General features: G+C 39.9%; 2 protein-coding genes across 2 annotated transcripts; both read left to right on the forward strand.

Annotated features, from left to right (window-relative positions):
• Window positions 1-32,843: 32,843 nt before the first annotated feature.
• Window positions 32,844-34,093, forward strand: LOC110900940 (serrate RNA effector molecule homolog). The gene is made up of 2 exons (XM_022147797.1): window positions 32,844-33,411; window positions 33,816-34,093. The coding sequence occupies exons 1-2, from the start codon at window positions 32,844-32,846 to the stop codon at window positions 34,091-34,093; spliced, it is 846 nt and encodes a 281-aa protein (XP_022003489.1).
• Window positions 34,094-34,144: 51 nt separating this feature from the next.
• Window positions 34,145-34,660, forward strand: LOC110900939 (prothymosin alpha-A-like). The gene has a single exon (XM_022147796.1). The coding sequence runs from the start codon at window positions 34,145-34,147 to the stop codon at window positions 34,658-34,660; it is 516 nt and encodes a 171-aa protein (XP_022003488.1).
• The last annotated feature ends 37,429 nt before the right edge of the window (window positions 34,661-72,089 follow it).

Raw genomic sequence — 72,089 nt, forward strand, 5'->3', positions numbered from 1 at the left:
GAATGTGCAGGGTGCACCTTCAAGCAGTTTCTGGACTGTAAGCCCACAAACTTCGACGGCACGGGTGGTGCTGTTGCCTTCGTTCGTTGGGCAGAGAAGACTGATTCCACCATTCGTATGAGCAAATGTGCGATCGACCAGCAGGTCACTTACATTTCAGGGCTGTTTCTAGATGGAGCCCTATCTTGGTGGAACCTTCAAGTGCAAACTCTAGGCGAAGCTGCCGCCTACGCCCTGTCTTGGGCCGAATTGAAAGAGCTTATGCGAAGGAAGTACTGCTCTCGCGCGGAGATTCAAAAGCTTGAAACTGAGTTTTGGCACTTAAAGATGGAAGGGTCGAAGATAGCGGAATATGTTCAGAGATTCCACGATCTGTCTCACGTGGTACCTTATATGGTTACGCCCGAGTTTAAAAGGGTTGAGCGCTTCATCTGGGGATTGGCTCCTCAGATAATCAGTATGGTGACTTCTTCCAAACCCGCAACCATCACAGAAGCCATTGATCTCAGTGTGGCTCTTACTGAAGAAGCGATTCGGTTAAACAAGTTCGATGAGATTGAACCCAAGAAAAAGGAGACTCATGTGGAGTCATCTAGTGGTAATAAGCGGAAGTTTTCAAGTTTCAAACAAAGCACCGGGACGGTGGTCAAGAAGGGAGAAGCGAATGCACCAGCTCAAGATTCAGTTGGTGGTGGAAAGAAAAGCAGGGGATACATGGGTGCACAGCCCAAGTGCAACTCATGTCAAAAACATCATTCTGGTCGCTGCAGTCTAAGGGTTTGTGAGTCTTGTGGGAAGACTGGACATACGAGAGATTTCTGTTGGGCTAATGCTGGCCGGGGAGGCCAAGGAGGAAATGGGAATAGAAACAACCGTGGTGGTAATGGGAACCGCCCACAAGGAAATCAAGGAGGAAATGGAAACCGTGCTAACCAAGCAGGCACCGTGAACCGAAACCAGGGAAACCACCAAGCTGGAAACAACGGTGGAAACGGGCAGAGGCCCGGATGTTTTAACTGTGGAGATCAAGGGCACTTCAAGAGGAACTGCCCGGAATTGACCCAAGCTCGTGGAAGAGTTTTCAACATGGAGGCCAGGGAAGCGCGCCAGGATCCCAATGTCGTTACTGGTACGTTCCCTGTAAACCAACGCTATGCGTCTGTTTTGTTTGATACTGGTGCCGATTATAGCTTCGTATCGCTAGAATTTAAGAACACGCTTGGTTTAGCCGCTAGTAAGTTAGATATTCCTTATTCAATCGAGTTAGCTAATGGGAAGTTAATAGAAGCCAATGAAGTGATTAGAGGTTGCGTAATCGAGTTAGGAGAGCGTGAGTTTGCTCTCGATCTACTACAAGTCCAGTTGGGGAGCTTTGACGTGGTAGTAGGGATGGATTGGTTAGCAAGTAACAAAGCAGAGATTGTTTGTCGCGAGAAGATTATCCGTATTCCGACCGACGATGGTGAGACCATTGTTGTTCATGGAGAGAAGCGTGAGACGCCGTTGCGGATTATCAGCTGTCTGAAAGCAAGGAAGTGTCTGAAGAAAGGATGTGTTGCTTTCCTAGCACACATCGTGGATAAAAAGGCTGCTGAGCCGAAGATCGAAGACATCCCTGTCGTAAGGGAATATCCGGAAGTCTTTCCAGAAGATTTGCCTGGCTTGCCGCCTCAGAGGCAAGTGGAATTTCGCATCGACTTAGTTCCGGGCGCTGCGCCTGTGGCTAAGGCACCCTACAGACTTGCTCCATCTGAGATGCAAGAACTGCCAACACAACTTCAAGAGTTGTTGGATAAGGGTTTTATTCGACCAAGCTTCTCGCCTTGGGGAGCTCCAGTCTTGTTTGTCAAGAAGAAGGATGGTAGTTTCCGTATGTGCATTGACTACAGAGAATTGAACAAGCTGACGATCAAGAATAGGTATCCTTTGCCAAGGATTGATGATCTGTTCGACCAACTTCAAGGTTCAAGTTTCTACTCAAAGATCGATCTTCGATCTGGATACCATCAGCTCCGGATACAGGAAGAAAGTATCCCGAAGACAGCCTTCAGAACTCGTTATGGGCACTACGAGTTCCTTGTCATGCCGTTTGGTTTAACAAACGCACCTGCAGTGTTCATGGATTTGATGAACCGAGTTTGTAAGCCGTACCTGGATAAGTTCGTGATTGTGTTCATCGACGACATCTTGATCTACTCAAAGACGAAGGCAGAACACGAGCAACACCTCAGAGCTATCTTAGAGCTACTGAAGAAGGAGCAGTTGTATGCCAAATTCTCTAAGTGTGAGTTTTGGCTGAGAGACGTGCAATTCCTTGGGCACGTGGTAAATGAAAGTGGAATTCATGTGGATCCAACCAAGATCGAGGCGATCAAGAATTGGGAAGCGCCAAAGACGCCAACCGAGATCCGGCAATTCTTGGGTTTGGCTGGTTATTATCGAAGATTTATTGAGGATTTTTCAAAGATCGCTCAGCCGTTGACGCTCCTCATGCAAAAGGATAAAAAGTTTGATTGGGGAATCAAACAGGATGAAGCATTTCAGTTGTTGAAGGATAAGCTTTGCAACGCGCCAATCTTAGCTCTACCGGAAGGTACCGACGATTTTGTGGTATACTGCGACGCTTCGCGTCAAGGATTGGGTTGTGTGTTGATGCAACGTCAAAAGGTTATCGCCTACGCATCACGCCAGCTGAAAGTGCACGAAAAGAACTATACCACGCACGATTTGGAGCTAGGCGCAGTGATTTTTGCTTTGAAGATTTGGAGACACTACCTTTACGGTACGAAGTGTACGATCTTTACAGATCACAAAAGCCTCCAGCATATATTCAACCAGAAGGAGTTGAATATGAGGCAAAGGCGATGGGTTGAGTTGCTGAACGATTACGACTGCGAGATCAAGTATCATCCAGGGAAGGCGAATGTGGTCGCCGATGCCCTAAGTCGCAAGGAGAGAATCAAGCCCATAAGGGTTAGGGCTATGGAAATGATTATCCAAACCGATCTTTCCTCACGCATTCGAGCAGCGCAAAAAGAAGCTCTCAAGGAGGAGAACCTTGAGAAAGAATATCTCCGTGGGATGGAGAAGATATTGGTTCCAAACAGGGAAGGAACGTTATGTTTTGAGAAAAGGATTTGGGTTCCTTTGTTTGGTGATTTAAGAGAAGTTATTTTTGATGAAGCTCACAAGTCACGGTACTCTATCCACCCGGGAGCGGATAAGATGTACCAAGATCTTAAGGATTATTATTGGTGGCCTAGGATGAAAGGCGATGTTGCTATTTATGTGAGCCAATGTTTGACTTGCGCTAAGGTTAAGGCAGAATACCAGAAGCCTTCGGGACTTCTGCAGCAACCGAAAATTCCCCAGTGGAAGTGGGAAGATATATCCATGGATTTTGTTACAAAGTTGCCAAGAACGCCTAAGGGCCATGACACTATCTGGGTGATAGTGGATCGCTTGACGAAATCAGCACATTTCTTGCCTATCCGTGAAAAGGATCATACAAACAAATTGGCTGAAATTTACATGAGAGAAATTGTCACTCGCCATGGAGTACCTCTCTCGATTATTTCTGATAGAGATGGAAGGTTCGTATCAAGGATATGGCAATCCTTCCAGGAAGCTTTTGGCTCGAAGCTGAATATGAGCACCGCTTTTCACCCGCAGACCGACGGCCAAAGTGAACGGACGATTCAGACATTGGAAGACATGCTGAGAGCATGTGTGATGGATTTAGGCGGTAGCTGGGATAAGCATTTACCCCTGGTTGAGTTTTCATACAACAACAGCTACCACACCAGTATTGGTGCCGCGCCATTCGAAGCTTTATATGGGCGCAAGTGCAGGTCGCCGCTCTGTTGGTCTGACGCAGGTGATAGACAACTGGTAGGTCCCGATGTAGTTCAGGAAACTACAGATAAGATCGCGCAAATCCGAGATCGCATTAGCGCGGCTCGTGATCGCCAGAAGACCTATGCAGATCTGAAAAGGAAACCTCAAGAGTTTGAGGTTGGGGATATGGTTTTGTTGAAGGTATCACCCTGGAAGGGTGTAGCACGCTTTGGGAAGCGTGGGAAGTTAAATCCACGCTACATTGGTCCTTTTAAGATTTTGGAGAAGATTGGAACAGTAGCATACAAGTTGGATCTACCTGCCGAGCTGAATAACGTTCACGATACATTTCATGTATCCAATCTTAAGAGGAGTCCAACTCAAGTTAACGTTGCCATTCCTACCGACGAAATTCATATTGATGACACGCTCCACTTCGTTGAAGAACCTGTTGAGGTCACGGATTGGAAAGTTAACAAGACCCGCCGGAGCAGTGTCAAGATCGTCAAAGTTCGCTGGAATGCTAGACATGGTCCTGAATTCACCTGGGAGCGTGAAGACCGAATGAAAGAGAAATACCCCCACCTGTTTCCTAAGAACCCTGCTTCTTCAAGCAGAACCTAAATTTCGGGACGAAATTTATTTAACGGGGGGAGAATGTGACAACCCTCACAAAACCAGGTATCCGTACGACTTAATTAATTATTAATTGTTGCCTAATTACTGTGCTTGACTGAGATTTCTGCTACTTGATTGTTGATACTTATACATGTCTGCATCATACTATGATTTTCCTGTCACTACATTACTTATTTACTGAACCTTAGTGACAAACATGATGCACAAAAGCACAGTAGCACTAAACGGATACACAGTGAACATGCTGGTATAGCCAGCATCAGGCAAACACTGCCTCTAAAGGCCTGAATGAGCCAGAATTATTTTACTACACCCATAGTGTGTGTAGGGATACAAGGGTTGTATGATTACGTCTCTAGGAATAAGATATAGAGATTTGGATGTGCCTAAAACGAACTTTAAGCACGAAACACAGCACTTTTATCAACACACTAGCTTCTAGCTAAGTAATAAAGTGCCAAAATATGAGGAATTATTCCCGACACTTTGCAGAATAAATTGTGTCGCTAAAAATATTATTTATGACGCTTAACGGATATCTTAAGCACTTTAACGGATTACTATCCGACCGAACAACCGGACAATACCCGGAACATAAAAATATTGCCAAAATTAATATTGGTACTTTTCTGAGCCAGTTAGGGTCCCTGATTACCCTAACACCCGCTTCTAATGCATTAAACAACTAACGAGGTTAGTACCTTAAAGTAACGCACTTAACCAAACTGAACCGTAACTGAACGATTGAAAACGAACCGAGTACCGTTACAACTCAATGGAATCGGCCAACTAGTGGGGCCAAGGAGAGTACGCTTTTGAATATTTAATTGGATTGCACGAGGATCGAGACAACTTTCTCTATAAATAACATCACCTCTCACACACACAAACACACACACCTCACCTTCACTCTCTCTCCCTCTCCCTCTCCCTCCTCTCGGCCGAGATCACCACCACCCCCACATCCGTTTTTCGGTTCAAGTCTTGACATTCCAAGGGTATACAAGTGTCGGTGGTTACGTACAACGGAGCTCGGAACAAACGGAACGCGAGGACCTCTACCGTTTGCTATTATCCACGCAGTTTTCGACTAGTTTCTTCCCTAGCCCCGAGCTAGAGGTATAACGTTTAAAACTCATTTTTGGTCATGTCTAAAGTGGTTAAAAAGATATTTGTCGGTTGAATGTCGGTAACCCGCTTGATGGAACTTTAAAGTTTGCTAAAACGTGAATATCGTTGGTTAAAAGCTCAAAACGCGTGTAAATGTCGTAGTACTTGAATATGTTGATTAATATGGCCTGATCTACGATGTGGTGGCTCTCATCATCGTTTAACCCGACTTTGTTCGGATCACGTATCTTGACATACACTTGTTTCTTGTGTACAAGGGTTAAAAGGTGAAACTCCACCACACGGGAAACATGAACTTGTGTAAAAATGTTTTAACATGAAAAAATAGTATTTAAAACAAGCCGATCTACGTATGTACAAGTGGTATATTCGTAGGACCGGGTGTCGAGAAAATCATGTTTTAATAAAAATGGATAAAGTGTTAACAAATACGATTTCTATAAACTACAAGTATAGAAACACTTGTAGAATAAAAGATCCGACAAAATAACAATGTTTACAAAAAATTGTCGGGAAGTTGTAAGAAGTAAGTTGTTCTAAAAACGAGGTTTTTGCAAGACTAAGTTATGCTATATATAGATCCACTAAAAATAACGAGATCTACACCGTAGTTTTTGTAAAAACTACAAGTTCATGAAACAACGCGGTTTTACATTCTAGTCTTCTATTTGATGTGTTTGAAAATTGATTTGGTTGATTTGATAAATTGTTGAGATGATTTGTAAAAGAAAATGATACGCTTGAAAGCGTGGCCACCTCCAGTTACAGGGGAAACTCTGGCGAAATTTTCTTAAAATCTAACACTTAGAATTATTTAACAAGTGTTAGACTACTTTGACATGTTTTCAAAAATATATTTTCGCCACAACTTTATTTATAAATAATCGGAGGTGGGATTTTCACAAAACTAAAAAGTGATAAATATTTATTCGGTAAATATATTTGTCACCTCACGTTTATGATTATTTTGTGAAAATGTATAAATATTATTTTAAGAGTAAAAATAATATTTACTAACCTTGTCAGCCCGAAATAATACAAACGCCTTCACGGCAAACATATAAGTTACAGGACGGTAATTTCTATTCACCACTAATCACCAAAAACGTAACTTACGCTTATTCGGAAGTGTTCATAAGCACGTATATTGTCAATATATTATTTTGGGAAAATATTATGAGAAAAGGAAATATATTATTTTTGAGAAAAATAAATATATTTTGGAATAAGAAATAAAATATATTAAGTGGGGACTTAATAAAATGATATAAATACACATGTATTTAATCCCCCATCCTTGGGAAGGAGAATGCGTATCAAATATATACACGAACGGTTGCTAACTGTTTCCCAAAATATGTAAACTATGAAGCTAAAGCACGGCCATCCGTCTAATAGAATTAGCACATGTAGGTCGTTGCACAGCACTTGGATATTGGATTGCTTGATTTTGTGACGCGCTCACTGTGAGTTCATGTCCCCCTTTTCTCTTAACTGTTTTCAGTTTTATAAACTGCGGGGGTGAAATACATGTTACAATGATTATGGATATGTTATACATGGTATGTTAGCATAAGGAGGGTTATTACTTAGATCATGTGAGTGGGTAGGCAGAAACTTGAGGCCATTAATCCTCGTTGAGGACCGAGGGACAGGAGCGGTAGATCTATCTGGGTGTAGCGAGCCCAGCCCAGGTCCAGCATAACGGACCTCGGGGTGACTTAGTGCCCGACGCATAAATCCGCTAGGTTTGAGTCATCCCTAGGAACTATTCCGAGACTTTGCAGACAGTGAAATGCTGGTATAGCAGCATCAGGCACACTGCTTCTAAAGGCCTGAATGAGCCAGAATTATTTTATTTGCGATACTTATTTTACGTTCTAGGAATAAGTTAAGATTTGGATCTTTAAGCCTTTAACAATGTTTAGCAATTATGCCCAAAATGGATTTCCGACTTTGCAGAATAATTGTGTCGGCTAAAATATTATTATGACGCTCAAGGAATTAAGCACTTTAACGATTACTATCCGACGAAACCGGACAGGCCAATAGTGGGGCCAAGGAGAGTACGCTTTTGAATATTTAATTGGATTGCACGAGGATCGAGACAACTTTCTCTATAAATAAACATCACCTCTCACACACACAAACACACACACCTCACCTTCACTCTCTCTCCCTCTCCCTCTCCCTCCTCTCGGCCGAGATCACCACCACCCCCACATCCGTTTTCGGTTCAAGTCTTGACATTCCAAGGGTATACAAGTGTCGGTGGTTACGTACAACGGAGCTCGGAACAAACGGAACGCGGAGGACCTCTACCGTTTGCTATTATCCACGCAGTTTTCGACTAGTTTCTTCCCTAGCCCCGAGCTAGAGGTATAACGTTTAAAACTCATTTTTGGTCATGTCTAAAGTGGTTAAAAAGATATTTGTCGGTTGAATGTCGGTAACCCGCTTGATGGAACTTTAAAGTTTGCTAAAACGTGAATATCGTTGGTTAAAAGCTCAAAACGCGTGTAAATGTCGTAGTACTTGAATATGTTGATTAATATGGCCTGATCTACGATGTGGTGGCTCTCATCATCGTTTAACCCGACTTTGTTCGGATCACGTATCTTGACATACACTTGTTTCTTGTGTACAAGGGTTAAAAGGTGAAACTCCACCACACGGGAAACATGAACTTGTGTAAAAATGTTTTAACATGAAAAATAGTATTTAAAACAAGCCGATCTACGTATGTACAAGTGGTATATTCGTAGGACCGGGTGTCGAGAAAATCATGTTTTAATAAAAATGGATAAAGTGTTAACAAATACGATTTCTATAAACTACAAGTATAGAAACACTTGTAGAATAAAAGATCCGACAAAATAACAATGTTTACAAAAAATTGTCGGGAAGTTGTAAGAAGTAAGTTGTTCTAAAAACGAGGTTTTTGCAAGACTAAGTTATGCTATATATAGATCCACTAAAAATAACGAGATCTACACCGTAGTTTTTGTAAAAACTACAAGTTCATGAAACAACGCGGTTTTACATTCTAGTCTTCTATTTGATGTGTTGAAAATTGATTTGGTTGATTTGATAAATTGTTGAGATGATTTGTAAAAGAAAATGATACGCTTGAAAGCGTGGCCACCTCCAGTTACAGGGGAAACTCTGGCGAAATTTTCTAAAAATCTAACACTTAGAATTATTTAACAAGTGTTAGACTACTTTGACATGTTTTCAAAAATATATTTTCGCCACAACTTTATTTATAAATAATCGGAGGTGGGATTTTCACAAAACTAAAAGTGATAAATATTTATTCGGTAAATATATTTTGTCACCTCACTGTTTATGATTATTTTGTGAAAATGTATAAATATTATTTTTAGAGTAAAAATAATATTTACTAACCTTGTCAAGCCCGAAATAATACAAACGCCTTCACGGCAAACATATAAGTTACAACGGTAATTTCTATTACCACCTAATCACCAAAACGTAACTTACGCTTTATTCGGAAGTGTTCATAAGCACGTATATTGTCAATATATTATTTTGGGAAAATATTATGAGAAAAAGGAAATATATTATTTTTGAGAAAAATAAATATATTTTGGAATAAGAAATAAAATATATTAAGTGGGACTTAATAAAATGATATAAATACACATGTATTTAAATCCCCCATCCTTGGGAAGGAGAATGCGTATCAAATATATACACGGAACGGTTGCCTAACTGTTTCCAATGATGTAAACTATGAAGCTAAAGCACGGCCATCCGTCTAATAGAATTAGCACATGTAGGTCGTTGCACAGCACTTGGATATTGGATTGCTTGATTTTGTGACGCGCTCACTGTGAGTTCATGTCCCCCTTTTCTCTTAACTGTTTTCAGTTTTATAAACTGCGGGGGTGAAATACATGTTACAATGATTATGGATATGTTATACATGGTATGATTAGCATAAGGAGGGTTATTACTTAGATCATGTGAGTGGGTAGGCAGAAACTTGAGGCCATTAATCCTCGTTGAGGACCGAGGGACAGGAGCGGTAGATCTATCTGGGTGTAGCGAGCCCAGCCTCAGGTCCAGCATAACGGACCTCGGGGTGACTTAGTGCCCGACGCATAAATCCGCTAGGTTTGAGTCATCCCTACTTGCACTTCACACATATCAGTGGACTTGCAACCCATTGGTGATCTCTTTTATTTCCTTATTTGCTACATACCAGGGTTTTTGATAAAGATAAAGGTTTATTTACTCATTTTCGCATGAACTCGCTCAACATTATTGTTGATTTTTCAACTTACATGTATTTCAGGGAATTAAGGATCTGGCACGGTTTGGCAGGATTTCCCGCTGCATTTAGATTCAGAGTCATCCGGGGTTCAAGGCTCATGGCTCTTTCCTGGACAAGCCATGGCCCCTGAACCATGATTATTTTGTTTGCATTATGGTAGTAGTTGTACTGTTTAAGACAAGTAATGGTTGTTGGGTGTTTACCCATTTAGACAATGTTTGACAATTTTATTTTCAATGGATGACTTTGCATGATTTTAAATTCATATAGCTTGTTATGGTTAAGCTATGGTATTAAGAAGTCACACCAAATTAACCACGCTTCCGCAAAGCCAGGGTGTGACAGCAAGGCCAACACTCGGCTCAGGTACCCGCGATCAATGCTCGAGTCTGCTTTGCAAACATGTGCTTGAACAGGGTTGTGAAGCAAGAGCCCCAGCAGCAGCAGCAACAGCCTCATCAGCAGTAACAAGCAGCACGCGCCAGAACTTTCAACATCGATGCTCGTCAAGCCCAGGCTGACAACAACGTGGTTAATGGTACGTTCCTTGTGAATGGTATTTAGGTGTCATGTTTGTTTGATACTAGAGCCGATAACTGCTTTGTGTCGTTTGAATTCGAGAAGCTCCTTAGTCGTAAGCGCTCTTATCTACCCTCGTCATTCGAAGTTGAAGTTGCTAATGGAAGAACTGTCGACGTTAATTCTGTTCTTCGTGATTGTACCCTTGAGCTCAACAATCACATCTTCCCAATCGACCTCATACCGATGCAACTCGGAAGTTTTGACGTCATACTAGGCATGGACTTTCTTCGCAAAAACCATGCTGAAGTTGTGTGCTTCGACAAGATGATTCGATTCTCGCTCACGAATGGTGATTTACTATGTGTCTACGGCGAAACTGCTTCGAAGGGTCTCAAGCTCATGTCGTGTGTCCAAGCTAGCAAGTATCTCCGCAAGGAATACAGAGCTTTCTTGGCCAACATTGTAGTAGTGGAGAAGGAAAAGAAAAGGAAGACAGAAGTCAAAGACGTTCCTGTGGTCCGAGAATTTCCTTAGGTGTTCCCTGATGATCTTCCTGGACTACCGCCAAGTCATGATATCGACTTCCCCATCGACCTCATTCCTGGAGCTAACCCTGTTGCCAAAGCCCCTTACCTGCTCGCGCCATCCGAAATGCGTGAACTTTCAAACCAACTCCAGGAATTACTTGAAAAAGGTTTTATTCGCTCGAGCACCTCTCCTTGGGGCGCGCCAGTCCTCTTCGTTAAAAAGAAGGATGGGTCGTTTAGGATGTGCATCGATTATCGGGAGTTGAATAAGTTAATCATTAAGAACTGTTATCCCCTACCTCGCATCGACGATTTGTTTGACCAGCTGCAAGGTGCTACGTGTTTCTCGAAGATCGATCTATGCTCAGGCTATCATCAGCTACGCATTCAGGAAGAAGATATACCCAAAACCTCTTTTCGCACTCGCTACGGCCACTACGAGTTCGTTGTTATGCCTTTTGGTTTAACCAACGCACCCGCGGTTTTCATGGATCTGATGAATCGCGTGTGTAATCCATATCTTTGTTTGGTACTCGTGTTCATCGACGATGTCTTGATCTACTCCAAGTCGAAGGCCGAACACGCGCAACATCTATGTTTGGTACTCGAGCTACTCCAGGGGAATCAACTCTATGCCAAGTTCTCCAAGTGTGAATTCTGGCTGGAGGAGGTTCAGTTTCTGGGTCACATTGTTAATAGTCAAGGTATTCATGTCGATACTGCAAAGATTGAAGCAGTTAAGAGTTGGATTACGCCTAAGAACCCGTCTGAAGTCCATTCCTTTCTCGGATTAGCGGGCTATTATCGACAATTTATCGAAGGATTCTCAAAAATCGCTGTGCCACTTACCGCCCTTACTCATAAAGACAAGTCTTTTGCTTGGGGAACTGAACAAGAGTTTGCCTTACAAACCTTCAAGCATAAGCTTTGCAATGCTCCTATTCTCACATTGCCCGATTTAAACAACGACTTCATTGTCTACTGTGATGCTTCCAACCTCGGTCTCGGTTGTGTTCTCATGCAACGAGACAAGGTTATAGCATACGCTTCTCGACAGCTCAAAATCCACGAGAAGAACTATAAGACCCATGATCTCGAGCTAGGCGCAGTTGTTTTTGCGTTAAAGATTTGGCGACACTACCTATATGGTACTAGGTGTATGATCTTCACCGATCATAGGAGCCTGCAACATATCTTTGATCAGAAAGAACTTAATATGCGTCAACGCCGATGGGTAGAACTTCTTAACGATTACGATTGTGAGATTCGTTATCACCCAGGCAAAGCTAATGTTGTTGCCGACGTGCTCACCAGACGGAGTTATTTGCTCAGCGTTCATAATACCCAAGCCCAATACGATCTTGAAAGCCTCATCCGCGAAGCCCAGCATGCTTGCTTTAATGAACGCACCTTGAAGAAAGAGAGAATCTATCACGATGGAGCTCAGCTTGTAAGCAAATCGAATGGGATCTTCTATTTTCTGGACCGAATTTGGATCCCTAAGCGGACTGAATTGCGAAAGATTTTGATGGATGAAGCCCAAAAATCCCGGTATTCTATTCATCCCGGTGCCGATAAAATGTACCAGGATCTTCGCTACAAGTACTGGTGGCCGGGCATGAAAAGGGATATCGCTCTCTATGTCGGAAGATGTCTGACTTGTGCAAGAGTCAAGGCTGAACATCAAAGACCCTCTGGCTTACTCAAACAACCCCCAATCTCTATATGGAAATGGGAGAGTATAGCTATGGACTTCATAAAAAAGCTTCCGCCCACGTCATCAGGTCACGACAGCATCTGGGTTGTCGTTGATCGTTTGACCAAATCAGCCCACTTTTTGCCAATACTAGAAGACTACAAGGTGGAGCGATTAGCTCAAATCTACACTGACGAGATCATTTGTAATCATGGTACGCCTCGCAACATCATATCTAACCGTGATGCTTGGTTTACTTCACGATTGTGGGAAACGTTTCAAGCGGCTCTTGGAATGACGCTTAACTTAAGTACCGCATTCCATCCTCAAACCGATGGACAGACTGAAAGAACGATCCGTACTCTTGAAGACATGCTCCGTTCGTGTGTCATAGATTTCGGTGGTAATTGGAACAAATATCTGCCGTTAGTCGAATTCTCGTATAACAACAGTTATCATACCAGCATCCAAATGGCACCATTCGAGGCTTTATATGGAAGAAGATGCCGATCGCCTATTGTGTGGCACGAGATCGGTCACTCGCAACTAACCGGTCCCGAGTTACTACAAGAAACGACTGACAAAGTCCTCCAAATTCGAGACAACTTGTTGAAAGCTCGGAGTAGACAGAAAAGTTATGCCGATAAATGACGCAAGCCCCTTGAATTTGACGTTGGCGACTACGTACTCCTAAAGGTTTCCCCTTGGAAGGGTGTGGTCAGATTCGGCAAGAAAGGGAAACTAGCGCCTCGATATGTTGGACCTTTTAAGATTCTGGAAAGAATCGGAAAAGTCGCCTACAGACTCGAACTACCGGAGGAACTTAGTAACGTCCACCCGACTTTCCATGTGCCATACCTCCAAAAGTGCCTGGCGGAGCATGATTTAATTGTACCTCTCGATGACCTTCAAATAAACGAGACGCTGCACTTCGTGGAAAAGCCTGTCGAAATCATGGACCGCCAAACCAAGCAGCTCAGATGCTCGCGCATTCCTATTGTGAAAGTCCGATGGGAAGGCAAATGAGGCGCAGAGTTCACTTGGGAACTTGAAAGTGACATGAAGGCAAAGTACCCACAGCTGTTCAAGTGAAAGTCTAGAGAGAGAAAGTTCCCAAAAGTGATTCACGGTGTTGATTGTTACGGCTTCAGCCTAATTCCGGGACGAAATTCCCTAAACAAGGGGAGGCTGTAACACCGCGTGTTTCCGAAGGTCAAAGTCAAAGTCAAGATTGAAGTCAAAGGAAGAAAATATCGCTAATTGCGATCTGTCTCTCCTTGCTCAATCCCTGTTTGACTTCTTTGACGGTAGTGAGTCTATTTTATGTTTACGTTAGTTGTATTATGTGGAGTAATTAATTACAATCGAAGCAATCGAAGTAATCAAGGTATATTTCTCGATACGAACCGCTTTACGACTGTGAATGATAGGAAGTAACAATGCGATAAAGTCAATTAATCAGTAATCGAACTAATCTAATCATCATCAAACTTGAAACTCGAATTGTGCAACCTTGGTGTTATTATACGTGTGTGTGTGCCTTATGTGTTACTTGTGCATGTTTACTTTATGTTATGTGTGGTAATCAATCGAAACTAGACTCGAAATCGAAACCCAATCGAACTCAATCGAAATCGAAATATGATAATTGGTGGAGAAGAGACAGTGCGAGATATAGATGTTTGTATGTTGATATAGTAGTTGGGATTAAAAGTAATTTGAATAGGAAACTCTATCGTATTCTCATCAATCGCAATCGAGATCGAAATATAAAAAATTGTCGCACCGAACACTCGAATCGTGCAGCTGATCGATCAGGTTACCAGCCGATCGAACAGCCAGCCGATCGGACTGCTGTCCGATCGGACAGGCTGTCCGATCGAGCTGCCTGGCCGATCGGCCAACACTTTCCTCATTTGGCATGTGACAACTCGAGTTTCCAAGATTTCCATCTTCGCATTAATTGCACGTTAATTGTTTAGTTGTTTGCTTGTTTGCCTTATAATTGTACACGTTGGATTTTATGTTGAGATGTTGGTTGGATATGTTATCTGTTTAATGTGATTAAAGTGTTTGATATACCATGTAACCTGTTTGAAAAACTTAAACTGTTTAAACCTGAATGAGATAGACGAAACAGGAGTGTTTCGCCATAACCCACACTTGACGAAACTGAGTGATTCGTCATAAGCCATAACGACGAACCAAAGAGTGTTTCGTCACAAACATCTCGACGAAACAAGGCGTTTCGCCGGCCCAATGATTCGCCGAAGCCCAGTAAAGGCCCAGTCCGTTACGCGGATATTTACCGAGTATTATTGTTTCATTCGTGACACTTTTAGCAAATAGGAAACCCTAGAGTCTCTCCCCCTCTCTCCTGTGCGACGGCAACCATCGCCTTCTCTCGAATTCTTGCTTGTTCATCTTGAATCGGTTAGTGTATAATTACTTCATACGATTACTCGATTTAAATTAGTTTATACTTTGTATGAATGTTTTGTGTAACGAATATGGGGACTATTGTTTATACTCATTAGGGGTTAAAGATGCTAATGAAATCCTTACATGACTATTAGTAACGACTGATTTGTAACGATTGTAATCTTTGGTGGTTTGGGGTTATTAGGAAACATATATATGCAAGATGAGATGATTAGGGTTTGATATTCTGATGAATCTTTGTTTGTGCACAAATGTCTAAAGCCTGTGTCTTAGTCTTAGTTGATCAATGTATATGGTCTAGTTGTGTTAATTATGAATGTATAGGGGTTGAATATGTAAATTTGGGTTTGTAATGTTGAGATTTCGCTTTTATGGACATTGTGTCATATGAGCAAAATCCCATCAAGATGATTTCGCTCATATGGACATGTCATATAAGCGAAACCCTCACCCCTATAAATAGTTCAGTTGTTTTCTCATTTTGTACGTTCATGTCTCCCGTGTAGCCGAACTGCTGCTCGTGTATTTTGCGAAGATTTAATGAGAACACTGTTTTAAAGTGATTTCCTTCTGTTTCTACACCATTTCTGCTTTGATTCATGCCGATTTTGTATTTCCGCTGCATTTTCGGTAGTTGCTAGCTTTGATTGACTCAAACGACTATCAACAACGGTCCTACAATTGGTATCAGAGCCAGTTGTGAGCTAGTTTACCCGAATCAAAGCCTTTTTCTAGCACATTTTGAGTTTCTGGACTTTCCAACGGACAAAATGGACTGAAATTTAAACACATAGTGTAAAATTGTCTAATAACAAACCCTTGGGATTTTCAGACCTAAAAACAGCTTAAAAGTGACCTAAAATGGCTCGTGAAAAGGTTTCGCTCATATGGTACTTGAGTGATTTCGCTCATACGGCATAAGCGAAATCAGGGGTTTCGCTCCTGAGGTTTCGCTCATAGTGACATATTTGGGTTTCGCTCTTGTGGTTTTGCTCATAGTGCCATATTGGTTTTCGCTCTTGTGGTTTCGCTCATAAGTCCATTTACAGGTTTCGCTCATAAGAGCATATACTGATTTTGCTCATAACAACACTTAGTGTCTGATTTCGCTTATATGACCTGTTTTAGTATAAAAATCATGTTTTGAGCGTTTAGTCCATTTCGTATGTGATCGAGTGTTGGAAACTCAGTCCGTGTTAAGAGTTTTTCGATAAAAACAATATGTTAATCAAAAAGTTAAACATTTTTAGAAATTTGTCACTAAAAATGGAACGTCAAGATTTTTATAACTTGTTTGCGGGGAGCGGCATGTCGGTTACGCAAAGTCCGGCGAGTATAGTTCAGAATGTTAACATGGAGAATGAATTAGGGACGATGCAAAAGCCTCCAAAGCTCATGAGTTTGGATGAATATGCGGGTTGGTCAGGCCGTTTCAAAAACTGGGTGTAAGCCAATCACATCGAATGTTGGATGAAAATAGAGGCGAAGTATGTACCACCAGTTAACGGTATGGGATTGGAAAAGGGCATCGGGAGTTTGACAGAATCTAAACAGAATGACTTCAAGGCTGAAAAGAAGATGGTGAGCATTCTACAGGCCATCATGGAAGATATTCTCGTTTTACTGCAACATGAAGACAATTCTCAGTCGATGTGACAAGCGTTGAAGCTGAAATTCTAAGGCAGTGTTTCGATGATTAAAAGCAAGAAGGCTCTAATCAAGAAGGAATTTGATATTTTCACTGGGATTAAAGGCGAGACAACAAAGCAGTTAATCGAACGATACTGTCATCTTGTGGTTGAAATGAAGATTTTGGAAATTATAAAGACGAATGAAGAATGGATTGATAAGCTGTGTGATGCTCTTCCGTATGATGAGTGGGGCACGTATCTAATGATGTTGAAGAACAATTCTGATTTTGTGAATCTCAACCTCAGCTCATTCATCGAGAAGATCGAAGCCCACGAGCTGGAATTGCTGAAAATCAAGAAAATGAACTCAGCAAGTGCGCAGCAAGATGTATCGTTGTATTACAAAGGCAACCCTACAGTTTCAACCAATCAAAGCCCAAAAATACAGACAGGGTTCATTGCTGATAACACCTCAAGTGTTTCTTCAAACACCCCACAATCCGAAAATTCTTCACCATTCGCGAACTTTGAACCAAATGTCAAAGCTCAGGAACAGCCTTCACCTCAATGCTCAACAGGATCAAATCATCAGGCATACGTTTCTGGGGTACAGTGCAATACTGCGGTAAACATAAAGAATGGAAACGAGATAACTGAAACAGCCGCAAAACAGCACATAGCACTGCTTGCTTCCGTTCTTGAGGCTTATGAGGGCTTAGTCGCAGGGAGGATCGGTAATCCTGACATGACGAAGGAGGATTACGACCAAATCGATCCCGAAGAGCTTGAATTAATTGACATCAAGTGGTGTATGGCGAGTTTGGTGCGTAGGGCTCAACGTTTCATGGAAATTACAGGCCGGAACAGTCTATCAGGCCCCGATCAAAAGTTAGGGTTTGATAAGTCGAAAGTTACATGCTTTAAATGTAAAGAACGCGGTCACTTCAAAGGAGAATGTCCTAATCGTGAACTAAACAATCATCAAAACCCGTTCACCAACGACTACTACAGGCAAGCAATCTATCACCGACAAAATCAACAGCCAACTGTTCAGAGGCCACAGATTGAGAATAAACCGGAAAAGGCGCTGATCGTGAATCAAGACGATGAAAAGGTTGCTGCAGGTTTCAGCTGGGATAAATATATCCCCGGTAGCGATGGACAAGCAATGATGGCAGAAGTTGTTGAAATTTCTGAGACGGTGCCTGAACCGGAAATAGTTACTGAAGATGTTTCTAAGGTTGCTGAAGAGGTTTCTGCTGATAATACGGTCGATATTGAAGAGATAGCTGCTGAAGTGTATTATTATCAGTCTGAGCAGGAAGTTTTGGGAAGTTTAATGAAATTTGTATTACCTCCTAACATTTCTGAATCTTTTGCAGGTTACTTTGAAGTACCAAGGACCGGATCATGCCCAAGATTTGAAGAGAAAAAATAAGTCGTTGAAGAATTGATCGATGTGTCGAAAGAGATGACTGGAGAAGTTTTGAAAGACATAGCTGACAAAGCTCTAATGGGAAAACTCAAAGAGGTAGACTCAGAATCCGAGGAGTCAAATTCTGTCAGTAGTGTGTTTGTCAAACAAGAGGATTCTGGAGTTCAGGAGATCAAATCAGTCAAACTGTCTGAGTCTGAGTCAAACAATGTCGGTAAAACTGATTGTGTAGAGCAGATTGTTGAAAAGGTTGTTTCAATCCCTGAAACACCATGCAAACACTGTTTAGAACCATGCACGGAGTGTCTTGAAAAAGACACTAAGTATCAGGAATTGAAACACCACGCTGATATGATTAAGTTTGACCTTGGCCAAGTTAAAGAGGCGTACGATACTCTCGCCAGGTCAATCAAGATGATACAAAAGGAAAGTGTTGAAAACCATAAAGCTACAAAATTGGCTAAAGCAACACTATTTGATAAACAAAATGAAGTCAATTTTCATTTAGACACAATCGCATCGCTTAAGAAAGAACTCGAATTGGCTAAAATTGAAAACAATCGAATTGATAAAAAGTTAATGAGTTATGTGGCTTCATCGTACGTTCTTGAACAAATTGTTCCCCAACAGCCACATACGGCACCAGTCTTTAAGAGCGTTCCACCCCCAATGTGGAATCATTACACACAGAAATATCCAGATGGGGTGGAAGCGGCTTTGAATCTCAAATTGAGATTGATAGAAGATGATTTGCCTGAGACCATAGATGTTACATTCTCCCCATCCGATACCGACAACAAATCTCAGGTTATCAAAACAGTTGTCGATCAGGTGTTGGATGAGGAGAGTGAGAAATCTGAAAAGGCTCAATCTGAGAAGGTTGTTAGTGATTCTGAAGATGAAGGTAATTTCTTAGATCAATACATACCGAAATTGGAAAAGAGTGCGAATGACGATCCGATTATGGTGGTATACACCATGATTGGAACAGAAAAACTTTATTCCGATTACGAGTATCCACTTCAGAATGTGAAAATCGAGAATGTCGAAAAATTGTTTAAATTGGTTGAATTGAACATTAACGAGGTTAATAACAATGAATTCTTTTCGAAATCTAAAAAGTCGTTTGTGACAACACGTCCAACAAGTTCGGGAAAGAAAAATGGGGATGGTAATGCAGCAGGTGTTTAAGCTGAAAGAGAAGATGAATGATGTTTTTGTCGCTGGTCCAAGTGTTGACGATGAGAAAGATTATATTTTCAGTCAAAAAGCTGTGGATGATTTCAATGCAGCAAAGAAGTTGAAAGAAGAGTGAGTCAAATCTACTTTTGTCGAATATGACAAAAGGGTGTGTTATCGCTGCAATGAGATCGGCCACATGGCGAAACAGTGTCAGAAAGTGATTGAAAAACCTGTTGCTGTAAAACCGGTTAAAAACAAACTGTTTCAAAACCAAGTGTTCAAAAACAAACTATTTCTAAACCAACTGTTCAAAAGTCAAACATTCAAAAACCTCGACCTAAATCTCCGACTGACACAAAGGGCAAAAAGCAGATGGTTTCTCCGATCCGTATTTTGAAAAGAGGTGAATCGTTGAAGTCGGAGGATAAGCCGAAATCGACTTTCGAGGTTGGCGAATCCTCTAAGAATCGAAAGAGTTCAAAGATTTACCCTAAAACAAAAGTTTTCGAAAAGCAATCTTGGGTCGTGAAATCAAAACCATCTGTTGAGGTTAAAAAGATGGAGAATGCTTTGAAAATTGATTCAAACATTTTTAAAGACGATGTGGTTGAGTTTGAAAATGAAGTTGATAAGTTTCTTGATGAATTTCCACTGATAACTAACAAAGTTAAATCAGTTGTGAAAGAAGAGGTACCAAATGTCACATTTGATTTTCCGAAAACAAATGAAAAGTGTGATGTTGTGTTCGGAAGTGTGTCAGAAGTTAAGAAATCATGGGCTTCATTGTTTGAATAAATTTGATTTGATGATTGGAGGGGTTGCCCAAGTCTATACTATCGAAGTGGATTATGGATAGTGGCGCTTCAGGGCATATGACTGGGACTCTTGCTCTGCTCTATGATGTCAAATCCATAAACGGAAGCTATGTTGGATTTGCTGGGAATCAAGGTGGAAGGATTGTTGGTCAAGGAACGCTGTCAAATGGCGTGATTTCGTTCGACAAAGTGAACTACATAGTAGAGTTAACAAACAATTTACTCAGTATTTCACAAATCTGTGATAAAGCGTTTAGTGTACATTTTACTAAAACTGAATGTGTTGTGTTGAAACCAGGGTTTAAAATCCCTGATGAGATGGTGCTGTTGCGCGCTCCGCGGGAGAATGATCTTTATATTTTGGATATGAGCGTCGCAACGCCAACATCTCATCAGAAACAGTGTTTTGTGTCTAAAACTAAAGCGACATAAAAAGATTTGATAATGTGGCATCAAAAGATGGGCCACATTCATGTTCGCAAAATGAACTTTTTAGTACACAATGATTTGGTTAATGGTGTTAATCTGAAGAATTTTCACTTAAATGATGATTGTGTAGCGTGTAAGAAAGGAAAGCAGACTCGGAAGTCACACCCATTGAACATCATGAACACAATCAGGTTACCTCTTGAGAGATTGCACATGGATCTCTTTGGGCCTGTCAACGTAAAGAGCATCAGCGAAGACTTATATTGCCTGGTGGTGACTGATGACTTTACGAGATTTTCTTGGGTAGTGTGCTTGGAACGAAAAGATCAAACTTTTGAGTCATTGAAGGTGCTTTTCAAGAAGATGGAAATGGTGTATAAACTGCCAATCCGGAGGATTCGGAGCGACAACGGAACGGAATTCAAGAACAACAAGATGTACGAGTTCTGTAACGAAAAGGGAATTCTTCATGAATTCAGTGCGCCGTACACACCACAGCAAAACGGCATAGCTGAACGAAAGAATCGGACCCTGATTGAGACAGCCCGTACAATGTTAGCCGATTCCAAGCTACCAATCTTTTTCTGGAGTGAAGCAGTATCAGCAGCCTGTTACACATTGAATAGAGTTCTCACTGTCAAGAAGTATAAAAAGACTTGCTTTGAGCTGCTGCACCGTTATAAGTCGAATCTTGAGTTTTTGGAGCCATTCGGGTCTCCTTGCACGTTTATTGATGAAAACGGTATATTTGGCGCTAAATCTAATGAGGGTTTCTTTGTAGGTTACGCAATCCCGCTGAAGAGGGTGTTCGTACCATGCCTGGGGAAGGTGATTCAAATCCAGCACGTGGATTGTCAGAAGCACACTCCATCGCCACAACTTCCCAGACAAAGATTCCTGTTCGACTACGATAAGCTCTGGGAGTCGTTTCATCTGCCGGTAGAGCCGAGTGATGTGGAACTAGCACTTATGTATTAGTATGAGCAACACATGCCACAGGAGAAAGTGTCTAAACCGCCAGTAGTTCCTCAACCCACCATGGGTACTCACGACAATGAAGCGGGACCCAGTGGAACAGCTCACGAATCACCAGAGGAAACAACTCCATCTTTTGACGAATCTGATGACTCAGAAGCGGAACCCGCTCCGACTTTTGACGAGGATCCAACGGAAGCTGAGGATCAAACCGTTGATCTTGACATATCGAGCTTGGAATCGGAAGTGAATGTGCCTGACAATGCTATGCCACAGATGTTGTCTTATCATCCCTCAGAACAGATTATTGGTGATCTGCAAAGTGGTGTCAAAACCCGACATCAAATAGACCGAGCTCTTACATGTTTCTATTCTTCTATTGCTGATATGCAGAAAACAAGTCTCATTAAAATGTTTTATTTCGCAGATAGAACCCAGAACTTACAAAGAAGCATTGACCGAGGATAGCTGGGTGAATGCAATGCAGGAGGAGCTGCAACAGTTCGAAAAACTGGGCGTCTGGAGACTTGTCGATCTGCCTAAGAATCAAAAGCTAATCAAGACGAAATGGGTTTTTAAGTGCAAACGTGATGACAGAGGTGTCGTGGTGAGAAACAAAGCGCGACTTGTGGTTCAAGGCTTTAGTCAACAGGAAGGAATAGATTATGATGAAGTTTACGCACCGGTTGCCAGACTTGAGGCAATTCAGATTTTTCTAGCCTTCCCGTCATGGAAAGATTTTAAAGTATATCAACTTGACATCAAATCTGCCTTCCTTTATGGATAAATCAGAGAAGAAGTGTATGTGGGACAACCGCCGGGGTTCACAGACCCACTACACAAAAACAAGGTGTATCTACTGGACAAAGCGCTGTACGGACTTCACTAGGCCCCGAGAGCCTGGTACGAGACGCTTTCCCAATACTTGTTGGACAACGGGTTCACAAGAGGGACAGTAGATAGCACTTTGTTCACCAAGGAAGAGGCAGGCCACTTGTTGATCGTACAGATATATGTTGACGATATCATTTTTGGATCCACCAACGATGACCTGTGCAAAGAGTTTGAGAAGGTGATGAAGAAAAATTTTGAGATGAGCTCAATGGGGGAGATGAAGTTCTTCCTCGGGCTGCAGGTGGAGCAAATGCTCGACGGAATCTTCATTCACCAAACGAAGTATGTGAAGGACGTGCTTGACAAGTTCGACATGACAGATTGCAGTCCTGCATCAACCCCCCTCGCGTAGAATCATGGGATATGTCCAGACGAGAATGGTGTGAAGATGGAGGAGACATTGTATCGATCTATCATTAGCTCTCTAATGTATCTCACGGCTTCCCATCCAGACATCATGTACCCGACATGTCTCTACACCAGATATCAGTCAAATCCAAAGCAGTCACACCTGACCATAGTGAAACGTATTTTAAAGTATTTGAAAGGCTGCCCAAGCATCGGCTTGTGGTATCCTCGATCGGGTGACTTTACTTTATCTGGTTTTGCTGATTCTGACTTTGGGAGCTGCAAGCAAAACGCAAAGTCCACCACTGCTGGGTGTCAGTTCTTCGGAACTCGACTCGTCACCTGGAAGTGTAAGAAACAAACCGCAGTAGCGTTCTCTACCTGCGAGGCTGAATACGTTTCAGCCTCCAGCTGTTGCTCGCAGATCCTTTGGATCCAACAGCAGATGCGAGACTTCGGTTTGTAGTTCTTAGACACTCCGATTTATGTGGACAATGAAGCAGCGATTAATATTACTAAAAATCCGGTTCACCATTCGAAAACAAAGCATATTGAAACCCGTCACCACTTTATCCGTGATTGTCACGAGAAAAAGTTAATTAGGATTGAACACTTGCACACCGATGATCAGAAAGCGGATTTCTATACAAAACCTTTTGATAAAAAGAGATTTTATTATCTTTTGAGGTTAAACGGGATAAAAAATCTGCAATCTGGGAGGGTTATTGAATGTGAAGCCGAGTTGAGCGGCGATCTGACGTGTACCTTTGTCGTGTTGTCAATTTTATTTGTACAGTTTATTTTCTACTTTTCGATAAAAAACAAAAACACAGAAATATGTTTTAGTTTTAGGCGGAGAAATTCGCAGAAAAATACAAAAACATGATAAAATTCAAAAATCCAAAAACATTAAAAATACAACAAGAGTTGTGTAGAATAGGGGAAATGATAGTACATCAGCTAGACGGACACAGTACGCTAAAGAATTATAACGTATAAAATGCAATTAAGCAGTCTCGCTAGAGATGTGCCGGTAGGTTTTCGCAAAATTAGTAGATCAGTTTGGGATATAAACATAAAATTCACTTGCGTCTACGTGGGGAACACCTCCAGGATATATAGGTAACCCCTGAAATCCTGTTTGAAGGGTCCCGTATTCTGAGATACTAGGTCTTTATGCTTAGTGATATCTGGGGTATTATCCCGGGACTTCTGCTGTATGGAAATACTGACCTAGTCCCCGGATAATACTTTACGCATTACTTTACTTGTAAAGCCTCCCCTCAGCATAAAAAATGATGATACATTGAAAAATGTTAATCATGTGCTGTTGTAATCAAAAGATCCTCTAAAGGGGACCCACCATAAAGTCGAAGTCGTCATCTCTCTGCGTATACGGAAGTATCGACCTGAGCTCTCACGGACCTCGCAATTCACCCCATTACAGATATCATCTAGGTATACTCACCTGTAAGACTGAATACTGGGGTCTGGATACGGGAGTATATACTGAGGTGGGACACATGTAGATGTTTAAGCCCTAAAACACTAATTCTGTATCCCGAACAGGTTGAAAGTTTTGTGAGAATTTAAGAGGATCAGTATATCGGCAATCTATGCGAATTGTTTAAAAGATTCGTATGAAATACAGCTTAACGGTGCTTGTGTCTAGTCGGCAGCTGATATGATCCCCTAACACACTCACAAAAATATTGTGTGTACAGTTTTCAGTTTATCCAGTTAAAAATCCAAAAAGATTTTAATTCTCATTTTATATTTCGACAACTGACATTAGGAATCGGAAGATCAAAGCTTAGTGTAGATCATGTCAGTGTTTGATGAGGGCTCGATAAACTAGAGATGCAAATCAGTGATTGGTTCAGTGTTTGACAAACTGAGATGTGTTTGAAAGTTCAAAACTTTCAAAAGTTCATTCATTTTAACTATTTTCAGAATAAAATGACTGCATACTTCATAATTCGGTCAACCAAGGTCATTAACTTGGACTTGGTAAGCCAAGCAGTTGACCAAGGTCATTGACTTGGACTTGGTTAACTGGGTGTGACGGTGTTTAATCAGAAAAAAGTCAAAAAGTAAAATTTTTGAAAACAACATTCTGATTTCGCTTATATGTCACTTAAAAAGGGTATTTCGCTCATAAGTACACTTAAACAATGGTTTCGCTCATAAGTGCTTCATGAGGTTTCGCTTATAGCTTCCATGAGGTTTCGCTCATAAGGACCATTGGTCTTAAGAGCGAAATCACACCAACTATATAAGCCGGATGATTTCGCTTAAACGTCACTTTTCACCCTTTAGCTCATAAGACCTTCTTCTCCGGCGACTGAGAAGCGAAACCCTAAAATCATCCATTTACAAACAAATTGATGCCCAAATTTCTACAGATCTTGTCGATTTCATAGTTTACAATCATGGGCAAGGTTGATTATTCTCCAAACTAACCTGAATCATACTTAATTTGAACTGTCGGCAGATATTACTGAACGAAACTTAGATTTAGGACTTAATATGTTGAATCTGATCATAAAATTAAACTTGTGTTGTCATCTAAGTGTGTAGATCATGATATTGTGTACTGATTGTTTCAAATCTATTGTTTGATGATGATTGTCCAAGTATGGGCATTGCAGGCTTAGATCTAGGGGATTTTAGAGGTCAAAATTGAAATTAAAACAAACCCTAAGTGTCGGATTTATCTTGTTAACAGTTTAGTGAGTTCAATTTTGGGATTTGATAAGGTCTGAGTGTTTGATTAGTGATTTCGCTCCAAGATGCATTGTGGGATTCCGCTCATAAGTGCATTGTGGGATTCCGCTCATAAGTACATCATGTGATTCCGCTTTTGTGTGCATCAGGGGTTTCGTTCTTAAGTTCATATGGTGTGTTTTTCGCTTATTGTGCACATTAGTGGTTTCGCTCTTAATGTTATCAGGTTTCGCTCATGGTGCACAATATTGAACAATATTGATTTCGTTCTTGTGAACAATCCTTAGTGAAATTTTGATTTCGCTCATAGTGTTCCAAGTGTAATAACATGTAATTTTTAATTTTGGTAAAAAATGTTCTAAGTATTGATGCATGTTGTACTGTGTTTCATGTGCAGGGATCCAGTGTTGTCTTTGATCCTCTTCACAACAATTGTTGTGATTTGGATATTCAGAAAAACCCAGAGTTGGCAAAGTTCAGTGGTATATTGGATTTCATGAGTCGTATTCCCATCCAGAAAGCGCTTACTGATCAAAGACCACTGTACAAATCTCACATAGAACGTTTCTGGAAGAATGCTAGCTACGATGATCAGAATAAAGTAATTTCGTCAATTGTTGAAGTGCATGGCAAGATGGAGAAAATTCTAGTCACTGAAGCGCTTATCCGTGAAGTTGTTAACTTTCCAGATGAGGCAGAATCACCAACAAGATTTCCAGAAAGAATGGTGAAAGGCTGTATGCTGAGAATGGGTTATCAGGGAGCTTTGAATGCTGGGAACTATTTGAAGTCAAAGTTTTAGAAACCATACAAGTTCCTGATTCACTGTGTGTTGATGTCTTTGAGCCATACGAAAGGAAGTTATGATACGATGCGTGATTATCAAATGAATATGGTTACGACATTAGTGTTGAACAAAAAGTACAATTTCTCATACATTGTATTCCATTATATGGCTGAGAATATTAAGACAGATAGCAAGAGTTGGATGTATCCGAGGTTCGTGCAGATGTTGATTGATCACGCTTATCCTGAGATTGACAGAAACATAAAGAATGACTTGTTGATACAATCTCATATGAGTAACGATTCGCTTAAACAGCTTGTCAGATACCACCCGAATCATCCAGAACCGAAAGTTGGTGCAGAATTCTTTGGTTTATAAAAGATGCAAACTACGCTGATCCAGATCCAGTTGATCATCAGAACTGGAGAAATTGTAGGATCGTTTGCTGACCCGATGAGTCGATCAGAAGAGGTCTTAGACTAATCCAGAGGCGGAATTCATTGAATTAGTCTTCGTAAAGCTTGATTTCACACTTTAACGTCTCCTTTATTGATTCTATAACAGTTTACAAGCATATGGAGACAATTGGACAGGGCTTCGTCTTTACACCTTAGAAAACACACACTTAACTTCTCTATCTACTGGAACCACCCATATGACACCTATATATAGGAGTCAGGAACCACTCATATGGACATGTCCATATGAGCGAACCTACCAGTTGACATATGGGCGGTCCACTTAAATGTCACAAAAGCGGTCCGACTCATTTACCCTATAAGCGGCCCTAAAATTGATACACGAATCACGTATTTACAACTTTCTCTTTCTACTTTCTCTCTCTAGAAAGTCTTCTCCCCAACTTCTCTCTAAAACTCTAAACACATATACAATACGAACAACCCTGTCCTAAGACTCGAACTAAGATGTAGTCGACAGACAACTGCACCAACAGACTCCCCCTTGAATGTTGACGGAATCTTCAGTGAGAGTCTTCAATCATTTCCAGCTCTTCACTCTTGTTCGGTCTTCTTCAGGAACTCAGCCTAGAATCAAATCTTCTTCAGGAATTCCTTCCTGGAATCATATGCCTGGATCTTTCTCTGGCTCTAACTTTCATCAGACTCCCCCTATCATCATGCTGGGATCTCTATCTGGAAATCGTTATCACCATTGAAATCAACTCCTGGCTTTCTCTGTTTAAGCTCTTCTCTGGTTCTGATAAGTCTCCTGGCTATCCATAGCGACAGGATCAGAAACCTGCTAAACTCAACCATACTATTACAAACTAATACAATTTGCAATTCAACTTAATGAATCAGCAAATTATATAAGAAAAATTATGAAGATCAAACTGTAGGTTACCATTCAACTTATTCATCAAGTTAATGAACCAAATTTGCATTTCAAATCTTCACAATTTCACACTCTCTCCCAAACCACAAGTTCAACATGTTTTACACTTGAAATGTCGAAAATCAGTTCTTCACACTCTGTTGTCGAAAATCTTTTTGAAGTTTTCAAATATCAAACAAAAATACAATATTTTTGGATTTTTGAATTTATGAAAAAAACATAAATGAACACTATTTTTGAGAGATTGTGCAAGAGGATCATATCGGTTTTTTGAGACATATCACCAACACCGTTGATCTTGATTAATCAGCAAATGTTAAAAACAAATTTACTTCTGATTGTCAGTATTGTTGTCCACTTAAACCTCTACACAAATTTTCAATTGATTCAAGATACGTATTTAATGTATTAGCACTTAAACTTATTTGAGTGTCCCACCTCTTGAATATACTCCCGTATCCAGATCTCAATATTCTGATTTACAGGTAAGTATACTACAAATGATATCTGTATATAAATTAAGGGAAAAATGCGAGAACTGAGGGATCTCAGGTCAGAACTTCCGTTCAGCAGAGAGATATCAGCTTCGACTTAGCAGTGGGTCCCCTTTAGAGGATCTTTTCAGCTACAACAACTGATCATCAATTTTATTGTCTAATCAGCTGAGGGCTTTATGCTCTGTTTCAAACATATGAAGAAAGTATTAGCCAGGGACTAGGTCAGAACCACCGTTCAGCAGAAGTCCCGGAATAATACCCCAGACATCATAGAGTATAAACACCTAGTATATCAGAATACGAGACCTTTCAAACGAGATTTCAGGGGTTACCTATATATCCAAGTAGTGTTCCCCACGAAATAAGTAAGTTTTGATTTTATGTTTATATCTCGAATACAATTTACTAACTGTGTGAAGCCTACTGACACATCATTAGTAAGACTTGTTTAAAAACATTTTTGTCTTTACAAATCTCTAGCATGCTGTGATAGTCCACCGATGTACTATCATCTCCTCTTTTTGCAACAAAACTCATTTTCATTTTTCAATTTTTTTAAATTTTTCAAAATTTTCTTACTCCCCCTAAAATCAAAATATGTTTCAATTTTGATTTTCTGAGGAAAAATTGAAAAACAAACTATACAAAAATTTGACAACATTATGTGAATTACCTCAATTCACCATTCTCGTGCAAAAACAATCAGAACTCCCCCTCACAACAAACTATTTTCCCATAATGATTTCAAAACACTTAAGTTTGTTTCAATCAAAATGGTTTTTCCGGAAAAATTAGTTTGTGTTCAAACCATTTGTAGGTTCGGGGTTATCTCTTCATTTTGTTTTCTTCAAACCTTTTAAAGATTTAACATTTTCAGTTTTAACATAAACCATTTGTAGAAAATCAAGTACAACTTAATGTCCCTGATTTACCACATTTGAGACGAAAAATCACCAAAGTGAAATTTCTCAAGAAATGTGCCGATTCATGATCCACGATACCATCTTGGGATCTCCGGCAAGTCAGGTTTTTCATTTAAACAGATTCACCCAAGCCTGACGGTCCTTGGGTGATTTCGAATTCTTGTTCAACAATGGTGGAAAATTTGCATCATCCATTGCTAAACCTGAATTCTCCTTTTTTACCTCAACCAAAGGCTCCTCTGGTTTTACCATACCAGAATCATTGCCTGAATGTGGCTTGTCTGATTTTGACCTATCAGATTCATCGCCGACATGTGGCTCCTTTGTTTCCGAAGAAACAGATTCATCGCCAGGAAGTGAAAACTTCACTTTCTTCTTTTTCTTCTCCTCTTTTGTCCCCAGATTTGTATCTGATGAATTCTTTTTGCTTGTCTTTGCAACTGAGGAAATTGATTCATCAGAACTTTTACTCTTTCTATTTGGTGAATCCGAGGACAAAATCTTCTCGAGATATTCTCTCGCTTTCTTTCTCTTCTTCCTCAGTCTGTCTTTCTGCCCCTGTGAAAGTTTGACTTTCTTTTCTTGCTTTGACTTATCTTGAACTTTAGGTTTCAGAACCTTCTGTTCCTGGGGCTTGACTTTGACTGGAATTTTTGCCAATTTCTGAGACTTAGCCCTCAATCTTTCACTTGATCTCCTCGGGCATTCTCTGGAAATGTGACCTTTGATGTTGCAATTAAAGCACCTTCTGGTCTTATAACTCCAATACCGGCAGTTAACAGCAATGTGTCCGTGATATCCGCAGCTGTAACACACTCTGTTATCGTACCGTATACCACCTTCACACCAAACGCTCAGATCATAGCATTGTCTGGCTTGGTGATATTCCTTCCTCAAGTTTGCTGGATTTGTCTTTTGAGCACTGTGGTCCGACCTACACCACTTATTACCAACAATTTTTGAATTTTCATTTTTTACTTTTTTTAATTTTTTCTTTTGATTGGATGATCGATCTGATGAACTTTTATTATCTTTTTGTTTCTGTTCCACGTTCTTCTTCAAAAGTTTCTGTTTAGAACATTCACCTTTTTCAGTTGATTGTAGAACAGTTTTCTGAAATTTTTCTTTTAAATTTAAAAACAATTTTTGTTTTTCAATTTTAACATGTTCATCATCAGATTTTACATCACAATCTTCAACTTTGACAGAGTCAAAGTTTGTGACATCGTCACTTATTGGAACTAAGTTGATTGGTTTTGGACAAGGAATATTTATCTTGTCAGGTGAAGTCACAAAACCGATCAACTTCTTTTCAAGTTCATCAATCTTGATCCTCGAATTCTTAGCTTCTTCCTCAAGCTTAGATATTCTCTCAAGATGAGACTTGATTGAATTTTTATTTTCATTTTTCAAAATTTCAAGAACAGACTTTTCATTCGTCAGAACTTTTATCTGTTCCTGAAGCTTTGATTCATTTGTTTTCAGATTTTTGTTTTCCAATTTTATCCAGAAATCTTCATTTTCCGATGATTTCTGTTTGTTTTCAAAACTATTTATATTATCTTTCAAAACTTTGTTTTCTGAAGTCAAACTGTTCAAACCATCCAACAGTTTGTCATTATCAGCTTTCAACATCTCACTATTTTCCTTCAGAATACGAATCTGTTTATCATCAGTCTGTTTCTCATTTCTCAACTTCTCGATCTCCAGTGCCAAACTTTCCGCATCTTTGACAAGTTTGTCATTGTCGGTCTTTAAGTTGTCACATTTGAAACATACTGAGGCAGAACTTGAAGAGTCATTCTTCACAGATTCTTTTTCTGTTTTCTGTCCTTCAGCTTTCTTTAACTCAGCAAATCTTTTGTCTTTCTCATCACATTCTTTGCAAGATTCGGAGCACTTCTCGCAAGGCTTAGCAACTTCAATTACTTTTTCAACTATTTTTTCAACTTCCACTAGTTTCTCAACTTCAACAATTTTCTCCACTACTTTTTCTACAGCTTCAGTTTTCACCTTTTCATCAGCCAGTGACTTTGCTGCATCAAGCTCTCTCTGCAACCGAGCAATCTTCTTTTGATTCAGCATCTCAACTTTATCTGCATAGAAAAAATTAAAACTGTTAGGATCAGTGCTTTTTCTGCATTTGTTGAGATACTCATCCTCATCATCCGTATCAACATCACTTCCGAGATCTGGAAATATCGGAATTCTTTTCATGTTTTCAAAAATACTGTTCGGATAAACGGATGTCCAATAAGCAATCAAACAATCTGATCAACAAGCGAACCGGATGTTCAAATCAGCGAACCGAATGAGCGTTCCAAGATAGTCAATTCGAACGAGCCTGATCTGTCCAGATAAGCGACCCGGTTGTGTCCAAATAAGCGAATTCAACAGTTCATATAAGCGGTCCAAACTGTTTGAATTAGCGGTCCAAGTTGTTCGGATGAGCAGTCCAGACGGTTCGTTCGAGCGGTTCCAAGTTATTCGTTCGAGCGGTTCCAAGTTATTCGTTCGAGCGGTTCCAAGTTGTCTGTTCGAGCGGTTCCAACCGTTCGGATGAGCGATCCGGCTATTGTTCAAATAAGCGATCCGGCTATTGAGCTAGTCCGAATAAGCGGTCCAATATGTCCGAACGAGCGGTTCACAAGTGTAATCCGACCGAATGAGCGGTTCTCAATTCGTCCGGATGAGCGGTTCAAGAGTAATCCGACCGAATGAGCGGTTCTCAATTCGTCCGGATGAGCGGTTCAAGTCAATTGATCGAAAAAGCGGTTCAAGCAATGTCTGAATGGGCGGTCCAAGGACAATTCGAACGAATGAGCGGTTCTCAAATGTACAGATTAGCGGTCCAAAGATGTCTGAATGGGCGGTCCAAGAACAACTCGACCGAATGAGCGGTTCAAGTTCTGTCCGGATGAGCGGTTCCAAACGTAATTTCGAGCGGTTCCAGACCAAATTTTCGAGCGGTTCCAGAACAAGTCAAAAACACGGTCCACTTTCAAACATCATTTTGACCCCTAAAAACTTCAAATTTTAATCTGAAACTTTCCAGGGTTTGTCACGGTACTATTTCTCACAATCCCTGAGATTTTGATCAAATTCCGACCGTGAAATCTTTCCGAATCAGAAAAAGAAGGTGTAGAAGTGAGAATTTCGAGCGAAAATCGAGCTAAACAGCAAGAACTCTTCCTCCTGAGCTCTGATACCACATGTAGGATCGTTTGCTGACCCGATGAGTCGATCAGAAGAGGTCTTAGACTAATCCAGAGGCGGAATTCATTGAATTAGTCTTCGTAAAGCTTGATTTCACACTTTAACGTCTCCTTTATTGATTCTATAACAGTTTACAAGCATATGGAGACAATTGGACAGGGCTTCGTCTTTACACCTTAGAAAACACACACTTAACTTCTCTATCTACTGGAACCACCCATATGACACCTATATATAGGAGTCAGGAACCACTCATATGGACATGTCCATATGAGCGAACCTACCAGTTGACATATGGGCGGTCCACTTAAATGTCACAAAAGCGGTCCGACTCATTTACCCTATAAGCGGCCCTAAAATTGATACACGAATCACGTATTTACAACTTTCTCTTTCTACTTTCTCTCTCTAGAAAGTCTTCTCCCCAACTTCTCTCTAAAACTCTAAACACATATACAATACGAACAACCCTGTCCTAAGACTCGAACTAAGATGTAGTCGACAGACAACTGCACCAACAGAAATGAAGCTGAAATGAAAGAGGCAGCGTATGCTGAAGAACTGAAAATTCTTGAAGACTTCAAAAACACCAAGAATGAATGGTATGTGAAAGAAACAGGGAGAAGACGCAGAAAGGCCACTCCTATTGTTCAAAAAGTTGAGGGATCTTCTTCACAACCAAAGAAGAAGCAAAATAAAGTTGCAAAAATGTTATTGGTTGATGAACCTGAAGAAGATGAAACAGTGGTAGCTGCGGAAGAAGATCCGTTTAATGTTGAAGAACATTTGATGTTCGATACTGAAGTCTTAGAGACAGGGCCAACTGTGGAAGTTGAAGTTGAGCATGTTGTGACTGTTGAAGCTCAGAAAGGGAAAGATAAAGTTGTTGATGACATTGAGGGAGATGATGTTGATAAAGACACAACGAGTTCCTCAAGTTCTTCAGATGAAGAAATAGTAGATGAAACCGAACATCGAAAAAGAATCCAAGAAGAGATAGAAAAAGAGAAACAACTGAGGAAAAGAAAGAGACAGGAAAAGGACGATGATGATGTTTATGTTCCTTCTCCAGAACATGTCTCCGAATCACAATATCCTCCAGGTGGTAGAAAGAAAGCTGGAGCTCGAAAGAAAGTAGTTTCTCCAAAGATTCGAAAAGTCACACCAAAGATATCAAAGCCGAAGATTGTGCTAAAGAAGAAGACAACCAAAGAAACCAAGAAGCCACAAACACCACCACATGAACCAACACCACCACAATCACCAATCCAATCACCACCCCGACAACCTACACCACCACAACAATCTTCACCACCGAAACAACCAACACCACCAAGACAACCATCACCTATACATCATTCACCACCACCACAACAAACCCTTTACACATCACAAGAAATTTTCCAAACACCTCCACTCACCAAGGTCAACTAACACCTGGTTCTGCGGGGTTCCGAAACTTTCCTAATGTTCCTTCAAATTTGAATATGAGCCTTGATGATGTAGGAGATTTTGATTTCGCAAATACCTCACAAGTAAAGAATGTTGAAAAGAAGGTTGATGAAGTGATTGCTGAGAACAAGAAGTTAGCCGTTGAAAACAAGAAAGTTATAGATCGTGAAAGAATTCTAGAAATGCGTGTGAAGAGGTTGGAGAATGATAACAAAGAGTTGGTGAAAAAGATTGATTCTGATCAGTCAGAGATAGACATCTTGAAGGTGAGAGTTGCTGAGCTTGAGGAAGAAAAGGCTCGACATGATGAACAAAATGAATACTTCAAGTAGAAGAACAAAGAGCTTGAAGCAGCTAAAGCGTTCAGAGATCACGAGTTCTATATGCTGAATAAAGTTGTTGAAAGCATGCTTGGAACGTCTGTAGAGCAAAAGTTTGAAGAGCTGCAAGTTGAACAGCTCAGAGCGCAACGTCAAGCCGAGATAGATGAGCAAATGAAAGAAAAGGGTAAAGGAGTTGAAGGAAGCTCTACAGTGACAAAAAGATCGATTGTTCCTTCTATGGTTGTTGAAAATCCCGAGCCAATCTCTGATGTTTCTGGTCTTTTTGAGGATTATACTCCTATGGATGAGTTGATTGGAGATAGTGATGAAGATGATGATGAGGAGGATGAAGAGGAAGATGACAAAGATGAGAAAGATGAGAAAGTATATTCTGCGAGCAGTCATGGTTCTTGTAAAGACGATGATGACGATGATGCTCAGGGTGGTACAGGGTTGAAAGTTACAGAGGCTTCCACTGAACAAAGTGTTGATAATTTGATGAACGATTCGGTGAATGAAGAATCAGGGGGAGCTGATAGACAGGGGGAGTCAGGTGATGTACAGAATGTTCAATAAGCTGAGAAATTGATTCTGAGATTGGATACTTATCGTGAAGAAGGAGAGCATTTCCATACTTACACGTTGGAAGCAATTAAGGAAATGACTCGCATGGTGAATCCTGACTTTAAGTTCGATTTTGAAGAAGAAATGAACGTCGAGTTTGAAGAAGAGTTGAATGCCTTTGACATAAATCAGCAGTCTGAGTATGAGTATCGATATGTTGAAGAGGCTGACTTGTATGATAGAGTTGAAGTCGAAGACTGGACAGATGATGAAAGCGTTAATGAAGATACTTCACAGTTTCCAACGTTGATGGAATTCTTTACAGAGGAAAATCGTGATGAGTTGCGAAGAAAAGTTGCTAAAATTTTGAAAGATAAAAACTTTGATGGCACTCAAAAAGATATGGCAAAGGAAGAACGAAAGAAATGGTTCAAAGTTAGTCACGAGAAGAAGTTTAAAAGACCTTTGAAGTACTATCAACGTGATAGAAGCGTATCTCTCGGTGACATTATTAGCTGGGGTTTTCTGCCGCAAATTAATGCGTATGCAATCAGAAGAGAATGCGGTGTTCAGTATTTTGAAAAGTTACATGATATTATGTCACTTCCATGCTGGGATGTGGATGAATTGTCAAAGGTTAGAACATTGGGATATCATGTCAGGAAGAACAACATTGCTATGTGGGGATTGATAAAGTTCGAGGCTTTAAGAGACTTCAAACACTGGAAGCCACACTATCCGAAGAGAGTTACAAGGAGAGATCCAGTGACAGGTGTTGAAGAGACGATACTGAATGTGAAAAGGCCTAAAACGATGAAGACTATACCAGTGCCATCAATGGAGCAAGAGTTTTACAAAGGCTTCATGGGCTGGGTTTATAGTTGTATTACTACTGAAGCAGTGATTACTTACAGAGCAGGTGGAGAATTGAGAGAGATTCATGTTTATGATCCTATGTGGCTTGTGAATTGCTCTGCAAAGAATATCGAATGTCTTTTCATCAATAAGATTCACTATCAGCCAGAGGACAGAGAGCAGGCCATGCAATTTCAGCGAGTTGCGACCCTTTGCTTTCAGAAAAGTATCAACTCTGAAAGTAAACGGAAGTCTTCATGGTGGTCGCTCGAGGAGAAAGTCAAAAGGAAAGCTGCTCGTGAACGTCAAAAGCTTGATGAGAACAGAGGCAAATGGATGCACATTCAAGCTGAAGAGGATAATAAGAGAAAGAAAGAGAACGACATGATAAGGAACGCGCTTGGGAGGAAGCCTAAGCAGCACGAAGAAAAAATTGAAGTCGTTGTGAAGACCCGAAGACCAAGACTGAAGACTACGGCTGTATCCAAGGGGGAGTTTGTTGGTGCACGAATGTCTAAAGCCTGCGTCTTAGTCTTAGTTGATCAATGTATAGGGTCTAGTTGTGTTAATTATGAATGTATAGGGGTTGAATATGTAAATTTGGGTTTGTAATGTTGTGATTTCCTTTTATGGACATTGTGTCATAAGAGCGAAATCCCATCAAGATGATTTCGCTCATATGGACATGTCATATAAGCGAAACCCTCACCCCTATAAATAGTTCAGTTGTTTTCTCATTTTGTACGTTCATGTCTCCCGTGTAGCCGAACTGCTGCTCGTGTATTTTGTGAAGATTTAAGAGAAAACTGTTTTAAAGTGATTTCCTTCTGTTTCTACACCATTTCTGCTTTGATTCATGCCGATTTTGTATTTCCGCTGCATTTTCGGTAGTTGCTAGCTCTGATTGACTCAACCGACTGTCAACAACGGTCCTACAATCTGTGAAGTTGTATTCATGCTACATGTTAGATTGTATGATGATAAACTCCCTATTCCATTGATGATTCTGTTGTGATACATATGAATTAATGATTAGTACCATGAAGCCTATTATGTTCGAATGATGATTGTATGATTGATGACAGTGGTGTTACGGTTGTTAATGATTAGGATTTTTCTGTGTGTAACTGGTAACACGACGTAACTGAATTTCATCCTGGACGAAACGCCAATCACGACGAAATTGGCACGACGAAACAATTGTGTTTCGCCGAGGGTAATCACGACGAAACAAAGGGTGTTTCGTCGAAGGGGACTTACGACGAAACAATTGTGTTTCGTCGAATTTGAAAACTGTACAGTAACCAAGTTTAGTTCTATTAAGGGTTAACTGGGTTAGGCAGTTGTTGTTAATGATAAGCATGACTTGCATGAGCTGGTATAACTGATAAATGTTGTGTGTTAGTTGTTACTTGCATGTATGTGATGATCTTGCCTGTTAGTCGAACATGTGAATGCCAACTGATTGTGTATACGTGCATACCATAGGCCTTGACTGATTAATTGGAACCAAGTAATTAACCAAACCTAGCAAACCAAGGTGAGTTCACACTTCTAAGGCATGGGATTCCCGGTGGGTTTGGGAATGGGATTGAATGACTACCCGTACTTTCATCACTACTAGACTACTTACCACCGTCGTCAGATTGAGAAGGACGCCAGTGCTAAAACCTACGTAAAACCTACGTACCATTGTCCTCGGTTTGGGAAGGACACCAGTGTTAAAACCTACGTAAAACCTACGTACCACTGTCCTCGGATGGGGAAGGACACCAGTGCTAAACCTTGGTACTCGCTACGTACCCCTGTCCTCAGATAGGGAAGGGCACTTACGTAAAACCTACGTAAACTCATACTTACCACTGTCCTCGGATTGGGAAGGACACCTATATATATAACTAGTCTAGTAACATACAACATGGGAAGCCCCCCACTTACTATTGTAAAGGTTTGGGAAACATGGGTACTGGGTAACGCATGGTCATGAAACAAACTTACGATTTCTGAAACGAATTCATTAACTGAACAATCAAGTGTGAACTCTCTCAACTTTGTTGTTGACTCGTTGTTGCATGCCTTGCAGGTCGATAGGTACTCATGGAGCTTGCACAGGGAGGCGCGGTCATTGTGGGACATGGACAGTGGATGCCATGTTAAAAACATTATAACATTTTAGAACTTAATACTTATGTTGGGTTTTCACATTTATGCTTCCGCTAAACACTTAACTATGTTTTGTTTTGAACACCTTTCGTATTGTTGGATTGAATTTTATTTATTACTTACAATGTTCAATATGATTGGTGGCTTGATCTTGGTCAGTCATGTCACACCCCCAAAATCCACACGCGGAGTATCACCGCTTGGAGGCATGACTTACCAGGATCAAGCCACCAATCATATAGAACAACGTAAATAGTAAAAGTAAATGTCATTTAACCTAACCAATCCATATGAAAGGTGTTCAAAACATAAGTATAAATTTAACGTTTAGCGAAAGCAAATGAGTAAAAGCCCAATCATAAGTAAAGTATGAAATGTCAAATGTTTAATCAAAGCATTCACGATCCTTGTCCACAACGACCGCGCCTCCCTGTGCAAGCTCCATGTATACCTAACGACCTGCAAGGCATGTAACAGAGAGTCAACAACTAGTTGAGCGAGTTCACAGTAAGTAAGTTCGTAATAGTATGTTTGTTTCGTAACGTGTGGCTCTACTAGCCGATTGTATGTCCTATTAGTGGGGGCTTCCCATAGTTGCATATACACTAGACTATTTGTAACCATAAGTGTTCTTCTTAACCCGAAAACAGTAGTACGTACAAGGTTTACGTAGGTTTTACGTATGTATCCTTCGCATCCGAGGACGATGGTAGATAGTCTAGGAATAGTGTAAGTACATTCCCATGCCTTGGTTAGAGTGTGAACTCACCTTGGTTTGCTCAGTATGTTATTGCTTCTAGTGTTAATTAATGGTTAGGTCCGTTACACACGACCTAAGGTACATTGCACATAAACTCAATGTAGGTGTTTACGTTCAATTAGGGTTTACAATTACTCGATGTCCAAACAACTGTGTTCCGTGTGATAATCGTGTACAGAATGACATGACATAGATTGTTCATACATACAGTATCAAACAGTCATATACAGTAGCATACAGTAGCATGTTGTTCCTCATACAGGGTTTTGAACTTAGTATTATAAATAAACTCGGATCCTTAGCGTTAACATTGATCCCTAATACTTGTGTTTACAGTAAACTCAGACCTTTCAAGCATTAGCAAAAACTCGGATCATTCAAGCATCTTAAAAACTCAGACCATACAAGCTTCTTAAAACTCGGACCACACATGCATATTGAAATTCGGACCATTTAGGCTTCACAAAAGCCGGACCTTGTATCTTTATACAAAAGTCGGACCTTGTATCCCTTATACAAAAGTCGGACTATACTCTCTTAACCAAAATTCGGACCTTATATCCTATATATAAAAGTCGGACCAGACCCTCTAAACAAAAGTCAGACCTTATATCTTATTCACAAACTCGGACTACATGAGCTTTACAGAAATTCGGACCACACACCCTTGTAAACTTCGGACCCATCATATGTGTATAAAGTTCGGACCCTTTCAAACATGTATAAAGCTCGGACCCTTTACATCAAGTATAAAAACTCGGATCTTATAACTCCTTTACACAAATTCGGACCAGGCTTCCGTTACTTAAAACTCAGACTAGGTCAACCAACCAAAAGTCGGACCATGCTACAATTAAAAAGTCGGGCCTAACATCAATCATGCGAATATTCAAGTTCAATGTAACAGTTACGTTTTACGATCATGAACCCTAGTTTTCATACATTCACAATGCAGTAATCAAATCAACAATCAAACATATCCATCATATCAAGCATCTTTGTATAAGGCAAGTGATTACACAACTAATCATAAACCATTTCACAATAATCAGGAAGATCAATAAACATAGAGCAATTCTATGTAGAACTAGGGTTTTGCATGAATCACATAATCAAGGATTAACAACAAATAATCATTAAATGTTTACCTTAGATTGATTCTAGATGAAGAGAGATCAAAAGTGATGAAGAGCTTGTGCCACCAAGAATGATGAAGAAGATGATTGTAGAGAGAATGATTTGAAGTGCCGTATGATGAAATTTAGTGAGAATGATTAGGGTTAAGGGGTTTTGTTTTATTTTCATTACTATCACTAAACACCCCTAAGTATCATCCTTTACACAAAACACACACACCACATATAATTTACAGTTTCATCACCAAGTTCATGTATTTGTGAAATCGTTCGTAACATAACACATAACCATGCAACAATCACAATACACTTTATCAAATCACAACGTATACAGTTACAAAGCAACAATTTGTGTAAGTAAGCAACTAGACAAACAGTTAACGTGCAATAAATGCGAAAGTGGAATCTCGGAAACTCGAGTTGTCACATTATCCCCAACTTGAAAGAAATTTCGTCCCGAAATTTAGCATGCGGTTACTGAGGAAGCTAGTTGAGTTGTATCGTTTACTGGTTTTCCTGGGGTGTCACATCATCCCCCCGTTGATTTGGAATTTCGTCCCGAAATTCTGTAGTAGCTTCAGCCTCAGTAGTGGTTGCACGGTTTTCGAATAACTGGGGATACTTGAGTTTCATTTGGTCTTCTCGTTCCCAGGTATACTCTGGGCCACGACGGGAGTTCCAACGAACTCGTACAAGAGGTATTCTAGTGTTCTTGAGGACCTTAACGTCCCGGTCTGTGATTTCAATAGGTTCCTCGACGAAGTGCAACTGTTCGTCGATAGTGAGTTCCTTCAAAGGAACTATGAGGGTCTCATTTGACAGACACTTCTTCAGATTCGACACGTGGAAAACGTTGTGAACTGCACCGAGTTCAGCTGGTAGGTTCAGTTTGTAGGCCACTTTACCTATTCTTTCAATGATTTCGAACGGTCCAACATACCGCGGATTGAGCTTGCCTCGTTTACCAAAACGAACTACACCCTTCCAGGGTGAGACTTTGAGTAGCACTTGATCCCCAACTTGGAACTCGAGCGGTTTCCTGCGCTTATCAGCGTAACTTTTCTGACGGTCACGAGCTGCCGCCATGCGCTGTCGTATCTGTGCTATTCGTTTCGTAGCATCAACTACCATTTCTGGACCTGTGATTTGACTATCCCCCACCTCTGCCCAACAGAGAGGTGACCGGCATTTACGTCCGTACAATGCCTCGAATGGAGTGGCCTGAATGCTGGTGTGGTAACTGTTATTTTACGAGAACTCCACTAACGGGAGATGTTTTTCCCAGCTGTTGCTGAAATCGATAACACACGCCCGAAGCATGTCTTCTAGAGTCTGGATAGTACGCTCAGACTGCCCATCTGTCTGAGGGTGATAAGCTGTGCTCATGTCTAATCGAGAGCCAAAAGATTTGTGCATTGCTTGCCATAGTTCTGAAGTGAATCGTGCATCCCGATCCGAAATAATAGAGGTTGGCACTCCGTGCCTCGAAACAACTTCTTTCAAGTAGACGTCTGCTAAGGTAGAGAACTTATCCGTTTCTTTGATAGCCAAGAAATGAGCAGACTTAGTGAGTCGATCCACGATCACCCAAATAGTATCATTCCCACGCTGGGATCTCGGCAGGCCAGTAACAAAATCCATGGAAATTTCTTCCCATTTCCACTGTGGTATCTTGGGTTGCTGAAGTAGGCCTGAGGGTTTCTGGTACTCCGTCTTGACCCTCGCACAGGTCAAACACTTGCCGACGTAAGTTGCTATCTGGGCCTTCATGCTAGGCCACCAGTACGTAGTTCTAAGATCGTGATACATTTTATCCAAACCTGGATGTACCGAGTAGCGGGACTTGTGGGCTTCATCCATTACCAGCTCGCGTAAATTGCCATAATGTGGAACCCAAATGCGTCCTGTTACATAGTAGGCGCCGTCTTCCCTTTGTTCTAATCGTTGCCTTGAGCTGCGTAGGGCTTCAGCCTGATGTTTTCTGGTTTCAATGCTTCTACCTGAGCATCTCGTATCTATGTAGGAAGACTAGACTGAATTGTAAGCTGTAATGCTCGCACGCGTCTAGGTAAAGTATCTTTTCGACTGAGCGCGTCAGCCACAACATTGGCTTTACCTGGATGGTACTTGATAGTGCATTCGTAATCGTTCAGTAGTTCAACCCATCGACATTGCCACATGTTCAATTCCTTCTGCTTGAAAATATGCTCTAGACTCCTGTGATCGGTGTAGATAGTGCACTTGGTACCATACAGGTAATGTCGCCATATCTTAAGTGCGAAAACAACAGCTCCCAGCTCTAAATCGAGTGTAGTGTAGTTCCGTTCATGAACTTTAAGTTGCCGCGAAGCGTAGGCAATGACTTTATCCCTTTGCATCAATGCGCAACCAAGACCCTGAATCGACGCGTCGCAATAGACCACAAAATCATCCGTGCCCTCTGGCAATGAGAGAATAGGTGCGCTGCATAGCCTATCCTTTAGGTACTGAAAAGCTGTTTTTTGTGTATTACCCAAACGATAGGTAACACCTTTCTGTGTCAGTAATGTAAGCGGCTGTGCGATCTTTGAGAAGTCTTTGATGAATCGTCTGTAATAACCCGCCAAACCCAAGAATTGGCGTATTTCCGTTGGTGTACGCGATGCAGGCCAGTTCCTGATCGAATCTACCTTGGATGGATCAACATGAATCCCATCCTTATTTACCACGTGACCTAGAAAGTGGACTTCACGAAGCCAGAAGTCGCATTTTGAAAACTTGGCATACAGTTGTTCCTTTCGAAGAAGTTCCAAGATAAGTCGTAGATGCTGCTCATGTTCCTCCTGACTCTTGGAGTAGATCAAAATGTCGTTGATGAAGACAATCACAAACTTGTCTAAATAAGGCTTACACACTCTGTTCATAAGATCCATGAAGACTGCCGGTACGTTCGTTAGCCTGAATGGCATGACTAGAAACTCGTAGTGGCCGTAGCGAGTTCTGAATGCTGTCTTAGAGATGTCCTCATCCCGGACTCTCAGCTGATGGTAACCTGACCTCATGTCAATCTTGGAGTAGTAACTCGACCCTTGCAACTGGTCGAATAAGTCGTCAATACGCGGTAGAGGGTAGCGGTTCTTCACGGTGACCTTGTTTAGCTCGTGATAGTCTATGCACATCCTGAAAGTTCCATCTTTCTTCTTCACAAACAATACTGGAGCTCCCCAAGGCGAATAGCTAGGATGAATAAAGCCCTTATCCAAGAGCTCTTGTAGTTGCTTTGACAGTTCTTCCAGTTCGGTTGGAGCTAATCGATACAGTGCGCGGGCTATTGGTGCTGCTCCTGGAGCTAGCTCGATTTGAAACTCGACCTGGCGATGAGGCGGTAGACCAGGTAAATCTTCAGGAAACACTTGAGGAAAATCGCGTACAACTGGGATATCCTCTATTCTTTTCTCTTTCGTTGATGCATCAGTAACAAGTGCCAAAATGGCAGTATGACCCTTTCGCAAACACTTTTGGGCCTTCAGAAAGGAGATGATGCCAACCACAACACCACTCTTGTCACCTTGAACTTCGAGAGGTTCTTTACCAAAACGGGGAATACGAATGATCTTCTCTTTACATAGGATCTCTGCTTGCTACTTGGATAACCAATCCATACCAATGACGATGTCGAAACTACCCAGAACTATAGGAATGAGGTCGATGGAGAAAGTCTGACCAGCGAGGATAAGATTACAACCTTGAACTATGTGTATGGCCTCTAGACTTTTACCGTCAGCTAACTCTACGACATGTTTGGTGTTTAATAGAGTTGGTGCACGTTTTAACATTTGGCTAACTTTTAGAGACATATAACTCGTATCCGCACCTGAATCGAACAATACAGTAACATAAAAGTCGTCAAGAAGAAACTTACCCATAACTACGTTGGGATCATTCATGGCATCACCCTGCCCCAGCACAAATGCACGACCCCTTGCTTCGTTGCCGTTGTTGTTCCCACCGTTGTTGTTTCCGTTGCCTTGGTTATTGTTGTTGTTGTTGTTGTTCTGGTTTAGGTTTAACTGAGGGCAGTGTGTTTTGAAGTGACCTTCAGCGCCACAATGAAAACATCCCTTGTTGCCCTGTTGCTGATTCTGCGGTGTTTGCTGCTGCTGCTGATTCTGATTCGCAGGCCGCGGGCTCCTACAATCCTTGGCCTCATGACCCATCTTGAGGCACCTCTGACAGCGACCCTTGTTGCACTGGCCACTGTGGTGTCTGTTACAGTTGTTACACCTTGGGAGGTTCCCTCGATAACCACCCTGCCTGTGACTGCCCGAAGATTACTGACTAGGGCTCTGATAGTTGTCAGTCTTTCGCTGCTGCACCTGAGACTAAACTGAAGCTGAACCTTTGCTGGAATCCCCCTCCCATTTTCTCTTGTTGTCACTGGGGGTAGCAGGAGTTGCAGAAGTAGTAACGGTAGCAGTAGCGCTGATGCGCTTAGGCAGTCTGTCTTGTTCCACTGCCTGATCCGTGAGGCGATGAGCAAGGCGCTGAATATCCTGGATGTTAGCAAGGTTGGCCGATGTCACATGGCTTCGAATTTCTGGTGCCAACCCCTTGAGATACAACTCAATGCGTCTGATAGGAGGGTCCACCATAGTTGGACACAGAACGGCCAGCTCGTTTGACCTTTTAGTATATGCCTCAATTTCCGACCCAGTCATCTTCAAATTAAAGAACTCCACTTCTAACTTGTGGATGTCGTCGGGTGTGCAGTATTCCCGTTTAATCAGCTCCTTGAAATAATTCCAAGGAGTGGCGTTAGCAGCTGCCAATCCTAAAAGTTGGACTTGCGCATTCCACCAAGTCAGTGCGATTCCTTCCAGTGTGCCAGTGGCGTACTTCACCCTGCGAGCCTCAGGGCATTCACACATTTCAAACACAGACTCGAGCTTTTCAAACCAATGGAGGAGTCCCACTGCTCCCTCCGTGCCACTGAACGTGCTTGGACGACAGTCCATGAAATTCTTGAAAGTGCAAACAGGTGGCTGAGCGTGTTGGCCTGTTGTGTATATAAGAACAGGACAAGGTTAAACACAAAAGTTGGTTTAGGAATGTAGAATCTAAAGATCCTAGTGTGAGTTACGACTGCAGGGTATACCTCCTGCTTGTGCGGCTGCTAGTGCCGCAGCAACTTGTTCGTTAATGAGAGCCGTCAACTGGGCATGAGTCAAGTTAATACGTCCGGCCATGATCTTCATAGCAAATGTAACATAAGTGAGAGAGGTTCGCGAATAGTGCGATGATAGAAGAGAGTAAGCACACAAGTGTTCTCAAGCAATAATGAATAGTAGGCAATGTAATTCTAAACATACCACGAGCAAAGTTCTATGTAATTCTAGCATGTAGGCAATAAACATAAACCTTATTACCTAGGATGTTGAGTCTTGCACGTGGAGCGAGGCGTCGTTGTGGATCGTTGAGCACTGTACTGGTTATAGTCTGGTTTTAATAAAAACGTTTTCCCCATATTAAAACCAAGTTCTCTATAACCAATGGCTCTGATACCAATCTGTCACACCCCCAAAATCCATACGCGGAGTATCACCGCTTGGAGGCGTGACTGACCAGGATCAAGCCACCAATCATATAGAACAACGTAAATAGTAAAAGTAAATGTCATTTAACCTAACCAATCCATATGAAAGGTGTTCAAAACATAAGTATAAATTCAACGTTTAGCGGAAGCAAATGAGTAAAAGCCCAATCATAAGTAAAGTATGAAATGTCAAATGTTTAATCAAAGCATTCACGATCCTTGTCCACAACGACCGCGCCTCCCAGTGCAAGCTCCATGTATACCTAACGACCTGCAAGGCATGTAACAGAGAGTCAACAACTAGTTGAGCGAGTTCACAGTAAGTAAGTTCGTAATAGTATGTTTCTTTCGTAACGTGTGGCTCTACTAGGCCGATAGTATGTCCTATTAGTGGGGGCTTCCCATAGTTGCATATACACTAGACTATTTGTAACCATAAGTGTTCTTCTTAACCCGAGAACAGTAGTACGTACAAGGTTTACGTAGGTTTTACGTAAGTGTCCTTCACAAACCGAGGACAGTGGTACGCGAGGGTTTACGTAGGTTTTACATAAGTGCCTGTCGCAATCCGAGCAGTAGTGAGTATAAGTTTACGTAGGTTTTACGTAAGTGTCCTTCGCAACCTGAGGACAGTGATGAGTACAAGTATACGTAGGTTTTACGTATGTATCCTTCGCATCCGAGGACGATGGTAGATAGTCTAGTAATAGTGTAAGTACATTCCCATTCCTTCAATCCCATTCCCAACCCCGGGAATCCCATGCCTTGGTTAGAGTGTGAACTCACCTTGGTTTGCTCGGTATGTTATTGCTTCTAGTGTTAATTAATGGTTAGGTCCGTTACACACGACCTAAGGTACATTGCACATAAACTCAATGTAAGTGTTTACGTTCAATTAGGGTTTACAATTACTCGATGTCCAAACAACTGTGTTCCGTGTGATAATCGTGTACAAAATGACATGACATAGATTGTTCATACATACAGTAGCATACAGTCATATACAGTAGCATACAATAGCATGTTGTTCCTCATACAGGGTTTTGAACTTAGTATTATAAATAAACTCGGATCCTTAGCGTTAACATTGATCCCTAATACTTGTGTTTACAGTAAACTCAGACCTTTCAAGCATTAGCAAAAACTCGGATCATTCAAGCATCTTAAAAACTCAGACCATACAAGCTTCTTAAAACTTGGACCACACATGCATATTGAAACTCGGACCATTTAGGCTTCACAAAAGTCGGACCTTGTATCTTTATACAAAAGTCGGACTATACTCTCTTAACCAAAATTCGGACCTTATATCCTATATATAAAAGTCGGACCATACCCTCTAAACAAAAGTCGGACCTTATATCTTATTCACAAACTTGGACTACATGAGCTTTACAGAAATTCGGACCACACACCCTTGTAAACTTCGGACCCATCATATGTGTATAAAGTTCGGACCCTTTCAAACATGTATAAAGTTCAGACCCTTTACATCAAGTATAAAAACTCGGATCTTATAACTCCTTTACACAAATTCGGACCAGGCTTCCACTACTTAAAACTCAGACTAGGTCAACCAACCAAAAGTCGGACCATGCTACAATTAAAAAGTCGGGCCTAACATCAATCATGCGAATATTCAAGTTCAATGTAACAGTTACGGTTTACGATCAAGAACCCTAGTTTTCATACATTCACAATGCAGTAATCAAATCAACAATCAAACATCTCTATCATATCAAGCATCTTAGTGTCAGGCAAGTGATTACACAACTAATCATAAACCATTTCACAATAATCAGGAAGATCAATAAACACAGAGCCATTATATGTAGAACTAGGGTTTTGCATGAATCACATAATCAAGGATTAACAACAAATAATCATTAAACGTTTACCTTAGATTGATTCTAGATGAAGAGAGATCAAAAGTGATGAAGAGCTTGTGCCACCAAGTGCCGTATGATGAAAATTAGTGAGAATGATTAGGGTTAAGGGGTTTTGTTTTATTTTCATTACTATCACTACACAAGTTCATGTATTTGTCAAATCATTCGTAAAATAACACATAACCATGCAACAATCACAATACACTTTATCAAATCACAACGTATACAGTTACAAAGCAACAAATTGTGTAAGTAAGCAACTAGACAAACAGTTAACGTGCAATAAATGCGAAAGTGGAATCCCGGAAACTCGAGTTGTCACATTATCCCCAACTTGAAAGAAATTTCGTCCCGAAATTTAGCATGCGGTTACTGAGGAAGCTAGTTGAGCTGTATCGTTTACTGGTTTTCCTGGGGTGTCACAAGTCACGCCTCCAAGCGGTGATACTCCGCGTGTGGATTTTGGGGGTGTGACAGATTGGTTTCAGAGCCACCAATCATAATGAACGTTGTAAGTAACAAATAAAATTCAATCCAACAATATGAAAGGTGTTCAAAACAAAACATAGTTAAGTGTTTAGCGGAAGCAAAAATGTGAAAACCCAACATAAGTATTAAGTTCTAAAATGTTATAATGTTTTTAACATGGCATCCACTGTCCATGTCCCACAACGACCGCGCCTCCCTGTGCAAGCTCCATGAGTACCTATCGACCTGCAAGGCATGCAACAACGAGTCAACAACAAAGTTGAGCGAGTTCACAGTTGATTGTTCAGTTAATGAATTCGTTTCAGAAATCGTAAGTTCGTTTCATGACCATGCGTTACCCAGTACCCTTGTTTCCCAAACCTTTACAATAGTAAGTGGGGGGCTTCCCATGTTATATGTTACTAGACTAGTTATATCTATAGGTGTCCTTCCCAATCCGAGGACAGTGGTAAGTATCAGTTTACGTAGGTTTTACGTAAGTGCCCTTCCCTATCCGAGGACAGGGGTACGTAGCGAGTACGTAGGTTTAGCGCTGGTGTCCTTCCCCATCCGAGGACAGTGGTACGTAGGTTTTATGTAGGTTTTAACACTGGTGTCCTTCCCAAACCGAGGACAATGGTACGTAGGTTTTACGTAGGTTTTAGCACTGGCGTCCTTCTCAATCCGAGGACGGTGGTAAGTAGTCTAGTAGTGATGAAAGTACGGGTAGTCATTCAATCCCATTCCCAAACCCACCGGGAATCCCATGCCTTAGAAGTGAGAACTCACCTTGGTTTGCCCGGTTTGATTAATTACTTGGTTCCAATTAATCAGTCAAGACCTATGGTATGCACGTATACACAATCAGTTGGCATTCACATGTTCGACTAACAGGCAAGATCATCACATACATGTAAGTAACAACTAACACATAGCATTTATCAGTTATACCAGCTCATGCAAGTCATGCTTATCATTAACAACAGTTGCCTAACCCAGTTAACCCTTAACAGAACTAAACTTGGTTACCGTACAGTTTTCAAATTCGATGAAACAAAATTGTTTCGTCGTAAGTCCCCTTCGACAAAACACCCTCTGTTTCGTCGTGATTACCCTCGGCGAAACACAATTGTTTCGTCGTGCATGTTTCTTCGTGATTGGCGTTTTGTCCAGGATGCAATTCAGTTACATCGAGTTACCAGTTACACACAGAAAAACCCTAATCATTAACAGCCGTAACACCACTGTCATCAATCATACAGTCATCATTCAAACATAATAGGCTTCATGTTACTAAACATTAATTCATATGCATCACAACAGAATCATCATTGGAATAGGGAGTTTATCGTCATACAATCTAACATGTAACATGAATACAACTTCACAGATTCATCAGAATATCAAACCCTAATCATCTCATCTTGCATATATATGTTTCCTAATAACCCCAAACCACCAAAGATTACAATCGTTACAAATCAGTCATTACTAATAGTCATGTAAGGAATTCATTAGCATCTTTAACCCCTAACGAGTATAAATAATAGTCCCCAGATTCGTTACACAAAACATTCATACAAAGTATAAACTAATTTAAATTGAGTAATCGTATCAAGTAATTATACACTAACCGATTCAAGATGAACAAGCAAGAATTCGAGAGAGGGCAATGGTTGCCGTCGCACAGGAGAGAGGGGGAGAGACTCTAGGGTTTCCTATTTGCTAAAAGTGTCAAGAATGAAACAATAATACTCGATAAATATCCGCGTAATGGACTGGGCCTTTACTGGGCTTCGGCGAATCATTGGGCCGGCGAAACGCCTTGTTTCGTCAAGATGTTTGTGACGAAACACTCTCTGTTTCGTCGTTATGGTTTATGACGAATCACTCAGTTTCGTCGAGTGTGGGTTATGGTGAAACACTCCTGTTTCGTCGATCTCATTCAGGTTTAAACAGTTTAAGTTTTTCAAACAGGTTACATGGTATATCAAACACTTTAATCACATTAAGCAGATAACATATCCAACCAACATCTCAACATAAAATCCAACGTGTACAATTATAAGGCAAACAAGCAAACAACTAAACAATTAACGTGCAATTAATGCGAAGATGGAAATCTTGGAAACTCAATTTGTTACATTATCCCCAACTTGAAAGAAATTTCGTCCCGAAATTTAGTATGCGGTTACTGAGGAAGCTAGTTAAGTTGTGGTTTACATTGAAACCAGAAAACGTCAGAGCTGAAGCCCTACGCGGCTCAAGGCAGCGGTTAGAACAAAAGGAAGACGGCGCCTATTACGTAACAGGACGCATCTGGGTCCCACTCTATGGCAATTTACGAGAACTTGTAATGGATGAAGCACATAAGTTTCGTTACTCGGTACATCCTGGTTCGGATAAGTTGTACCACAATCTCAGAACTACGTATTGGTGGCCTAGCATGAAATCTCTCATAGCAACTTACGTTAGCAAATGTTTGACTTGTGCGAGAGTCAAGATCGAATACTAGAAACCATCAGGCCTACTCCAGCAACCAAAGATACCACAATGGAAATGAGAGGAAATTTCCATGGATTTTGTTACTGGCCTGCCTAGATCTCAGCCTGGGAATGATACTATTTGGGTGATCGTGGATCGACTCACAAAGTCTGCACACTTTTTGGCTATCAAAGAAACGGATAAATTCTCCACCTTAGCAGATGTTTACCTTAAGGAAGTTGTCTCGAGGCACGAGGTGCCAACCGCTATTATTTCCGATCGTGATGCGCGTTTTACCTCTGAACTGTGGCAAGCAATGCACAAGTCCTTTGGTTCACGATTAGACATGAGCACAGCTTACCACCCGCAAACAGATGGGCAGTCTGAACGCACCATCCAAACACTAGAAGACATGCTCCGGGCATGTGTAATCGATTTCGGCAACGGCTGGGAAAAACATCTCTCGTTATTGGAGTTTTCGTATAACAACAGTTACCACACCAGCATTCAAGCCGCTCCATTTGAGGCATTCTATGGGCGTAAATGTCGATCACCTCTTTGTTGGGCAGAGGTGGGTGATAGTCAGATCACGGGTCCAGAACTTGTAGTAGAAGCAACGGAAAGAATTGCTCAGATACGACAATGAATGGCGGCAGCTCGTGACTGTCAAAAAAGCTACGCTGATAAGCGCAGGAAACCACTCGAGTTCCAGGTTGGGAATCGAGTGCTACTCAAAGTCTCACCTTGGAAAGGTGTAGTTCGTTTTGGCAAACGAAGCAAGCTCAGTCTGCGATATGTCGGACCGTTCGAAATCATTGAGAAAATAGGCAAGGTGGCCTACAAACTGAACCTACCAGCAGAACTCGGTGGGGTTCACAACGTATTTCACGTGTCAAATCTGAAGAAATGTCTGTCAGATGAGACCCTCATAGTTCCTTTGAAGGAGCTCACTATCGATGATCAGTTGCGATTCGTCGAGGAACCAGTTGAAATCATGGACCGAGATGTTAAGGTCCTCAAGCACACCATAATACCTCTTGTTCGAGTTCGTTGGAATTCCCGTCGTGGCCCAGAGTTCACCTGGGAACGAGAAGACCAAATGAAACTCAAGTATCCCCAGTTGTTCAAGAACAATGCAACCACTACTGAGGCAGAAGCTACTACAGAATTTCGGGATGAAATTCCAAATCAACGGGGGGATGATGTGACACCCCAGGAAAACCAGTAAACCACAACTTAACTAGCTTCCTCAGTAACCGCATGCTAAATTTCAGGACGAAATTTCTTTCAAGTTGGGGATAATGTGACAACTCGAGTTTCCAAGATTTCCATCTTCGCATTAATTGCACGTTAATTGTTTAGTTGTTTGCTTGTTTACCTTATAATTGTACACGTTGGATTTTATGTTGAGATGTTGGTTGGATATGTTATCTGTTTAATGTGATTAAGGTGTTTGATATACCATGTAACCTGTTTGAAAAACTTAAACTGTTTAAACCTGAATGAGATCGACGAAACAGGAGTGTTTCGCCATAACCCACACTTGACGAAACTGAGTGATTCGTCATAAGCCATAACGACAAAACAAAGAGTGTTTCATCACAAACATCTCGATGAAACAAGGCGTTTCGCCGGCCCAATGATTCGCCGAAGCCCAGTAAAGGCCCAGTCTGTTACGCGGATATTTATCGAGTATTATTGTTTCATTCGTGACACTTTTTGCAAATAGTAAACCCTAGAGTCTCTCCCCCTCTCTCCTGTGCGATGGCAACCATCACCTTCTCTCGAATTCTTGCTTGTTCATCTTGAATCGGTTAGTGTATAATTACATGATACGATTACTCGATTTAAATTAGTTTATACTTTGTATGAATGTTTTGTGTAACGAATCTGGGGACTATTGTTTATACCCGTTAGGGGTTAAAGATGCTAATGAATTCCTTACATGACTATTAGTAACGACTGATTTGTAACGATTTGTAGGATCGGTTTCGCGACCTGAATGAGTCGTTTGGAAGAGCTCTTGTACGTTTCAGAGACGGAATACTAAGAAACGCACTTTAAAACAGCTTGATTACACTTTAAACCTCTTTTCTATTGATATAACGGTGATTACAGTACAAGAAACTACCAGCAGCACCTCGGTATTAGTTTTCCAATCCGTTACAAATGACAACCGTTTGAGATCTTTTTATAGTAGTTCTTGACTGTTTGAAACATGATTCAAACGGTCATCTAAACATTCAAACGGACACTCTCAAGTTGTCACTACTCAAACGGACAGCTCCTCTTCAAACGGCCAGCTTTGACTTCAAACGGCCAGCTACCATTTTCTTGATTTCTTGCTTGATCAGATCTGTAAAAAACCCGAGACTCGACATAAGACGAAGACGACAGATGACTGCACCAACAGACTCCCCCTCAGATGTTGACGAGTCTTAAGTGTCGAGTCTTCACAATCTTCAGTCTTTATCAATCCTCCGAGTTTCTCTCTCTCTCTCTGTCTGTCTTCAGACTCCCCCTCTCGATTTGCTGGTATTTCTTTGTTCTTCAGCAATATCTTCAGGATCGTTGTCTGGCCTTCACATGTCACAATTTTTCATCTTCTCCTGCAAACACTCTACCTCAAAGTAAACTTTTCTTCACAAATATATCAAACATAAACACAAGTACTAACTCCAACTCACTTCTCAAAAACACAATGATTTTCCAAACTGATGAACCACTTTAGGGTTAGATTATGAAAACATTTAATTCCAAACATACACTCCCCCTCAAATATTTCTCATCATGTTTAGCACTCAGAATTTTGAAATCTGCTTTTCAATATCAGTTGTCGAAAATCTTTTTGAATTTTTTTCAAAATTTATGCTAAAACACACACAAAATCTTTTTGGATTTTTCAATGTAAAGAAATGAAATGCAGAGAATGAAATATTTACAAACATATTTTTGTGAGCTCGTGTAAGAGGATCATATCAGTTTATGAGACATGTCACTAACACCGTTAAGCTGTATTACATTTTAAGTTCTAAACAATTTACCTAGATTGTCAGTATATCGGTCCACTGAAATTTTCACACAAAGTTCAACTGATCCGAGATACGATATTAATGTTTTAAGAACTTAAGCTTATCCGTGTGTCCCACTACTTGAATATACTCCCGTATCCAGATCCCAATATTCAGTCTTACAGGTGAGTATACCACAGCTGATATCTGTAAGGGGTTAGGTGCGAAACCGTGAGAGCTCAGGTCAGAACTTCCGTTCAGCAGAGAGATGACGGCTCGACTTTTGGTGTGTCCCCTTTAGAGGATCTTTTAATTTCAACAGCAGCGACTATCAATTTTATTGTTTCATCAGCATGCTGAGGGTGAAGCTATGTTTCAAGCTTTTTGCAGAAAGCATTATCCGGGGACTAGGTCAGTACTTCCATACAGCAGAAGTCCCGGGATAATACCCCAGATATCACTGAGCATAAAGACCTAGTATCTCAGAATAAGGGACCTTTCAAACAAGATTTCAGGGGTTACCTATATATCCAAGTTTGTGTTAACCCACATAACAAGCAAGTTTGAACTTTTAGATTTATATCCCGTCACAATTTACTAAATGTGTAAAAATCTACTGACACATCCATAGTAAGATTGTTTATCACATATTATCTTTCCAATTCTTTAGCATGTTGTGACAGCCTACTGATGTACTATCATTTCCTCTTTTCACAACGAAACTCATTTTTGAATTTTATCATGTTTTTGGCTTTTTCAAATTTTCTAATGTTTTTGGATTTTCTGAAATTTTCTACTCCCCCTAAAATGCAAACACATTTCAAAGGAAATTTGAAAACTACTAGACTCTTGACCCACTTGAAAACATAGAAAACAACACAAACTGTACAGAAACTTGACAACTGATATCGAATCACATCAAATCTCCATTCACTCGGCATAAACAATCTGAACTCCCCCTTTCAACAAACCATTTTCTCATTTAGATTTCAAAACACTTAAGTTTGTTTTAATCAAAATGATTTTTCTGGAAAATGAGTTTGTGTTTACCATTTTTAAGTTTACCACTTATTAAGCATGGGGATATGGTTCATCATCTTGTTTATCAATCTCATATGAATAGTAAATCAAGTACAACTTAATGTCCCTGATTTACCATTTGCAGTTCAGAAACCTCTGCATCACTTGTAAACATAATCTCTTCAAAGTATAACCAAAAAAATATCACTTGTAGGTTTTCCTGTAGGAATGAGACATCTACAGAAACCTCTTTACCACTTGTAAAATTAGTCAGAAAGATGCCGATTCCTGCTTCTCAATTACCAACCCGGAAGCTCCGGCGTAGTCCTTCAACCTGTAAAATTCAAACACTATTCAACATCTTTCAAACAAGCTTTTCAAACACTAGAATGATGCCGATTCCTGATCCACGATATAAACATGGGATCTCCGGCATAGTCCTTCAGACAATCATGGGAAACACACTTCCAACCAAGTCTTCTCAGACTTGATGGATTTCAACTCTTGAGCAGTAGGGTTGTATGTTGCCTTTTTAGTTGCGTAAAAATCTTTTACCCCCTTAGCTCTCCCACTCAACATTTTCCCAAAAATCTTTTTAACATTCCCGTTGAATGTTTTCTCGACATCAAATTCTTTTTCTTCATTGTAAAATTGATTTGAAATTTCTGTTTTACCAACTTTCTTTTTAATCTCCTCAAATTTCAGCAATGGAAACTCTTCATCATTCACTGAAATTTTCTCCTCAACCTGTGGCTCTTCTAGCTTTGTGGAACCAGATTCATCACCAACATTCACATCAATCTGCTTAGCAACCCATACTTGGTTGTCTTTCCCTTTCTTTTCATACCTCTTCTTTGTCGAACACTCACCGACTTCAAAAGTTGAATTTTCAAAAACTTTAAGTTTTTCTGTTGGTGGTTCAGTATCAACAACCTTTTCTTTTAGTTTCTGAGAAACTCCCTGTTTTGTTTTGATATTTTTCGAACAATTCCATGAAATGTGACCAGCTTCATTGCATTTGAAACAGGTTCGAGTTTCTCTAGGATGAAATACTCCAGTACCATTCCTTTTCCTCTCAGCAAAAAACTCTTGATTCGATTGTTTCCAGAACGGTTTCTGCTGTTCATCTTCCGAGCTTCCACCTGACACAAATTCTGTTTTTGTTTTAGAATTTTTATCATTTTTATATTTTTCTGGTGGAACGAAGCCTAATCCTTTCTTTTTGTAGCTACGATTTTGGTTTGGTTTCTTTTGAAAACCAGAACCAGAATTGTAACCCTTTTTCTTGTTTAACCGTTGTTGAACTCTTGAAGTATATTTTTTAGATTTTTCAAAACTTTTAATTCAGGAATATTAATCTCTATTAGTTTGAAAGTTTTGTTAATCAATTCTGTTTTAATACTCATAATTGGAAACTCTTTGTTGTAATATAATTTGTCAGAACCATTCAAAGTATAAACAACTTCGAATGTTTCATCATTCAAATCTGCCTTCGATAACAAAAATTCTTTACTGTAAGACCGTTTGACCGACGACTTTTCACTGTTGACTGACGAATTTGACCCTCCAGGCCCAGACTTAGACTCGGACTCCTCATCAGTATCCAACACCTGATCGACCACCTTTTTGATTAATTCGGACTCATGATCAGTATCGGACGAGGTGAACGTGACATCAATGTTATCTGGTAAAACGTCAGTTGTGTCGATTTTAAGCTTTATATTGACTGCTTTTGCAAGTTGCTCCTCATTTGGTTTTCTAGGAGAATACCCTTCCTAAATAGGAGGCAGACACTTGTTATAGCTAACAGTCGGTTTCTTACCACAGTCTTTCTTTCCCTTTGGCTTCTCATCTTGAAAAGCTTCCATACCTGCAACAGTTGGGTAAATACGATCAATGAGATAATCAGAACTAGAATAACTTTGCAGTAAACATCTAATTCTCTCATTCTCAATCTTTTCCGTTTCCAACTCTTGCTTCCATTTGGCACTTTCTTCGATGTAGAAATTTATTGCCTTCTGCTTTGTCATCATAACAGCATTCATCATCGTCAGTGCTTGTTCTCTTTCTGAGTTTGTCTTTTGGAGACCAGTTACTGTTTTGTTCAAGACATCATAAGATTCTTTCACATAATTGAGATTGAACAGTAACTGCTCCTTCTTCTTCTCGTACTCAGCTATAATTTCGTCTTTTGCTGCACAATCCTTGCAAGATTCCAAACACTTTTCGCAAGGCTTGACGACTTCAACAATCTTCTCAACCTCGATTGTTTTCACAACTTCAATCACCTTTTCAGCTTCAGTCTCTTTCTCAACTTCGGTAATCTTCTCAGCATCACTTTCAGCATTTTGAACATCACCTTCAGATTTCTTTTGTTGTTCTTTAGCAGCTCTTTTCTCCTTCAGTTTCTCCATGCGATCTGCAAAATAGAAATGAAAACTTTCAGGAGAAAGATGAGATTTTGCAACATTTATATGTTTTTCTTCCTCATCATCACTGCTACTATCGACTGGTGATTGATCAAATTGTAGAGATTTTTCAGAATCAGCATCTCATACACCAGAATCAGACGGTGTTTGATCAAATACAACTGCTTTTTCTGAAATAACCTCATTCTGTACACTCTCACATAAACTCTGTAAACTTTCATCTGAACCCTCTGAAATTTCTCCAGATCTTTCTGAAAGTTCATCAGTACTTTCTGAATTTTCATCAAACGCAACAGACTTTTCATTCTCACTTGCCGCATTCACTCCGATAGACTTCATCCATGTAGCAAACAAATCTGGCTCTTTGACAATCTTGGCAATGAATGCTTTGAATTCTCCTTTTTCATCAACGAACATATCCCAACTAAAACCTTCTGGTAGTTTCTCATCATCTTGATCGATTATGCGTGCTGCTTTGCCTTCAGATGATATATAATCCCTCCAGCTGAAATCTACCAAACATGCTCTCTTGGGATCTTCAATCTTTCTTCCATGAGCTGTCTGCGATTCTTGAGATTGACCAACTTGCTGATAGATAGCTTTACGGTAGTAGTCATCTTTTCCGAATGTATTCTGTGCTCCACTAGCTTCTCTACCTTTACACTCCCGCTTGAAATGGCCTTTCTCCCTGCACGAAAACAAATAACTTTAGATTTATCAAAACCTAAAGTAGAAACATGAGCATCAAGAAAGTCATTTCTCCCGGTGATGGTTTTAAACTTCTCAGCACGTCGAAGAACACTTGCAAGACACCATTTGATATCCATGAGTTCCATATCTTCGGCGTCTATTTGATCGTAATCCTCTTTGGTGAGCATAGGATTTCCGATGCGACCAGCAACCAGACCTTCATAGGATAACAGAACAGAACCCAGAAGTGCCATGTGGTCTTTCGCAGTGTCTTCAGAGAAGCTTTGACCTTCTGGATCGTACTAAATGACAATATCGTTCAATAAGCTGCTTTGTGTCTTCTCCGGGTAAACTACTAAAAAGATCAAATTCTTTCTTTAGTAATGCTTTCTTGCTCTTGATCATGTTTTCACTGCCTTCAAACTTAATACGAAGAGCATCCCAAATAGACTTTGAAGTTTTATCATGCTAAAGCAGTATGAAGATGTCTTCTTTGATGGCATGTTGAAGCAAACTGATCATCATCTTTTTAGCTCTGTACATAACCCGTTCTTGATCCGTGAATTCTGATAATTCTTTTTCAACATGCATATCAGTACACGGTAACACATATTTCTTTAGTATACACTCCCACGATCTTAGATGATTGGCTTGAACCCAGTTTTCAAAGCGATCTTTCCATCCATGATATTCTTCGATACTCATTAATTTTGGTGGTTTTTGGGTAGTTCCTGTCTCGTTATCTAAATTCATAGCTTGAACAACTGCAGCTGGACTTGACGGTGTTGCAAATGCATTATAGAACTCGGTACTCATATTTCACAAACTAAACAGTTTTCAAACGGACAACACAATTTCAAACGGTAGTTGGTTCAAACGGTGACAGCTTCAAACGACGGTAAACTTTTCAAACGACAGGATCTATTTTCAAACGGAAGTGTGTTCTTCAAACGACAGAAGCTGGTTTCAAACGATAGATTCAAACGGAGGATGCTTTCAAACGATGGAAACCAATTTCAAACGATTGGACAACAGTTTCAAACAATGGGAACTGTTTTCAAACGATCAATTCAAACGATTGACCTAGTTTCAAACAGAAAGTCTCATGACGTCATCATTTTGTCGAATGATTTCAAACGGACAGCCAATTTTTATCAATTTTACTTCGATTTTCAGTCTGAAACTTTCAAGGCTTTGTCAGTTATCAATTCCGAACACAATGTGAAGTTTTGAGCTGATTTCAACCGTGAAAAAGTATCGGCTTTCAACAGAAGGTGTAGAAAATCAGATTACGAAGCTGAATATGGCAAGAACTCCTCGTCCTGAGCTCTGATACCAATTGTAGGATCGGTTTCGCGACCTGAATGAGTCGTTTGGAAGAGCTCTTGTACGTTTCAGAGGCGGAATACTAAGAAACGCACTTTAAAACAGCTTGATTACACTTTAAACCTCTTTTCTATTGATATAACGGTGATTACAGTACAAGAAACTACCGGCAGCACCTCGGTATCAGTTTTCCAATCCGTTACAAATGACAAACGTTTGAGATCTTTTTATAGTAGTTCCTGACCGTTTGAAACATGCTTCAAACGGTTATCTAAACATTCAAACGGACACTCTCAAGCTGTCAATACTCAAACGGACAGCTCCTCTTCAAACGGCCAGCTACCATTTTCTTGATTTCTTGCTTGATCAGATCTGTAAAAAACCCGAGACTCGACATAAGACGAAGACGACAGATGACTGCACCAACACGATTGTAATCTTTGGTGGTTTGGGGTTATTAGGAAACATATATATGCAAGATGAGATAATTAGGGTTTGATATTCTGATGAATCTATGAAGTTGTATTCATGCTTCATGTTAGATTGTATGACGATAAACTCCCTATTCCATTGATGATTCTGTTGTGATGCATATGAATTAATGATTAGTAGCATGAAGCCTATTATGTTCGAATGATGACTGTATGATTGATGACAGTGGTGTTACGGCTGTTAATGATTAGGGTTTTTCTGTCTGTAACTGGTAACACGACGTAACTGAATTTCATCCTGGACGAAATGCCAATCACGACGAAACTGGCACGACGAAACAATTGTGTTTCGCCGAGGGTAATCACGACGAAACAGAGGGTGTTTCGTTGAAGGGGACTTACGACGAAACAATTGTGTTTCGTCGAATTTAAAAACTGTACAGTAACCAAGTTTAGTTCTGTTAAGGGTTAACTGGGTTAGGCAGCTGTTGTTAATGATAAGCATGACTTGCATGAGCTGGTATAACTGATAAATGCTATGTGTTAGTTGTTACTTGCATGTATGTGATGATATTGCCTGTTAGTCGAACATGTGAATCCCAACTGATTGTGTATACGTGCATACCATAGGCCTTGACTGATTAATTAAAACCAAGTAATTAATCAAACCGAGCAAACCAAGGTGAGTTCACACTTCAAAGGCATGGGATTCCCGGTGGGTTTGGGAATGGGATTGAATGACTACCCGTACTTTCATCACTACTAGACTACTTACCACCGTCCTCGGATTGAGAAGGACGCCAGTGCTAAAACCTACGTACCATTGTCATCGGTTTGGGAAGGACACCAGTGTTAAAACCTACATAAAACCTACGTACCACTGTCATCGGATGGGGAAGGACGCCAGCGCTAAACCTACGTACTCGCTACGTACCTCTGTCCTCGGATAGGGAAGGGCACTTACGTAAAACCTACGTAAACTCATACTTACTAGTGTCCTCGGATTGGGAAGGACACCTATAGATATAACTAGTCTAGTAACATACAACATAAGAAGCCCCCCCACTTACTATTGTAAAGGTTTGGGAAACAAGGGTACTGGGTATCGCATGGTCATGAAACGAACTTACGATTTCTAAAACAAATTCATTAACTGAACAATCAACTGTGAACTCGCTTAACTTTGTTGTTGACTCGTTGTTGCATGCCTTGCAGGTCGATAGGTACTCATGGAGCTTGCACAGGGAAGCGCGGTCGTTGTGGGACATGGACAGTGGATGCCATTTTAAAAACATTATAACATTTTAGAACTTAATACTTATGTTGGGTTTTCACATTTATGCTTCCGTTAACCACTTAACTATGTTTTGTTTTGAACACCTTTCGTATTGTTGGATTGAATTTTATTTAGTACTTACAACGTTCAATATGATTGGTGGCTTGATCCTGGTCAGCCACGCCTCCAAGCGGTGATACTCCTCGTGTGGATTTTGGGGGTGTGACATAGCATCCTATAAATACCCCTTGTCACTCTCAAACTTTCTACTTTTGGAAAACTCTGTCTGACCAGTTCGTGCTCCCCTCTTTTTCTTAGATTTCTCTCGATTCCGGTAAGATTTCGTTCTAAATCTTGTACTTTCTTGATCTACACGCACTCCTACACCTTTCTATCTTTCAAATCTTAACTTTTAACCATGAAGTCATCGAGATTCAAGTGTTCTAGGATGATGTCATCATGGGTTCTTGTAGAACTTCATGTTTTGGCCTCAATCCACCAAGAATAACTTGGATCTAGCCGATTTCCACAAGAACAAACAAAGATCTTTCATAGATCTAAACATTTACACGGTGAAAAGGATTGAAAGATGGGTTTCCAACTTTCTTTCAACTCTTTTACACTCAATGCCTTCAAAACTGATAGAAACGGAGCTTGTGCTGACTTGCTAATCATTCCGGTAGTTGCATGACTCAAGATCCGGATTCTATCCACGAGGTTCTCCGATTTCGGGTTAAACGTTAAACTCCGTTCCGAACAGTTCACCGGCCGGATTTGGGTGATTCCTGTCCGAACAGGAGAAACAAGTAAGAACGAGGGTTCTATGGTTCGACTCGTTGTCAAAACACCTCGATATAACGACAAACAATCAGAACAACCAAGTGTTAGACGAACAGGCTCATCAGGTCAGGATGCTAACCGATCGGACTGCTGTCCGAACGGACAGCCAGCCGATCGGACATTCAGCCGATCGACTGGCCAGCCGATCGGCTAACACATGGCCCCACACTTAATCAATTTGTTTTGAAGACTAGTATTGAACGAACAGCTGTTCGATCGGACTACCGTCTGATCGGATTACTCTTCGGATCATGAGATACTATACTTCAACACTTAGACGATTTTTAACATGTTCAATGCACTAGGAGTGCCACCCAATCGAACAGCCGTCCGATCAGGTGACACCCTGCTGAGAACTTGTCTTGCTAAAAGTACCTAACAGATCAGGTTGCCGGCCGATCGAACGACCGTCCGATCGACCGACCTGAAAGGTAAGGATACTTCAATGTTTTCAAATGCTACAACGAAAACTTCAAAAGCCAAGCCATCATACACAAACACATCCTTCTCAAAGGAAGAAACATTCCACTCGAACAGCCATCCGATCGGCCTAACGACCGACCGGACAACTGTTCGAACGGACTGTCAACCGAACGGTCAGCCGTCCGATCGGACTACCGTCCGATCGACCAGCTGTTCGACCCTCCAACACTTGTTTTCCGTTTTACACGTTGCTTATCGCTATGCTATCGAACTATTCAGGCTAACCCTACTCTCAAGCGCTCCCTACAATCCATCAACCGCTGTGAGTATACTCGATCCCTTTTTTCTTTCAGCACTTTTGGGTGTTACATACGTTACTTATACGAAATCACATCAAACACACTACGCAACATTTTAAACGCTAACCATTACCGCATGTATTACGTGACTAAATGAATGCTTGTTGTTATGTTTACAAGTGGATTGCTGTCTACCTGCCTTAACGACGATAGTAATATAGTTTGGACTCAGCACCCGTTCACACGGGGGTTGTTAAGGACAATTACTTGCATGGATTACGGTGGTAATCATGTATTGCGAACTGCCTCGGGCAGTCAACCCGCAGTCATTGGTATCGATAGATCCATGTCGATAATTAACATGCTTCGTTTTCCTTTGTGTACGTGTTGGTTATGCGTAAACTATTTCGAACTCTATTATGCTATTATCAAACTTGTATGCTCACCTTTACATTCTATGTATTGACTTTATTTTAACGTATGTGACAGGTGTTTAAGATGCTTATCTGCAAGGAAAGCGAGGCTAGAATAAAGCTCTAGAGCCCAACAAATATTTGTCTGTAGTGGTCAAATTAAGGGTCTCTAGAAGCAGATAAACAATTGTTGTTCATTTAAATCTAAGTTGTCAGAACAGAATATTTGCTTGGATTTTTGTCTGTAATAATTTATTTTACTGTTTGAGATACGGTATGGGACGTATTATATAAATTGAATAGTAATCATAAATGCTATGGAAACTTCTGGACAATCTGTTTCGCTCAGTGCTATGCCCCGATGATTCCGCCATCTGTTGGGGTGTGACAAGAAGCGTATATGTACTATCAAGATTTGCTTAGATTCTACGAATCTTAGCGTTGACCACGGCCGTGTGGAGCTGGGCACGCCCCCGTTTCGGGGAATAGAAGCTTCTACGCTTTTGTCTTTTCTGCAGACACTTGAGCACGCCCCCGTGTCTGCTGCGCACGGGGCGTGTTCAGCCTTCTGAAATCTTGATTTTGCTTGGGAAGATGCTGTCATGGGGTCGGGCATGCAACGTTTATTCCTTTTCTTGTATTTATGTTAGATTTGGCTGTGTTTTTGCTTCTTTTGTTCATTTAAGCTCTTTTAACCCTAAAAATACAAAAGAAAGACAAAAACACACTTTTTCCAACATTAGTACTAAAAAAGGGTTAGTTTTATGCCTCATTTGATGTAATTTATATATTGCATTTTGCACACATCACGGAGCAAAGCCAACAACGACAGACCACAAGCGAAGAAGATGAATCCAGTTATCGATTGACATTTGCGATTTTATAATGGAATATACAGGGACTTAATGACATATGCGATTTTGTTTGTTTATTAAGGTTTTTGACTGAAACCTATAGTTTTATAAGATTACGTATTGTGCATAACTACGATTTAGTTAGGGTTTATGTCTGGTATGGTTTTTTATTAGCTTTTGTATGATTATGCAGTTTTGTTAATGGTTAGCTGATATATGTGCGATATTATAGAGGGTTTTGTGAGGGTTTTGTATTACAAATGCGATTTTATATGTTAAGTTTTGTTTAGAGAAGGTTTTTGTCCTAGGTTAGCTTGTGCATGCAAATTTGTAAATAATCCATGTGATTTTATATAATTAGTTAGTTTCGGTATATGCTTAAATTATACATGCGATTTATAAGATTAGCTAGTTTTGGTAATGCTTAACTAATACATGCGAATTGATAACTGATTCATGTGATTTTATCAACTTAATGAGTTTTTGTACATAATTAACTGATACATGCGATTTCGTATTCTTTTTAACTGATAGCATGCGATTTGTAGAAATAGATTCTGATGATGACTTTGAAGACCCAATATCAACATTGAAAGAAGTTAACAAAAATAAAAAAAAAAGAAGGATTGTTGAAGAAAGTTCTGAGGAGGATGACTTTGTTAAGCCAATGCAGAAAAAAAGAAAGATGACAGGAAATCTAAGATACAAACAAAAAAAACCTTCAAAAAGGTGGAACCACCTAAAACAGAACATAGGGAATTCTTCAAATACAGCAACGAAGCAATACTGCTGAGATGCCAACCAAACTCGTATATGGATACTGTGAAAATTTTTTCAAAAAAAAAAAACAGGTTGATGAGGTGAAGAATATGGCATTTGGAGCTATTCTAGATATGAATATCAACCATATTTCGACACGTTTGGCATATTGGCTAGCCAGAAACTTTGACGAGAAGTTCGATACGCTAAACGTAGGAAAACACCAAATAAAAATAACATCGGACACAGTTTATGAGGTATTTGGAATACCAAAGGGACCAAAGCCAGTTGAAATAATAGTGGATAAAAGAAAAGTTAAAAAGGTGGACAAAATTGAAAAGAGTAAAGAACCGGGAAATGCTGTCAGGGATACATTCATCAGCAAAGGGGGGGGGGGAACACGAGAATTACCCATGGCTTAATTGCAACTGCAATGGATAATCAAAGACATGGGGGGAGCCTGTTTAGATTAAATTTCATGGTGTACTGGATGACGATCTTTGCGGAGATTACAAAGGCCACAACTGCAAATGATAGGTCTTTACTTGGTGTAGAGGCTGTTGAGGACATACAGAATCTAGATTGGTGCTCATATCTACTCGACACCTTGCGTCGTACACGAGCGGGCTGGAAGAACTTTAAAATACAGTTCGTGGGACACGTTGCCTTCTTACGGTATGCTTACTACATTTGATAAACATATTTAAAAGACTAGTTTGTTTTGTTATATAATTAAATGATACATGTGATTTTAAAAATAATTTTGTTTGATCTTGCGATTTATACAGCTTCTATACACCCATGAGTACAACAAGAGGCTTAAACTATTTGAGAAAGTCGTGGAGATACCAGTTATTCGTTATATCACATCTTTGGAGATTGATAAAGTCGAAGAGCATATTTCGGATAACGGACCTATGTGGACAGCAAATGAGAGTGAAAATGAAAAAGAAGAGGGTCGTTCAATGGAGGTGTATACACTACCACCACCCGTTGACACCACAATAAGCTACAGAAGGAGGACTGCATGTGCAGTACAAAACGTAGAAACCGAGAAAGACCCTAACGATAATGAGAACATTGATGATATGATGGATTTCAGTTTTGAGCTCAATGAAATGTCTCAGTTAAACCTTGAGATGGGAGTTGGAACACAAAGACAGAAAATGATGGACTATTGCAACACTCCTGTTCCACTTTCACCATCGGTAATCTACGATTTAGTCCATGAACGAGATCGAGAGGCTTCAAAAATCAACAAAAAGGTCAGCGCAAAAAAAATTAATTTCACTTAATCCATTTATTTTTAACATCTGGATTGATAGTACCTTAACTCAAAAAATATTACAGAACCTGTTGGAAAAAATGAAAGCCAATGTCAAAAAATACATTAAAATGGTTCAAGATGTTCAAAGGATGAACAACTTAGTTTCAGAAGCAAGAACCAAGTGTTTTTGGGATCCGAAGATTATGGAGGCATGTAAGCAGTGGGGTGAGACACTTAGGAATAATCCCATTTGTGTGCCGCCTGATTCCGTTGAAGAGCCTGAAACTGCACCCTCAGATGTTCATCAACAGCATGAAAATGCAGCTTCTGAAGTTCAAGAGCCTGGAACTGCACCCTCTGATGTTCATTAATAGCTTGAAAATGCACCTTCTGAAATTCATCATGAAGGTACTACAAACGAAGAAAGTAGACAGATGAAGAAGCTCAACAAGTAATATCCAATGTTTTGGAACAAATGGCATCACAAGGTAAACATGCGATTTCAAAATTAACACTTGCGATTTTATGTAAAAATTGTATTTCATATACACATGTGATATCTTAGAATACACATGCGATTTCATGCATACACTTGACATTTGATTTCGCATGCCATATAGTGTATAGCATGCGATTTTCAATCTGATGTATTAAAATTCAATAATTTGTATCTATAGGAATATTGCAGCCAGATGATGAAGGATTAACAAATAAAGATGATGGAGGAGTGACAGACACCCTTATTGCAAACATTCAAACTGTCGAAACAGGTGTATACGCTTACAAACCACTGTCAAAGGTAAAAAAACACTTTATATTAGAAAAAAAATTAAAAAGAAAAAAATATTACATTTTTTAACTTACTCTAGCCTGCAGAAAGTGGTGAAAACAAAACTGTTATCGAAGAAACAGTGAACTTGGCAGAATCTACACAAAACATTCAAGAAAAAGCTCAAGAAAAAGAGCCAGAAGTGGAAGCAGTTTCTTTAGGAGAAACTACACAAAAGGACCCTCAACAAACCGATTCAGGTATCGAAGTTGAGAAGGACCCAGAAGTTGAATGCCCTCAGGTGACGGCTGAGGAAATGCAATCAGTTGAGTCGCTTTTGAGCCTGGGACCCATCCTGGAAGAAGATAAGGGAAAAAAGCAGCTAGCAGGAGAAAAAACGCAAAGCCAAAACAAGTTCCAAAACAAGTTATACCAAAGGGGTTAAATGAACTCCTTTATAAAACAATAGAAACAGCCAAAATTCAAGCTGAGAAAAGATGTGCAGAGCTTAGAGACGCATTTTGTTCCCCTTTCTGTAACAAAGTGGTAAACATGCATGAAGCACTCTTGAATCAAGAATTGAGTGTGACCCGATATACATTTGCTACATTTGCAAACATAGAGTAAGTAAAATGGTTACATCAACTAACAAACATCTAAATATATACACTCAAGAAATTAATTATTTAATTTTTGCCTGGCAGGGATGAACTTTATCGATAAAAAACTGGGGTTCACACGGTCAAAGGTATCTTTGAAAGCTTCTACAGGGGTCAGTACGTAGCATCAAACGGAATAGATGCATTTGTGGATGTTCTAAACCTTGAAGAGAAGAAGAGGGATAGAAAATCATCACCATACAGACTCTATTTGTTTAGCACAATGATGGTATGATTTTCTAAACATATTGGCATTTGAAATTAAAACAGAAAATGAATAATCAATGATTTCGCATACTACTTATATTTAAATCGCATATAGAATATTAGATAGTTTTACTATGAAAACAAAAACAACATTTCGCATACTATTATAATTTCGCATACTGTATACATACAATTCGCATGTGAAAAATTTCACACATTATTTTGCATGAACTGATTTCGCATGTTTAAATACCTTTTAATACATGACTTAACTTTGATTCTAATTACATAACATACAGTCGGATATCATGTACATCGAGGAGAAATACACAGACAACAAACGTCTAAACGTATTTGCCTCAAATTTTGAAGACATCATACTAAAATATGAGGTAAAAAAACTTGACTCGGTTGACTTGGTGTTTATTCCGGTACTTCAAGGTGACCACTTCTATGTCCACTTGAAAACCGGCAAAATTGAGCTGATTGACAATTCAGCCGCTGAACAAGAGTTTAAGGATAGATACAAGGGGCTTCCAAACACACTGGTAATACAAAAACTTCTTCATATACATGTTATATTTTATGTAAAAGCTACTGACACAATGTTGCTATGTTACAGAGAAGGGTATTGGTTTTACACCTACAAACGGCTTTAAAACCAACACCAGCTATAAAAGAACTTGAAACATCAGAGATAGAAAGAAAAGTGATGGAATGGAGGATGGAGAATAACAGCGTAGACTGTAGAGTGTTTATGATGTGTCACATGGAAACATACAAAGGAGAGAAAACACCATGGGTGACTGGGTTTGTGAAAGAAAATGAAGTAAACAACAAACAGAATTCACAACTTCATCTCCTGAGGCAAAGATATCTAAGTAAAATCATTCTATCCGAACACAATGTGCATCGTGAAAAAGTAATTAAATTGGAAAATGCTTACGATAAAAGGCCAGACAAAGAAAAGTATATGAAAGACTTGCGGAAAATAATCCCAGATAGGTTGAGAACATTTATTGGAAAGGACTAGTAAACTTGTTTGATGTTGGATTTCTGTTGAATATTTAGACTTGTTAGATAACATTAATGTTTTTAATTTCGCATATAGTATGTATAAAATCGCATGTTTGACATTGAATTGCTTAAAATATGCTAAATGGGGAATATAAACATGCGAAATCAAATATCCATTCCATAACACAACATGCGAATTTAATGAAACATGTAAAACTTGGATGTTTTATTGAAATAAAGCACTAAAATAAACAAAGTCAATTCAAAATATGAAAGAAACTCCATTTTCATCTTCATCGAGCATCTTAAGATAGTTATTGCATCCGCCAACTCTTTCAAATGCTTCTCATCCCTCTCACACAGATCAACCATGAACATAACATCAATTTCTTGAAGACTACTCACTTGCATCTGAGATAGCAAGTTCAGAATTTCTTGTCTTCTCTTCATGTTTTCTGTTACACGAGAAATGTTGGTCTCCAATATCTCTTGACATGATCGATCCTCTTAAATTTGTTCCTGAATTTTCTCAAAGCTTGCTTGATACTTGATTCAGAAGAGGATGTTGGTAGGTCTGCCATTTTTAATAGGATGTTTGAAATGGTGATAAAAAGATAAATTTATAATAAAAGAAAAAAGCACTGAAAAATTATTGATATGAATTATTAAAATCAATTATTGAACTGAATTATTTGATTTGAATTATTGAACTGAATTATAAAACACATTGTGCGAAAATACCTATAATTACTTTTAAAGCGTGCGAAATATAGAGCTAAATAAGTTAAATACTTTCTAGTCTACGAAATGTACAATTTAAACATGCGAAATCAAATATTAAACTTCATTAAATTAAACATGTGAAACTATTCATATGATCCAATCTTAAAATACCTAGGATATGTTAAAAACAAAACATGCGATATTTAAAACAACACATGCGATATGATAAACTCAACAAATAAAACCAGAAACATTTCTTCAACCTCGTTACAATGTGATAAAATGAAAATACCTTCAAATCAAATAAAACCCAAACCTCAACCGTAACCATATGATGAAAAACCCAAAACAAACATCCTAAATGACGAATCCAGCATTTTCGGAATCGCCAATCTGTGTTCGGTACAGGAATCAATAAAAAAACCTACAAATCGAATTGATACGAAAACTAATTAGATGGACGGTTATGAAACAAACTCGTAATATGCTTCCTTGTTGACGAAATTCCCTGATTAGCCCTCAGATGTTTGAACAGAATGTCTGATATACCCTTATCTAATTAAATTGAATCAGGACACATTTGTATCGCTGTGGGCATCGTGTACATAATGTACGATTAGGGGATTTGTATCCTACACTTTACCTATATATATATAGGGTAGGGTTCATGCGAGAACCACCTTTATTGCGAGAACCGCGAGAACCAATGTGAACATGGGGAAATTTTGTAAATAACAAACAACTTTTAAAAAAACTCGCTTACCTGATTCCCTTTACCATCAGACTTCAGTCATAAATTAAACTACATTTAATAAAAACTTTCACGTCCACTCTCTCTAAAACCTCTGATTAGATCCAGATCTCTCAACATTTCTAAACCTTCAAGCTGAATCTCTCAACAATACTCAACAGTTCATCCATGAACCTCTCAACAATACTCAACAGTTCGTCGATTACATCATCGTCTCGAATACATCATCACTTCACCATCATCAGTTCACCATATCCAAGCATCGAAGCATTTGTATTGAGATTTTATATCAGATTTGAGATTTTACCTGCAGATAATCATATAATCGAGGTTAGTTCCCAAAGTTCGTCCAAAGTCAGTCGTATAATATATATTAGGAACATAATGATCGATCATACATTCTTCATCCATTCGTAATTAGGGCAACGTGATTATAAGCATTGTGGATTTTTAATCCGTTCGTAATTAGGGCAACGTGATTATAAAAATAGATGATTTAATGAGTGTGTCGTAGTGAATTTAAGCAAATAAAGTTAATAATATCATTCATGTGCATAGTGAATTTGAGCAGATTTGTTTAGGATTCGTGTAGATGATTTTGTGTAATTAGAATATGTTGTTGTTGTTGTTTTAGGTAAAGCACACGTGCATAGTGAGCTTGAGCAGTTTTGTGTAAGATACATGATTAGTTTAATATGATGGTGTTATTGTTTCATGCGAGGCACATGTGCAATAGCGAACATGAGCAATTTTGTTTAATATACTTGTTTATGATTTTGTGTAATTAGATTATGTTGATGTTGTTGTTTAAACTTTAAAGTGATGCATATGTGCATATTGAATTTGAGCCCATAACATTGAACTTTACATATGGACTTATTTTAAATATCATTTTAAGAATATGTGATGCACATGTGCATAGTGATTCAAAAGTGCATAATGACCATGACATGTGATGCACATGTGCATATAGATGCACAAACACATATCGTTTACGGTGCTGAAAAAAGGTGTTTAATGCACATACTAATAGAAATTGCATATTTGGTTATAATATGTTTCAATAATTATTGTAGGTAAAAAGCTGAAAAAAAACCGAAGAAAATAACATTTGTGTCGAGTGACGTGTTGTCGTAGTACACGTAAATTTAATCCAAATAACAACTAATAGATAGTGGTAAATGGGTATCGAACTCAGGGAGTATGTGGAAAATGTGTTGATTTTATAGCTTTGCAATTTAACTACAATTAACCTAATATGCAGAAATTAAAGATCAGTGATTTGGATTGTTTGTTTTAGAAAACTAAATTATCAATTACTTACTAATTAAGATTGGATTTTTAATTCAGATTATGAGAACAATGACCATCTTAGTATTCAGTTTCTTTTAACACTTGTGTGAAATTCCACTAGAAAGATTTACATAGACATAACTCGTGTATAAACAATTGTTGTGATAAAAGGGAACAAAGTACTCGGATTATATGAATGGGAGGTTGTTTCCCGATGATCAATCAATCAATATCCAACCCTAACCCTTCCCGTGATATCTCGATTGTCAACGACACCAAGAACGTACGATTTAGACTAGAATTGCAATACCAATTAACAAGCCACAATCAAATATCCATACACCATGATAATCAAATCAAACACAAAGTTATCATTCTAGAAATAAAGGAACAAACACACTAGAGTTTAAGAAAACCTTCACCTAAGATGATCACCACAAATTTAGCTGGACATTGTTCGGTTGATCATCATAACATCAAAGTTCAAGTTCATACGAATCGAAAACACAAACCAAGTGTTTAGAAATGTTTGGAACCAACAAGAACCAGCCAAAATCGCCCACAAAGTGCAGAGAAAACGTCCAATCATGAATAATGTGAAAAGACACCATCAAAAACGGTTTAATGAGGCAGTTACATTTTTTTTCCGCAGCCCCCACCGTAACTTACAGTGCCTACCGTAAGTTACGGTGGACTTCATTTCGTTACTGTGGTTCACTACTGAGGTACGGTGGAGAATTGCATGTTTCAGGGCCACCGTAATTTACGGTGGCCACCGTAAATTACGGTGGATCCCTGAATTCTTTGTTTCTTCTCTTCTTTCCTTCCATGCATGACCCGTTCCACTCCAATCCATCCAAAGCAGCGTTTTATCCATTTTTAGCTCCCGAAACGTACCTAAGACATAGGCAACTGTTGTCATATAATTCAAGATAATTACGCGATCAAGTGAGGGATAAACTCGTCTTTTAACACCATTAAGGGTTGTCCTATGGACCACCCGTCACATCCCCACACTTAACCGTTGCTTGTCCCAAGCAACTCATGAAACCATTTTCAAAACAAGCAATCAACATAAACCAAGCATAAACATGTAGTCCTTTTACCAACCCTTTCTTAACACCCAAAATAACGCACCCCTCGCTATGTCTCTCCTCTCGGCAACAAGTAAGCATTAGCAACTATGAGCTAGACACACAAAAGGCAAATGGGTGGCTCACACTATAGGCTTGTACCTAAACCGGTCCTCCTCCTACGTGTACCAAATATGAATGCAAATCAAAGGGGCTTTAAGGTTGTAACGAGGCTAAGAGAATGGGTAGGAAATGGAATATATATGAAGTAGCGAAAAACTTTACCCAGTCTTTTATTACACAATGAAACAAACAAACAACTACCAACTTAAACCTCTATATACAAGACAACTAAACATCATTCTCTTTTTTTTTTCTTTTCATTGCTTTTTCCATTTTTTTTCTTTTCTTTTTTTTTAATCAAAGCAACCTTCAACATAACATCAAACATATCTACATACTACTAAGACTACTACTAACACTATAAGACCGGGTTAAGTCGGGTAAATTTTTAGCAACTGGCTAAGGGGTAACAAACGATAGGCATTTAGGCACAAAATGGGCAACTAAATGTCCAAACCCCC

This window comes from Helianthus annuus, chromosome 13 (assembly GCF_002127325.2).
Source record: "Helianthus annuus cultivar XRQ/B chromosome 13, HanXRQr2.0-SUNRISE, whole genome shotgun sequence".
NCBI classification, from domain to species: Eukaryota; Viridiplantae; Streptophyta; class Magnoliopsida; order Asterales; family Asteraceae; genus Helianthus; species Helianthus annuus.

Bases quoted from the DNA above. Each gene is read 5' to 3' on its own strand.
- LOC110900940 (XM_022147797.1), top strand. From the start codon at position 32,844: ATGAAAGAGGCAGCGTATGCTGAAGAACTGAAAATTCTTGAAGACTTC. The intron at 33,412-33,815 runs GTGGTAGAAAGA...TTGATGATGTAG, and splicing joins CGAATCACAATATCCTCCAG to GAGATTTTGATTTCGCAAAT.
- LOC110900939 (XM_022147796.1), top strand. From the start codon at position 34,145: ATGCTGAATAAAGTTGTTGAAAGCATGCTTGGAACGTCTGTAGAGCAA.